Source organism: Zalophus californianus, chromosome 14, assembly GCF_009762305.2.
Source record: "Zalophus californianus isolate mZalCal1 chromosome 14, mZalCal1.pri.v2, whole genome shotgun sequence".
Taxonomy (NCBI): Eukaryota; Metazoa; Chordata; class Mammalia; order Carnivora; family Otariidae; genus Zalophus; species Zalophus californianus.
In genome coordinates, this window is record NC_045608.1 from 43,134,108 (window position 1) to 43,206,196 (window position 72,089).

At 40.4% G+C, this 72,089-nt stretch overlaps 1 protein-coding gene, 1 long non-coding RNA gene and 1 other non-coding gene across 5 annotated transcripts; 2 read left to right on the plus strand and 1 right to left on the minus strand.

Annotated features, from left to right (window-relative positions):
- The first annotated feature begins 36,704 nt into the window (after positions 1 to 36,704).
- On the plus strand, positions 36,705 to 36,808 carry LOC113913452. Its single transcript, XR_003517223.1, has one exon. It is a non-coding gene; the product is annotated as a U6 spliceosomal RNA (small nuclear RNA).
- An 8,958-nt stretch (positions 36,809 to 45,766) lies between these two features.
- On the minus strand, positions 45,767 to 54,032 carry ADCYAP1 (adenylate cyclase activating polypeptide 1). Of its 2 annotated transcripts, none has more exons than XM_027576444.2 (5): positions 53,079 to 54,032; positions 52,635 to 52,745; positions 50,282 to 50,413; positions 49,727 to 49,825; positions 45,767 to 48,574 (listed from the first exon to the last, which is right to left on the minus strand). In XM_027576444.2, exons 2-5 carry the CDS (start codon positions 52,742 to 52,744, stop codon positions 48,385 to 48,387), a joined length of 531 nt encoding a protein of 176 aa, XP_027432245.1. In that variant the 5' UTR covers position 52,745; positions 53,079 to 54,032; the 3' UTR covers positions 45,767 to 48,384. The 2 variants fall into 2 exon arrangements, with proteins under 2 accessions (XP_027432245.1, XP_027432246.1); XM_027576445.1 differs by having other exon boundaries at positions 45,817 to 48,574; positions 53,065 to 53,686.
- Positions 54,033 to 55,994: 1,962 nt separating this feature from the next.
- On the plus strand, positions 55,995 to 58,669 carry LOC113913141. Of its 2 annotated transcripts, none has more exons than XR_003517103.1 (3): positions 55,995 to 56,603; positions 57,328 to 57,492; positions 58,019 to 58,669. It is a non-coding gene; the product is annotated as an uncharacterized LOC113913141 (long non-coding RNA). The 2 variants fall into 2 exon arrangements; XR_003517102.1 differs by having other exon boundaries at positions 58,066 to 58,669.
- Positions 58,670 to 72,089: the final 13,420 nt, after the last annotated feature.

Below are 72,089 nucleotides of genomic sequence, written 5' to 3' on the forward strand. Positions count from 1 at the left end.
CCCTGTCACCCACTGCTCCTGTCCCTGGGTTCTGCCAGACCATTGGATCATTTTCTATCACTGGCCACCAGGCAAGCTCCTCAAAGACCTGGCCAGCCTGAATGCCATCTGTCCTCCAGTACCTTCCTTGGCCACCTGGACAGTCTGTCAATGTACTAAGTTCCAAGCACTTGAGTATAAGCATCCAGAATGTTTAAGTGTTCCTAAGACACTGACAATCTGGAAGAACCAGGGTCTGAAAGTTTCACTAGCCAGACAGGAGACACCCACCGTGCCAAGTATAGAAAAGATGCTTAATATGTACATATTGAACAAACAATAAGTGCTGGCCACTACACACGGATACCTCTGACCCTTACGTCTGCCCCCCTCCCTGTAAAACTGACCACCGGGCGCAAGTGAAGAGAATATGAATCATCAGATTAAGGTATGGTGGCTCACAGTGCCAACTTTGGATTCAGAATACCATGGCCCTATCCCATGTCCACCACTTACTGACTATATAATCTTTGGAAGGCTGACCTGGCCTTCCTAACCTCAATGTTCACATCAATAAAATGGGGAGATAATCGCTTACCTCATTAGGTTTCTATACGGACTACATGAGCCACATAAGGGGCTGTGCAAGTCCCTAGGCTAGAGCTGGAACAAGAGAAATGTTAACTATGATTAGCGTTAAGTCTTTCCCATCAGTTACACCCAGAAAGGGAATAAGAAATAAGATAAACAAGACAACAACATGGTGCCTGAGAATGTCAAAACAGCAGACTGTATATAACTGCAAGTATTTTTCCCTAACTTTCACTTTCAGTCCTTACTTTCATCGTGTTTGCCAGGGATAGCAGCGCATAACACCAGACAACCAGCAGGTCAACACGGCAGTCCTCAACCTTGCCCCAACTAATGTCACAACAATGAGCCACTCCAGCTCTCCTCAGTGTGCTGCTGAAGGGTGAGAGGTGTGTTTCTGCTTCAGGAACTATTAAAAATCCAAGATCACTTTCGTCCTTGAATACTCCTGAAGAACCCTTGCCGCAAGCTGGTCAGGTTTTCAAGTCTTTATTCACTGGCTGGCTGGACTTTGTGCCATGCTAGGTATTATCTTGCTGGACCCAGCGTCTAAGGTCAGAGTTCTTAGTGGTTCAGAGCAAGCCGCCTTTGGAGTCTTGACCTCTTTCAGAGAGAGAATGCCACCTTCTTCAAGGTCCTCTAACACCAATTTCACCTTGGCTATTCGCTACAATTTGAAAAATCCTCTACAGGGATGCTGAAACGTATAACACTGTGCAGAGTATGTCTAAAGAACAGAAAAAGTTATCCAGCCAAAGGACTGCTTTTCAAAAATGTGAGCTCTGACCCATTAGTAAGAAGTGATATTTACTTGATCTCAAGAAGATGGTTTTAGTAAAATAGAATAAAGTAATGGAATGGAAGGGAATGGAATGGAATAGAATACAACAGAAAACAACAAAATAGGCAATATCAGAATATGTCCCATGTAATAGAGGTATTGTGTCATGTTTTCACTACATATAGATGTATATGGATCACACTATTAAGAGTGTAATTCTCACTATGGATCAAGATGAAATATTTTTTAAATCACAGGTCTAATAGGATGCCTAAATAAGTATGGGCATACCTCGTTTTACTGTCCTTCTCTTTATTGTGCTTCATAGATACTGTGTTTTTTACAAATTGAAGGTTTGTGGACACCCTCATGGAGGAAGTCTATTGATGCCATTTTTCCAACAGCGCTTGTTCACTTCGTGTCTCTGTGTCACCTTTTGGTAATTCTCATAATATTTCAAGACTTTCATTATTATTGGGCGCCTGGGTGGCTCAGTTGGTTAAGCGACTGCCTTCGGCTCAGGTCATGATCCTGGAGTCCCGGGATCGAGTCCCGCATCGGGCTCCCTGCTCAGCAGGGAGTCTGCTTCTCCCTCTGACCCTCTTCCATCTCGTGCTCTCTCTCTATCTCATTCTCTCTCTCAAATAAATAAATAAAATCTATAAAAAAAAAGACTTTCATTATTATTGTATTTGTTATGGTGATCTGTGATCAGTGATCTTTGATGTTACTATTGCAATTGCTTGGGGCAACACAAACTGGGCCCATAGGAGACAGCAAACTTAATCGATAAATGTTGTATGTGCTCTGACTGCTCCACGAGCCAGCCCTTGCCCCATCTCTCCCTCTCCCCAGGCTTTGCTATTCCCTGAGACACAACAATACTAAAACAATGGCCTCTAAGTACTCAAGTGAAAGAGTCACACATCCATCACTTTATATCAAAAGCTAGAAATGATTAAGCTTAGTGAGGAAGACATATTGAGAGCTGATAGGCCAAAAGCCAGGCCTTTTGTGCTAAACAGTTAGCCAAGTTGTGAATGCAAAGGTAAAATTCTTGAAGGAAATTAAAAGTTCTACTTCAGGGGTGCCTGGGTGGCTCAGTCATTAAGCGTCTGCCTTTGGCTCAGGTCATGATCCCAGGGTCCTGGGATCGAGCCCCACATCAGGCTCCCTGCTCATCGGGAGGCCTGCTTCTCCCTCTCCCACTCCCCCTGCTTGTGTTCCCTCTCTTGCTCTCTCTCTGTGTCAAATAAATAAATAAAATCTTAAAAAAATAAAAAAAATAAAAGTTCTACTTCAGTGAACACATGAATGACAAGAAAGTGAAGCAGCCTTATTGCTAATATGAAGAAAGTCTGGGTGGTCTGGATAGAAGATCAAACCAGCCACAATATTCCCTTAAGCCAAAGTCTAATCCAGAGTAACACCCTGACTCTCTTCAATTCTGTGAAGGCTGAGAGAGGTGAGGAAGCTGCAAGAGAAAAGTCTGAAGCTGGAAGAGGGTAGTTCATGAGGTTTAAGGAAAGAAGCCGTCTCTGTAACATCAAAGTGCAAGGTGAAGCAGCAAGTGCTGATGGAAAAGCTGCAGCCAGTGATCCAGAAGATCTAGCTAAGGTCATTACTGAGGGTGGCTACACTGAACAACAGATTTTCAAGGTAGACCAAACAGCCTTCTATTGGGAAAAGATGCCATCTAGGACTTCAGCTAAAACAGAGAAGTCAATGCCTGGAGTCAAAACTTCAGAGACAGGCTGGCTGTCTTGTTAGGGGCTACTACAGCTGGTGACTTTAAGTTGAAGCCAATGTCACTGACCATTCTGAAAATCCTAGGGCTCTTAAGAATTATGCTAAATCTGCTCTGCCTATGCTCTAGAAATGGAACAACAAAGCCTGGATAATAGCAAGTCTGTTGACAACATGGTTTACTGAATATGTTAGGGCCTCTGTTGAGACCCACTGCTCAGAGAAAAAGATTCCTTTCAAAATAGTACTGGTCACCCAAGAGCTCTGATGGAGATGTACAATGAGGCGAATGTGGTTTTCACACCTGCTAACTCAACACCCATTCTGTTGTCCATGGATCAAGGAGTAATTTTGACTTTTAAGTCTTATGATTTAAAAAGTACATTTCATAAGGCCATAGCTGCCATAAATGCTGATTCCTCTGATGAATCTAGGCAAAATCAATTGAAAACTTCTGAAAAGGATTCACCATTCTACATACTATTAAGAACTTCATGATCCAGGGTGCCTGGGTGGCTCAGTCATTAAGTTTCTGCCTTTGACTCAGGTCATGGTCCCAGGGTCCAGAGATCAAGCCCCGCATTGGGCTCAAAGCCTGCTTCTCCCTCCCCCACTCCCTTCTGCTTGTGTTCCCTCTCTCGCTGTGTCTCTCTCTCTGTCAAATAAATAAATAAAATCTTCAAAAAAAAAAAAAGAACTTCATGATCCACGAGAAGAGTCAAAATATCAACATTAACAGGAGTTTGGAAGAACTGACTTCAACACTCATGGATGACTTGGAGGGGCTCCAGACTTCAGTGGAGGAAGTCACTGCAGATGTGGTGGAAACAGCAAGAGAACGAGAATTAGAAGTGGAGCCTGATAGAATAATAGAATTTTCACAGATGAAGAGTTTCTTCTTATGGATGAGCAAAGAGAGTGGATTCCTGAGATGGAATTTACTCCTGGTGAAGATGCTATAAAGATTGTTAAAATGACAGTAAAGTAGTTTAGAATTTTCCCAAAACGTAGTTGGGAAAGCAGTGGCAGGGTTTGAATGGATTGACCAATTTTGAAAGAAGTTTCATTGGTAAAGTGCTATCAAACAGCATCACATGCTACAGAGAAATTGTTTGTGAAAGGAAGAGTCAATTAGTGCAGCAAACTTCATTGTTGTCTTATTTTAAGAACTTGCCACAGCCATCCCAACCCATAGCAACCACCACCCTGATCAGTCAGTCACTATCAACATGGCAGCAAGAACCTTCCACCAGCAAAAAAATTGTGACTTGCTGAAAGCTCAGCTGATAGTTAGCATATTTTAGCAATCAAATATTTTTAAATTAAGATATATACATTGTTTTTTATATATAAAACTAGTATACACTTAATAGACTACAATATAACATAAACATAACTTTTATATGCACTGGTCTTCTAGGGTTCCTGGACTCAATTCCAACTTGTGGGCCAGGGTTGTGGGGTCCCCCCCACACATAACACCAGGGAATTCTTGGACACCAGCAGGGTGTCCGAGAATTCAACCCAAAGCTAACTATCTATCCAGAGAGAGCATCAGATTACACAGGTTAAGGGTTCAGTCCTAGAAGACTGTCCCCCACCCTCCCACTTCAGGTGCCAGTCACAAGCCCCAGGCTATTTGTTGCCTGTGCTTCTAACTAACTGGCTGCAGACTGGAGGTTCCAATAACCCCTTCCTTGGGTTTCAGACATCAGATGCTAGTCCGATTGTTACTTGACCTACTGACCCACTGGCTATAAAGCAGAGGTTCTCTGGACCTCCTCCTCAGGTTCGATTAACATACTAGAGCAACTCACAGAACTCAGAGAAACATTTTACTTACTGCATCACCAGTTTATTATAAGAGGATGTAACTCAGGAACAACCAGATAGAAGAGATGCACAGGGAAGGCGTGTGGGAAGGGGCTCAGAGCTTCCAGGCCCTCTCCAGACACGATACTCTCCCCACACCCACGTGTTCACCAACCCAGAAGCTCTCCAAACCCAGGCCTGATTGATTAACTCATTGACCTTGGCTAATTCAACCTCGGCCCCTCTCCCCTTTTAGAAGTTCAGGAAATTTCAGTCCCACCCCTCTAAGCACCTGGTTGGTTCTCCGGGCAACCAGCCCCATCCTTAGCTACCTGAAGGCAGTTCCCAAATACCTCATTAACATAACAAAAGACACCTTTATCACAGGAAATTCAAGGGATTTTAGAAGCTATAAGCCAGGGACCCTAGACAAAGACCAAATACGCATGAAAAATTTAGTCATCTGAATGACCAAATATATATTTCTTATAAATCACAATATTGCAACTGGGAAAGCAAAAAATTCAATTGATTCACTTTATTGCAATATTAACTTTACTGAGGTGGGTCTGGAAGCAAATGTTCAGTATCTCTGAGGTGTACCCTATTGATCCATCCTTCCACCCATAACAATAACTTTTCAGTCTGGGAGGGGTGCACATTGGAAAAATATCAGGGAATACGCAGTCAAATTTAGCTACAGGTCTAAAGGTTATTCAAATAAATTTAGGAAAAATTAATTAAAGACTCCGCTTACATCAAACACCTAGAAACTAAAGTAGTAGTTAGAGAACACAGACTTGACACCAGACTGCTGAGGCTCAAATCTTTGTCCTTTGCTGGCTGCATCTTAATGGGTCAATTACTTAGCCTCTCCAAGCCTAAGGGTCCTCTTCTGTGAAATGGGGATAAAAGTAGTTAGTGGGAAAATTAAATTCAATATTATAATGAATTTTTATAAATGGATTATATAGCACTTAGCACAGGCCTGGCACAAAGTAAGCTCTATTAGCTATTATTATATTTGCCATTGAAACTGGTAGTTATTGTTGTTCATTACATGAAAAAAATACACAGTTGTCTAAATAACTTCATCTAGAAGATAACACCCAGCACACCATGAAGACCAAACAGCTATTTTCCCTCATTAAGCCACCCAGCCTATTAAAATTCCTCGTGACTAAAAACACCAAATCTTCCTGAACAATTAAGAGATGCCTAGAGCTCCATTTCCAACGGGAGCCACCCAAACAGTAGGTGTAGATTTGGGGATATACGGTTAACACTATGATATTTTGTTCTGCACAGGTAAGGCGTGTGGGAAGGGGCGCAGATAATAGCCAGCGAGGGTTCAAAAATAAACACAAATACTATATCCAAGTGGTCATGTGTGAAGAAAATTTTGCCTTTCAATCTCTTTTCATAAAACATTAAAAGGAATTCCAAAGAGGTTTCAATTAATTATTTCACAGCCTTAATATTTGACGTTGAGCTAGATTTGTTTTTCGGGGTTTTTTTTGTTTGTTTGTTTGTTTGTTTTTACAGTTATTTCTCTTACCTACATGCATTAGCCCTTTCAGGACTTTCTCTGTGGCTCAGCAAGAACACAGGATGAAGGAAGGTGAGGTTGCCTGCTCCTCCAGGACTGGGATGCCAGAAACCTAACTGCCTAATCATTGATGAGAATAGCATTTTCTAGCTCTTATTTTCTTGGTTTCTTCCCGCTTAACACTGTGTTCCACTTCACAGCAGCAAGGAAAAAAACAATGTGGTATATTCCTGCCATTTTAGGGTGGGTCAAATATGGAAATCTTTCATAAAGAAGAGATTTCTCCAAGCCCCAGATTGCTTAAGCAATCTCTAAATGAAATTAGGGTGACCTAGACAAGGACTTTTTTTTTTTAAAGATTTTATTTTTAAGTAATCTCTATACCTAATGTGGGGCTCAAACTCACAACTCAGAGATCCAGAGTCACATAATCCACCAACTGAGCCAACCAGGTGCTCCAAGGAGATTTTTAAAACTCCATCTTCATGCTAGGCTCTCTTCATTCCAGCCTGTGGACCCACTGGTCCTCAGATCCAGCTAATCACACTCTGCCAGCTGAAAGTTAGCTTTAATGTGTGAGAAAAGGATATTCTTAGAGCAGTGAAAACACAGGTGATTCTGTTTTTAATTCAGATACCAGATTATAGAAATAAACAGACAAGTGATAAAGAAACTATGTGCCCAGCACTACAGTAAATGCTTTATATACAGTATCTCACCTAATCTTCATCTTATGACATATGATTATCCCCATTTTACAGATTACAAAACTGAGGCTAAGAATAGCTAAGTAATTTGTTTGAACCCACACAGCTAGCAAACAGTGTGGCCAACTTTGGGAAAGGAATCAGAGCTCCTCTGTTACCCACAACACCCCTCCAACAACAGGAAATACCCCAGTCTTCACATTTGCTTCCACAAACCATCTTACAAACCTCTGAGAACAGAGGGAAGGGTGTGAGTGGGGGAGGTGAACTGAACAGAGAGAAAAGGAAAACCAGTGTGATTTCCCAACCTCTTCCCATTCACAAACACCCCCACAGACCAGGGTATATAGGGACATCAGTAAAGTTTGGGTTCTCATCCCAACTCCGGAAAAATATGTCCAAGAGTAGTTTAGCACCAAACAAAGTGAGGACAACAGAGGGTAGAGCCAGACTACTCTTGGGAGTAGGGTAATACAGGAGGACAGCCTGAGCATTCTTAGCAGGCAGAAAGCCTGACGCGATTTTAAAGAAATAGCACTGTAAGTGACATATCACATTTTATAAATACACTCAACTTATCAGTGTCTCAATAAACATCACCTCCACTTGAAACAACAGGCTGAAGAGATCATATCTAGTGATATGGTTTAACTTTTCTTGTACCAAATAATAGTATCAGCCATGTTTGAACTAGAAACAATGCAATGACATTTTAACTGGGGGAAAAAAAAAACCTTTAAATTGATATGAAATATCCTAATTGAAAAATGAATCCTCTATATTCCCAAAGAAACACACAGGGTGCAGACTATGGTTATTGTTTTCAGAAGCAGGTAATCCATATTAATGTGTTGTCTTAAGAATTCTTTTTTCAGTTAAACATTTGCCATAACTCAGGGAACTGTTTGCATAACTCAGCATCATTCAAAATCAAAATGCATATACAATCCAATCTGAGATCATTTCAAAGGCTTGTTCCTATCAGATGTTCAGACAGATGAAGAAATTTCATACAAAGCCCCTATTCTTAATGAAAATCCATCTCTCCTTCATCCCTCATCTCTGACTGTTCATGACAAAAAGCTTTTCCCTGAAGAAAGTGGTTTGAGTAGGAATGTGGAAGGAGAGACATAATGTGTATTCAACCCTCTGCCTGCTGCCGGCTCTTGGGATTTACTGGCTTTGAAATATGTATAAGCTAGGGTGACTGTTGTATTATTCATCAAAGATTTATCAGACCTCTAAACTCAGTTATACACAGTGACCATGGGACACTTTAAAATAACAATAATAACAAAATGTGTTTAGTATTTTTTATTTTTAAAAAAATGCTCTCTAGGAAAAGAAAAAACAGAGAACAGTTGTTTAAAGTTAATATCTAGGCCTTTAGATAAAAACTATAGCAAAGTTCCCCATCCTCCAACATTTCATTTTTAAATTAAAAACTCAGTCTGCAGGGGTCCCTTCCTAACCTGGGGCCCCTCATAAAGCAGGATTCACCTGTAAAGAATCGACACCTTCATTCAGGAGAAAAACATTACAACAAACCTCTGAAAAAAGTCATTGTGGCCCAAAAAGTTGAATTATGCTTTAAAGAGGGAAAGCAACAGAAAGCACTCTACTATTCCTTTTCAGTCCTAGCTTTTGGTTTTTGTTTGTGAAATGGAAGAGGATTGGCAGGCATCCAGTGAGACTTTCCAGTTGTACAAATCATACAGATGGGATTACACGGATGTAGTTGTACAGATACGAGCCTCAGCAATGCTGTGACTTGGCCAAGGTCACAACTAGATAATCATATTCATTACTTTATTCAACAAATATAAAGAGTCCCTAAAATGTGCTAAGCATTGTCTTATATATGACAATGTGTACAGTGTATAGTGTACAATGTATACTGTACTTATATATAAGACAGTGTGTACTGTGTATAGTGATTAAAAAAAAAAAACAGCTCTGCCCACTGCCCTTCTGGGGCTCAGTGGCTCTGAGGACAACTAGGGTGTGTACATTCACTGATGGTTGACTCCCAGCCCTGGAGCCAGGTCCAGTCCACGAGGAGGTTTGCACCTATTAAAGACAAAAAGAAAAAACACAAGAGTGCAGAGTTCCATTACGTTGAATGTACTCAACTTTAAAAGCAGTCCTTTACCCAAGACTATTTTCCTTATTTTGTTCTGCTAAAATTTTCCTTTTTATGAAATGTTGGTGACAAAAGATAGTAGGGGCTTTTTTTCATGTCCTCACTTAGAAAACAAATTTTTCTTTTTAAAATCTACAAGTTTGTGAAATCCAAGTCTGGGATGCTCTGCTTTGCACCACAATACCCTCTCTCGGGAGGCGGGGGGGTGGGGGGGGGACCAGCAAATGCAGAGGTCGTCAAAGGAAGGTCACAAAGGCAAAGACAGGAAGCCTCCAACTGGGGGTTACTTGACGTGGGCTGGATTTTGCAGCTATTTCTTCCTATGTCTGGAACTCCAGCTTGAAAAAGTATGTTAACACAATTAATGAAGTGTGTCCCTGGCTCTACAACAAACTCTTACCGAGAATGGAGAGCTGGATCACCAAGACTCATCTTTTATGAAATGAATTAATTAGTTAATATTTGTGGAGAGCTTGAAAGTGGTAAAGGGTTATGTCCATGCCGCATGCCATCAAGATTAATTAGAACTGAGGGCGGTGTGTACCTGGAGAGAAAACATTTCAAGAAATCTCTAAGGGTACATTGTTAACCTCAACATACACGAGCAAGCCTCATATAATGTCCTGGTTGTGTTTCCTCCTGAGCAAAGGATCGAGCACTCTCCAAGTAGCCTTTCTCCCATCGGGATCCACAAACAGGAGTGGCCTTGTTCCTATTGTTGGATTTTTCAACTTAGCTTATCCCAATTCTGGGCCCTTCTGCCAGAGCAGAAGGGAAGGCTAGAAGCAGAAGGCAGGTTCATGAGGACCTCAGCACTGAATATTAAAGCACAGCTCCTTTTCATCCTCTGTTACCAAAAACTGACACTCAACTCCACCGTGCTCCCCGTGGGAAATGCTTACTCCCAAAAGTTATGTCTTATAAAATTTCTAGAATCATAACAACAGTGACCATATTTTGAATGCTTTTCCATTCCCACAGCAATCCTTATAAATGGGTAGCATCACCCTCAATTTCTAGTTGAAGAAATTGAGACTTAAGGAGACTAAGTAACTTGACCAAGGTCACAGAGTGCAGGACTTGCACCGATTCCCAAGCTCTGCTTTTAATCCATGACATCGTTCAGCCTCCTACAATAGCCTTAAAGCAAAAGGAAAGCAGGCAGGTTTCCCTTCCAAATGAAAACTAAGTCCATTCCAGGGATGCTGTGATACAGCTGTTGTGCTCATTTCCGGGGCAGCTGGGAGCGTGGTCTGCCGCAAGCTCACGGCTTTGTCCCTCTATGGGCATTGCCTTCGGCCAGATCAGGGGCTGCAGCCAGCATCCAGTGACTGGCTATGATGCAAAGGCCAGGTCCTTCTGCCTCAATCTGGGACAACTTTGAAAAGCTATCCCACTTCAGAGTGCACCATGGGATCAGCTGCAACTGCGTCCCAGCTCACCCTACCCCTTTGCCCAAACCCATTTTTTTTTAAACCATTTGAACACAAATCTGAGTCTGTTTTCCAGGGAAGCTAGAATACAGCATTTGTAATAACATATGATTTTTATGGCACACACTTACTATTAGAACAAATGGTATCCTAAAGGTTTCTCTATAACAAGGAATTTGTTTTACCAGACTGTCTATAATTGAAAGTTCCTAATGCCCCCACCTGGCCTGTAATATTGAAGCATGATATGCTGTAAGAAACCTTCTGTCCCTCTTATTGATTACTGATATTCTATTATTGCTATTCAAGCCATAAAAACACTTGAGGACAATATCCTTGCTTTGAATGTTGAGGCTGCTGAACAAAGGGCTGGTCCACGGGGAGAAGAATTTAAGCCCAATGGGGAAAGGTAGGATTTGGGGAAATATGGGAATTTTTTTGGAGAAAGACCATCATCTTCATGATCACCTCTTATCTGTTACATCAACAGATCATTCATCATTTAATCACAAAATTGACGATCTAGAACTGTACTGTCCAATACAGTAGCCACTAGCAAGACACATACGGCTATTTAAAATTAATTAAATTCAAAAAGTTAAAAATTCAGTTTTTCAGTCACACTAGCCATATTTCAAATCATCAATGGCCATGTGTGGTCAGTGGCTACCATACTGGACAGCACAAGATGTGAACATGCCCATCACAGCTAAAATGTTCTATTGGCACTGGTCTAAAATGAAAAATGTTTTGCCCGTTAAAGATTATTGCTCTTAAACTAATCACTACTAAATCATCTCCATATTTCTGTGGAATAAGAACAATCTCTTTGATGATAATTCACATGAGATTCCTCTTTACTACTGAATTACTGAGACCAGTTCCATCAGCCATTATATAACTTCTACCCAGAACTCAGGCTCTGTGCAAATGAGTAGTCTACTTGTCTGAACAAACAGGCCACAATTATATCTATTGGAGATATCACTAAGAGAGAAATGAAGTCAGCTTTCTAATATGCATGAGTACAAGACAGAGTCCATGAATTCTGTGGGAAGAACAATGCATAGAGCTACTGTTTTTACATTACAGAAAATGGTTGTCCAGAAGTGGCAGCCTACAGAATACAGTGCAGGAAAGAGTTAACACAGTGAACCTGACTGCCAACCCTTGAAAGACCTGCTTGCAAGGTTGGCCCTTAGCTGATGTCCAGGAACTTGGATTTCAGGAAGGTTCCCACCACCCTCAGAACTTAGAGTGGCTTATTATGCCTAAATTGTTTCCACAAACAAAATGGTTTATGCTGAACATCTGCTTTCCCTCTGGAGTCTAGAATTTTGGTATGTGACGAGCAGAGGCTGCCTACATGACCCAGTAAAAACCCTGGGTGCTGAATTTCTAATGAGCTTCCAGAGTTGGCATTTTTCACATGCATTGTCATAACTCATTACCAGGGAAACTAAAACACATCCTGTGTGACTCTACTTGAGAGAACCCTTGGAGATTGCACCGGGTCTCTCCAGGACTGGTTGCCCTATGAGCCTTTTCTCTTTGCTGATTTGGCTTTGAATCCACTCACTGCGATAAATCATCGCCATAAGTGCTACTACACTGAGTCCTGCACATCCTCCTGGTGAATCATTGAGCCTGTAGGTCTTGGTGACCCCCACACAGATATTATCTCTCATGGACAAGTCTCCTAATAAACTCCATCTGAGTGGCAGAGAGGGCTATTGATTCTTCCCCAGAACCCAAGGCCCTGTACCTTGTGCATGGTTTTACCAGAAGATCATTTTGCTCCAGATGAGTGGGGCTCTTACTAACATGGTGACCCCTATCACTTATGTGCCTATGAACAGGCATTATATCAAGTCCCTTTGGTATCCCCTGAGGTTCATTACTTGGGTGACGAACAGACTTTTTTTCTATTGTTACCTTTCCTTCACTCTTAAGAAATATCTTAAGACAGGACCAAGCACACAAAAATCATTTGAAGTTTTCAACAAAAAAGCAAATAAAAAACCATCATATTGATTAATGGGGAATGATTAATTATTTGGGCTCACTTACCTAAGGTGTAGACTATAGGCAAGTTCAGACAGCCTCCAGAACAACAGTGACTTATCCAGGCATCTGTAGGGGATCCAACCCTTCCCCTTTTGGAGGAATGAAAACTAGTCTTCTCTTATACCTGGGAATTCTGCCTGACAACATGGAATGGGAATTCCCAATATTCTTTTAAAAGGATCCCAAAGCTAGATGTAAGGATAAAAGGAACCTCAGTCTCATCTTCCAGAAACAACAATTTTGTTCCTCTGAAAAGAGATGACTTTGACATGAGACAAATATGTTACTGATTCAGCCACATGGCTGTTATACCTTAGATAAAAGCTCCTACCAAAATTAACTTCACAAACAAAAAGTCATTCTGATTTGATACTGGCAATAACATAGAAAACTTCCAACCCCTGACAGCCCAGTATAAAATGAAAAGCTCTTTCTCAATGAACTAATAGATATGGCCACCACTTATCTGGTGTTAATTAAATTCTATGTATGTTATCTCATTTAATTAAATAATCTAGTGACAATAGTATTATTACCCCCAATCAACAGGCATGAGGCAGAAAATTAAGGAAACTTGCCCAAGGATAAGCAAGTAAGTAGGGAAGTCAGGGCCAAAACAGGCCAGCTGACTCCAGAGCCAATACTCCTAGCCACTAGACTACAAATTGCGCCAGTCACCTGGACCTTGAAGAAAAATTGAGAGAGGCCACAACATATGCTTCAGCTCTTTCTTTAAAGCACTTTGGGCTGCTTCAAGAGTACACTAGATTTTCCTGATGTATAACCTGCTTCTAGGATTAAAGCAGTCCATTGGACAGAGGATGTTAATGCTCTGTGTTACTGGGGCGCCACTTGGTAGTAAACTGCTTCTTTTTTTTTTTTAAAGATTTTATTTATTTATTCATGAGAGACAGAGGGGGAGAGAGAAAGAGAGAGAAGCAGAGGGAGAAGAAGGCTTCCAAGGAGCAGGGAGCCCGATGTGGGACTCAATCCCAGGACCCTGGGATCATGACCCGAGCCGAAGGCAGACGCTCAACCATCTGAGCCACCCAGGCACCCAACTGCTTCTTTTAAGTACAAAACAACCCTAAAAGGATTCCTCCATCTTTTCAAACTATGAAATTAACTACATCAGTGCTCACATGCAGAGAGTCAAATGCTTTTAAGTAAAAATATGTAAACATGTAAGGAAAAACAGGAACAATCAGGGAAAAGTAAAGACCTGTAACTTTCCCCTACCGCCTCAAAGGGCAGGTCTCACTATGATCCATCTGGGATCCAATCATCAGAGACCAAGGATGGCTGTTGATGACAAAACAGTTCTCAGAGAAAGGGGTCATTATGGACAGGGCAGTTTTCAACGAGGGGCCTATAGTATACAGAATTCTAAGGTGGCCTCAAGGATCCTTCCCCCTGGTATACACCTCCTAAGTGTTTTTATGAAGGGATTTTATAGATGTTATTAAATTCCCTAACAGCTTCCTTTAAATTTAAGAGATTATCTCAGGTGGGTCTGACCTAATCAGGTTACCCTTTCCTAAAAATCAGAGAGAATCAAGGCAGCAACAGACACCTCCAATTGGCCTTGAAGAAGTAAACTGTCATGTTGAGGAGAGGACCATGTGGCAGAGAAGATGGCAGTCTCTAGGAGTCCTCAGCTCTGCAACCACAGGAAACCGAATTCTGCTAACAACCAGTGAGCCTAGAAGAGGACTCAGAGCCTCCAGATAAAAACATAGCCCATAAAACAGCTTCATTACAGCCTCATGAAGTCCTCAGCAGGGGGCCAGCTAAGCAGTGCCTAGATGCCTAACCCACAGAAACTGAGATTATGTGTGTTGTTTTAAGCCATTAAGCTTGGAGTGATTTGTTATGCAGCAGCAGTAAACTAATACAGGGCCCATCTAAGAAGCAGACAAAACTGGATGCTGTGGGTTATAGCTCAGGATTACAAGCATGCAGGGGTGTTGATGTAGGAAACAGAAAAGGCCTCTGAGTTCCCAGCTCTGAAAATATCCCTTTTTACCCCTGTTGGAAGCAAAGGAGCCAGGCAGAGGACCAAAGTGGATAGATGGAAGGAAGACAAAATCACAGAAGGAAGACAAAACCACTCTCCTGCATGTTTGTGGAAGCGGTTGACTAAAGGTGATGTCCCCGCCGTATTAGCCTTATTAACTGAAGGGGCTTTCTCTCTTTCCTTCGTAGGGACTGCACAGTGGCACAGCAGGAGCCCATGAACTGGGCCCAGTGTTAACAATTTTCCTGAAACCATCGGCACTTGGGAAGCAGAGCAAGGCAGTATGTGATTTGCCACTTACTGTCTAAAGTAACAAAATGTTTCTAGTTTTAACAAGCCTACTGTTTATTTGATAATTCCTAAAATGCACCCTAAAAGTCCAAATTCTCCAATACTTTTTCTAGTAACTTTTTAAAACTGACTCAGAGTTGTACAAATTTTTCCCTCTGGGTTCATAAAGTACTCCCCTTATTTTGCCAATTTATCCTGTCAACAATTCTATCCTTGTCCCTGAATTACAGGTGGGGAACTAAACCCCAGGACTACCGTTAGAACTATCCAGAGCCATAAAGTGAATTCCAGATGGGCTGGAATATCCCCAGTGCTCTTTCCTCTAAATAGTTATATAATTCTTTAGTGTTGGTGTGTGTGTGTGTATGTGTATACATATTTTACTTGCTATTTCTTCGGGGGTCATTTCCACAGTCTGGATAGCTATCTCAATAGCCTCTTGTTCCCAACACAATCTACAGAAGTTCAAGATGTACCCAGCACAGTCTGAGTTAATTACCTGAGTGGAGCATATAGGTGTCATTTGATAAGGCAACAATTCATATATGATAAAATGGGTTTTTTTTTAAAGATTTTATTTTTTTGACAGAGACAGAGAGTGTACAAGCAGGGGAAGCAGCAGACAGAGAGAGAGGGAGAAGCAGGTTCCCCGCTCAGCAGGGAGCCCGACGTGGGGCTCGATCCCAGGACCCTGGGATCATGACCTGAGCTGAAAGCAGACGCTTAACCATCTGAGCCACCCAGGCGCCCCAATAAAATGGGATTTGGATTAAAATTAGAGAAGCTTCAGGGTTAGACAATGGGGAGGAATATGTAAATATTAGAACTGCCCTCAAACCTAGAATATATGTTTACATATGTCTACAGATGTAACTGTGTAACTTTTAAAGACATCCACATATTTATATGTGCAACATCATCAGTAAAATCCTTGTTGATGCAAGCCTGTGCTTGTAGTTTAAGCTCAATGAATACTTGGTAAGGGAGTGGTTTCTGCAGTAATAGTAATAGACTTAAAAGTAACACAAAGTTACCAGACTACCCAAATCCCAGGAACTGAAAAGACTAATTATTACAATAACACTGTCATCATCTATGCATAAAGGAAAATGTCATCCATTCATTAAGAATGTGCTGGATGTGCCTGGAACTGGGATAAATGCTTTGCTTAAATCATTCCACTTAGGGGCACCTGGGTGGCTCAGTTGGTTAAGCAACTGCCTTCGGCTCAGGTCATGATCCTGGAGTCCTGGGATTGAGTCCCGCATCGGGCTCCCTGCTCAGCAGGGAGTCTGCTTCTCCCTCTGACCCTCCCCCCTCTCATGGTCGCTCTCTATCTCATTCTCTCTCAAATAAATAAATAAAATCGTTTAAAAAAAATCATTCCACTTATTCCCAATAAGAACCCCTCAAGGTAAATATTGCCACTGCCATTTTGTAAATGGGGAAACTGATTAAGGGGGATTAAGTACCTTGCCCAAGGGCACACAGCTACCAAGTGCCTCTTGGATAAAATACACAGATGAAGAAAGGCTAAAACCAACAAAAATCTCACCGGAAGGAGCTCTAAGGGCTTCCTTACCATTTCATTATAGTAAAATTTCATTTTATCATTCTGGTAAAAGAAATATTTTTAGCCTAATAGACCTGAAGATAAAACAGAACTGACATCCTATTTGTGTTAGTACATAATAAAGCAAGTCAAATCATATATTGAGAGCCCAGCTGGAGCTATTTCCTTCCTCCGCCACTTTTTTAAGGTACTTTTATTTAAGTGGAATTTCTTTATGTAAAAAGTATAATTTTGGAGCATAAAGGGATATAAGAATTACAGAGAAGCTACTATTTGATGGGAGAAGTGAAGTAGTAATAGAAGTTGTAAAAATCATAATATTATTATTTAGTGCACAATCTTAAGCACTTTATGCAAAATAATATTTAATCTTCATAACAATCCTATGGGGATACTACAATCATCCCCATTTTATAAGTGAAGAAACTGAGGCACAAAGAATTAAACTGCCTACGAAAGTCACACTGAGCAAACAGAAGAACCAACATTCAAATTCCAGAGAATCGGCTCTTAACTACTAAGAATTATGAGGAATTAAGGTCCTCCTGGCTTTCCTTCCCATCCTCACTCCCCACTCCATCCTCACCACTTCCACAAGAGCTCTTAACCCTTTCCTCTGTTAAGGGATGACAACGACTAAAGGGAAACTTTTTGAACAGGATTTTGTGTTATATGAGATGCAGTTAATTTTTTTCTGCTGGGAAAAACTGTCCTACTTCCACACCACTGCAGCTTCCAACCAAATATTCCCCTCCCTTTTCCATCCCATTCAAACGGATTTGTCCTGTCTCTGAATTATAGCAGCAAAGTATACTGATGACAACTGATGACACAAAGCATGTCACTCACAGCCAATGCATATGCATTTTAACAGAGAACTTCAAATACTACTTAAACCTGGGCCCCGGGGTGGTTCAGTTGGTTAAGCGACTGCCTTCGGCTCAGGTCATGATCCTGGAGTGCCTGGATCGAGTCCCACATCGGGCTCCCTACTCAGCAGGGAGTCTGCTTCTCCCTCTGACCTCTTCCCTCTCGTGCTCTCTATCTCTCATCCTCTCTCTCTCAAATAAATAAATAAAATCTTAAAAAAAAAAAAACAAATGCTACTTAAACCTAATAGGACAACTCTTAATTATAGAACTGCAGGCACTGTAGCAGGTTTGGGGAGCTGCATTAAGAACAGTGGGTCTCCAGAGGAATTCATCCAATTAGGAGCATTCCGAATGATACTGACATGTGTGGACTATGTAATGTACAGTATTATAAATATGCAAATATATGGCATTATAAAGTAACACCAATGAACTTTTACGCTTAAATAAAAGTAAACTAACCTTAAAATGTACACTGAGGACTCAGAATTAGATGGGCAGATCCAATTCGTGACTATAAAAAGTACTAGAAATTATAGAATCTCCTCTAGAAACAACTGAAATTAGGATAATGTCTCATCAATACAGGAAAGTTTAGGTATAGATATTTCTGACTGTTTATTCCTGGCTCTGATACTCTAAAATGCCCACTTGTTTCATGCCATGAGAACAGCCAGGCAAATAAAGATCAATCTAGACATTCTCAGCAGATCGTATCCAAAGATGATGGTAGAATCACCAAGTCTAGGATTCAGACATATCCACGCATGCTAAGGTTGGTTTTCCTGCACCTCTTTGTTTTTTTTTGGGGGGGGGGGGCGGGCTGTGGATTTGATTGTGTAGGCTACTGCTACAGATACTTTATTGGGAGACTTGGGATCTAATGGCATCTCTGTTATTAACTAGTTTTGTAAATTTGGGCAAATCATTTAACATCTCTGGTCCTCACTTCACTTTTCTGATGAATGAGTAAGGTAGATGAAAGAATCCCCATGATCCTGACTTGAAAATTCAGTGATTCAGAACAAACCATTTACATGTAACATCATAGATTAAACAAAATTATAACGTCACTTGAAGGAAACAACACAGATGAGCACATTTTGTATAATTCTACTTATATTTTTAAAAACAGACAGAATATTTTGTTAGAAGGCAGGGAGTGCTACCTTTGCAAGAAGACAGTGAGGGAAAGTCCTCTGAGGTGCTGGTAATTTCTCCACCTTGATACCGTCTAAATGAGTGTGAATACTTGGTGACAATTCACTGAATGGTACACTTATGATTTGTGCACTTTTCTGTACATATGCTATGCTCGATTAAAAAGTTGTTTTTTAAAAAAAATGCAGAGTGCTTCCAACCCATGGTGCAGTTCTCAAATTCATGAAATAATGGAAAACTCTCCCTTTTATTTTGTGCTGCATCAGCCTGGGAAAAGGAAGAAAAGTAAGTGAACACCTGTTGAGCACTTACCATATGCTACTCACTTTACTGTAGAAGTCCAAGATCAGGGTGCTAGCATGATTGGGTTCTTGTGAGCCTTCTCCCACCAGGTCACAGACTGCCAACTTCTTGTTGTGACATCACAAGGCAGAAGAGGACACGAAAATTCCCTGGGGGCTCTTTTATTAGGACACTAATCCACTCAAGAGGACTCCACCCTTATAAATGAGCTATCTCCCAAAGGCCCCACCTCCTCATACCAACACATTGGTTAGAATATCAACATATGAACTTAGTGGAGGATATGAATGTGCAGTCAACTACATGTACCTCATCACTATTCTTATAACAAGGCTGTGAGATATCTATTACCATCCATACTTACAGATTAGGAAGTTGAGGCTCAGAAAGTGTGAGACACTTGCCTAAACTCATGCAGCAGTAAGCAATGGACCCCAGGTCTGTCTGCCTAGGTCTGTAATGCTCTTTCCATTATGTCTTGCTGAAAACCACAGCAATTTGGGGTTTATGAAAAATCTTTAGTCCTGAGGTTTCACGCTCAAGAAGAGTTTGGGAAAGCTAGAAAATACTTTCCCAAAAGTCAAAACCCAGTCCAAGGTTAAATATTTGCAGCAGTTCCTGGAAATTACTCATTTAAAAGGAGGTAAATAGAGGCACTTGGCCAATCTTGGCTCATCACACAATCTATGCTTGAAAATAAAATCTTTTCTTATGAACCACTCCCTCTAGAAGATTTAAAAAAAGCTCTCAGTGTCTGAAAGATCCTCTTCAACTGTACGAGACTACATTAGCCACTGCCTTAAACACACATGCAAGACTCGTAAACCCTGACCTTATTCATTCCAGGAAACCCATTTAAATTGCAAAGAAAAAAACAGTCAGCAAAATGAAAAAGAATGGGAGAAAATATTTGCAAACCATCTTCCTGATAAGGAGTTAATTTCCAAAATATATAAGGAACTCATATAATCCAACAGGGGCAAAAAAACTGATTTAAAATGGGCAGAGGACCTGAATAGACATTTTTCTATAGAAGACATACAGATGGCCAACAGACATATGAAAAGATGCTCAACATCACTAATCATCAGGGAAATGCAAATCAAAACCTAATGAGATATCACCTCACACCTGTTAGGATGGCTATTATCAAAAAGACAAAAGATAACAATTGTTGGCGAGGATGTGGAGAAAAAGGAACCCTTGCGCACTGTAGGTGGAAATGTAAAGTGGTATGGCCACTACAAAAAACAATATGGAGGATCCTCAAAAATTTAAAATAGAGCTACTATATGATCCAGCAATCTCACTTCTGTATACATATCCAAAGCAAATGAAAACAGGGTATTGAAAAGATATCTGCATTCCCATGTGCACTGCAGAATTATTCACAATAGCCAAGACATAAAAACAACCTAAGTATCCATTGGCAAATGAATAAAGAAGATGTAGTATATAAATACAATGGAATATTATTCAGCCATAAGAAAGAAATCCTGCCATTTGCATCAATAGGGATGGACCTTGAGGGTATTATGCTGAGCCATTAAATAAGCCACACAGAGAAAGACAAATACTGCATAATCTCATAAAGAAGCCAAACTCACAGAAACAAAGGTTACCTGGGGCTGGAAACAAGGGAAAATGGGGAGATGGTGGTCAAAGGGTATAAACGTCCAGTTATAAGATAGTAAGTTCTTAAGAGTTCTGAGAATCTAACGAACAGCATGGGAATTATAATTAAAATACTGTATTATATATTTGAAGTTGCTAAGAGAGATCTTAAATGTTCTCAACACACACACACACACACACACACACACACACACACACACACACAAATGGTGATTAGGTGAGGTGATGAAAATCTCAACTAGCCCTATTGTGGTAATCATTTCACAAAACAGGGGTCCCCCAATATCCACTGGGGTATGTTCCAAGACTCCCCGGGGATGCCTGAAACCACGGATAGTACCAAACCCCATATATACTATGTTTCTTCCTACACATACATACCTATGATAAAGTTTGATTTGTAAATTAAGCACAGTAAGAGATTAACAACAATAACTAATAATAAAATGGAGCAATTACAACAATATACAAAAGTACCTTATTGTACCATACTCACCCTACAGGATGAGACGAAGTCAGGTGAATGACGTAGGCACTGCAATGTACAATTAGGTTACTATTCACCTTCTGACGATTCGTCAGAAGGACCGTGGATAACTGAAACCACGGAAAGCAAAACCGAAACTGCAGCGGACGGGGGACTCCTGTATATACGTATATACAGGTATCAAGTAATCATGTTGTACACCCTAAATGTACACAAGGTTATATGTCAATTATATCTCAATAAAGCTAGAAAATAAACAAATGAATGAATGAATGAATGAATGAATAAATAAATAAATAAATAAATAAATAAATAAATAAAACAAAACCGCTGCAACCTACTGTCAGAAAAAGTTACACAGAGTTGTCTGATCGCTTCAGACAATATATAACATTCTTCTATTTAATTCATATGCTTCCTGTACCAGGGGGGGAAATGTATTGAGTGGATTTAAACATTTTTAGATAATTCAGGTTGAGACAAAATGAAAAATCCGTCCAGAAGCCTGCACTCAGGACCTTCCCAACCTGTTCCCCTTTCACCAAGAAGACCAATATTCTTCTCTTCCTCCCACCAGCTCTCAGGGTGGCTCACTTCAGTGAGGTGATAGAAGGAAAGCAATAGGACTAGCAGCATTCATTCTAAGATCAGTTTTCCAAGGTAGTCACTTTTTTAAAGTAAAGCTTATTTATCCACATAAATCCTACCAGATGAAATATGATTCCAGCCTGTGTACCCAAGGAAATTAAAGAATTCCAGTACTGTGGGGAAAAGGGGGACGTTATTATCACTTCTTGAAGAAGGAAGCTATTGTCCATGATGCAAGGAGCTTCACTGTTTCACTCCCTACAGCACTTAGAAGATGATTTAAGGATGATGGCCGTTAGTCACACTCCTTAATCCCTAAGTGGTCTGATCACTAATGCATTTTTCCCTATTTCTAGATTGACAAGATTCAAATAACTTACAGGCATATAGTTATGCAGATAATATTTCAAATATCATACTGAAATGCTGTCAGGAAGCTGATGTTTAAATAAACGGTGAAAGAATTCTAACTAGCTAAAATATATGGCCATGATCTCTAAAGGAATCTGTTATTCAGTCTTCTCAGCTCCACATACCCATTCTTTTTAAGTCGGCTTCTTGCTTTCCACTTCCATAGTTTTATATACACATATATAAACACAAAGAAAAATGAAGCAGGAACTAGATTTATGATCATCAAAATGCAGGTGACCTGGTACCACTGGTCACCTAGGGGTCTAAACCTTGATGATGAAATCTTTGGCACAGTGTGGGATTACAACACCCAGCCAATTTTTATTAAGCATCTACTAGGTGTCAAGCATTGAAATTCACTCTTGGAATTACTGCCATATCTCAGTTCTTGCATGCCTGCAGAGAGATACTGGCATTCAGCGTCTAAATGCCTTTGACCCAGCCATCAAATATCCTCCCTTGGACCCCAGTGTCACACAGTAGCGTCATGAAGCAAATAGGAGAGTCAGGTCAATATGTTTAGAACATGACTCCAGAGGGACACAAGATAAGTAATAAGCAGGATTTGGAAATTACAGCAAATTTTAAGAGGAATGTTTCTAAATTCCAAAATTCACATTTTTTTAAGCAAGTAGAAATCAAGTAGTGGTGTTGGAAAAAAGAGTCTATTATGAATGGAGAAATATTTTCTAACCAGATACTTATCCTATCCTCTCTGAGCCTGAATCTCCAGTTTACTTCTTTGTATCGACGGTTTAAAAGATGCAAATCCAATCATTCTTTATTTAATTATTAATGGTACCTAGTGTGCCCAGTACAGTACCTGGCAAGTATCTATAGAGTAGGCACTCAATAAATATTTATTGCATGAGTGAATGAACTGTTGAAATCAGTGACTCATATTTTACTCATCAAAATACAAATGGTGTTTTTAATTAATTCAGCAACATATGGTATTGATTCTAAATGTGTTTTTATTAAACTATAAGCAAGCACTGAGATAGTGATACTACAAAGGTAATTTTGCTACCAGAATATAATTATAGTAATGTATTACTAGACTTATTTGTTAAATACATACTATTAATATGCTTTGATTAGCTTCCTAAACTGTGCAGAAATCTTTTTTTGACGTAAGCAAGCACTGTTCTTTTCCTAACAAGATAAATTATTTTCCAGTTTTAGTTATTACGTCCCCTAGAATGTGCTTCGCCCTTTTAACCCTAACCTTCCCCCAAACAGTCGTCACCACTCCAGGGACAATGACCAGGGGACTGGAGCTAGAGTCGGGAGGCGGTTTTTCCTTCCTGAGTGGAGTCGTCGGGGTTGACGTCATCCGCGCGCTGCAGCCCAGGAGAGCGGACTCAGGTGGGCTGTGGGCTTGCCTGGACCCCACCGCGCTGGCGCTTGACACTTGGTCCTCGGTAGCTGGTCTCTCCACTCTTTCCCCACTGCTCACTCTAGTGCCTTCCGTGCCAAGAAAAGTTGCAGGGAAGAGTGGTGTGCAGAAATGTTTAAATGCTTAAGCTACCAGATTTCTCAGTAGCAGTAAGGAAGTACCTCCCTCGGACCCAACAAGAAGGGCTTTGTCGTGGATCCCCTCTCTGGCCTTTATCCAGCTGCACCTCCCCCACCCCTGCCAATGAGGGCATCTGCAGAGCCAAAGGTACATGCACACCCAGAGCCGACACCCCCACTCCTAGACCACACTCAGAGTATCTAGGACCCCAGAGTTCCCAGGTCAAACAACACAAGCTACTTCCAGAACCTGTGCAAACACCACTTTCCAGAGTCCCTCCTCTAGAGGCTGGACCACACCTAGAGTGCTCCCCCTCAGCCTCAGGGGTGTACCTAGCAGAGAGGGGTGCCCACACAAGTGCATGCAGGATTGAGGCAAGGATGAAGAGAGTGCGGACTGGCCTCAGGCGAAGGACCAGAGCTTGCCCTCCCTGTGTCACAGACCACCATGGAGGCCAACAATTCTAAATTCAAAATTATTGGAAAAACATGCTTTGAGTGTGGAATTACGGGTGATTTTTTTCCTACGTGTTTTATATTTGTTTTGCCTCATTTTTTATGGCTGTAAAGTAGACAAATAATAGGATATTCCTCATCAAATTGTTATAAAACTAAATGAGAGGGGCACCTGGCTGGCTCAGTCCAGAGAGCATGTGACTCTTGATCTCAGGGTCATGAGTTTGAGCCCCACGTTGGGTATAGAAAACAGTTAAATAAATAAACAATTTAAAAAAAAAAGACTAAATGAGATAGTGCCTGTAAAGCTTGAAGCACAATAAGTGCTTAACCACCATTTTTATTACACACATACTAATTTTGTAACTAATAAATGCTATTTTAAAGCCGTATTTAAAAAAGAAAAGCAAAAACAGCCCTCCAGGTCACCGTGAAAGTGTATGTCCGAAGCGTCTCTTTACTTGCTAGATGGATGCTGCCTGATTCATGAATCACTTAATAAAGCCAATTAGATCTTTAAAAAACAAAGGAAGTGTATGTGTCAAGAAGGAAAGTAAAAACAGACACAATTTGGTAGTTGATATATAACTTTTCAGAATTTAGACATATGGTTTGTAGACATTTATACTGGTGCCCCCAGCTTGGCAAATGTTAAGAGTGCTTTCTTAAAATTCTTTTCTTGCATTCAAATATCCAAATGTACTGAATATGCTTGATGAAGTATTACAAATGAGATCCTGCCTGCTTAAACCTTTGAGGTTTCTTGTTCTCAAATTTACCAACAGAGGTGCTTAGTTCAAATGAATAAGTTCTCTTGAGACAGCCTATGAAGATCAACAAAGTTCACCTCTAACGGTAATAGTATTTACAAATAATAATAAAGTTTATTAAGCATTGAGCCTCCCAAAGTATAGCAAGAAGTAATTTGCATATATTACTTTATTCGATCCTCAAAACTCTATGGTAGGTGCTAATGTTATTTTATTTTACAAATGGTGAAACTAAAGTATAGACAAGTTCAGCAACTTGACTGAGTTTCCACAGCCAGAAAGGACAACATCCTGGATGCCCCCTGGGCAAAACAGCCTGCTGAGAGCCAGCTCTCTGCCCCTTATTCCACTGCCTCCAGCATCAGCATCACAATCCCCTCCCTATCTCTGCATCTTCTCTTCCTTTGGCCCTCTCCCGGTCGCCTTTGCACAGTCCCACCCAGAACTCAGGCCTCCAACTCAGATTTCTAGTTATAACTGCTCACTGCATTGAACAGGGAGATTACTTTGGGTGACTGATGCCCTTCAACACACACTCTGGAGTGCAAGGGTACCATGGAATCAGGCAGGCTATGCCCCGGGATGAGATGACAGAAGTGGAACTGAGTCATGGAGATTCCAAAGGGAGTCAGGTAAGTCGGAGTGTGGGGCACGTACAGTATACCCTCGTGCCTGAGGTGTGCTCTGAGGGTCTGCCATCTCTGCCACACAGAACTGAGAGGGTGTACAAACATGAGCCTCAGTGCTCAGCCGAGGAAGAGGGCATCCAAACTGAGGGAGAGTCTCCAGGGTAGGGAGCACACTTTGGATCACACAGAAGAGTAAGTAAAATTCACCCTTCTTCATTAAACTCCACACCAAATTCATTCTTGTTTGATTTAATTGTTAAATCAATTAAAAAAAAAAACACAGAATCTAACCTATGTGTTTTTGAAATATAGAGATGGGGGTAGGGGTGAGCCATAAATTTCCCCAAAACTGATATGTGTTTGGGATACAGTCCATGAGCCCAAACAGAGAGGCAAAATGTTCCCAGAGGCATGTCACCAGATGAAATAGTTTGGGAGCAAGGGGACAAGAGAGGAACATCTTTTCTTTCCATCTCCCTTTCTCTCTTTTCTGTCTTCAAATGCACTGACTGAATATGCTTACTTTTGGGGACTAGATTGAGGCACAATCATGACATCTGCCCTCTTGAGAGAGAGAGAGAGAGATGAAAATGATATTTCATTTTATATCCACATTTCAGTTCAATCTCACCCTTTGGTACAAAAGCGTCTAGGGCACTCAAAAACTCTTACTTGCTCTTGTTTCCGTTACCATGACAACAGGAATCTGCTCTGAATGGACGGGAAGGGTAGGGAAACAGATACGTTTCAACCTCCTTGAGAAATACTTCCTTGTTGACAACACGAGTTTCCAGTGTTACTGGCTCCTAAGCAGATGTAGGGACAGAAAACTTTTCCCTTCTTCCCTTCTAGGTTCTTTGGCTGGTCTAATAAGTAAAGACATAAGACAGAGTAATAGGAGAAAAACAAATCTAATTTCATACTAATGGGAGCCCATAAAAATATGAGACTCAAAGAAGTGACCAAAGCAGGCAGCTTTTATACCATTTAAACAAGGAAACAATATTTGTGAAGAACTGACAAGACAAGACAAGGAGCTTGGGGTAGCAGATTAGTGAAGAAGTAACAAGGTTTGTTTATACAGCCTTCTCATCCCCATCTCTGGTGATAAGGATGCCTTCCCTGTATCAGGAGGGTATATTTCACATGGGAGATTTATTTCCTGCTTTTAGGGAAACAAAGGAGGGCCCTTCTTGCACCAGCTGTTTCCTTCCCTATTTTTTTTAATTGAAGTATAGTTGACATACAATGTTATATTAGTCCCAGGTGTACAAAATTCTATAGTGATTCAAAAATTCTATAGCACCAGCTGTTTCTTAAGTAAGTTTAATTCAAAATAATCAATATACCAAAGTGGCATATTTGGGGGCAGCATATTCTATTCTCCCTCACATATTAAGTGTCTAATAGAAGTGCCTTCAGGAACCTGATTCTCTGTAGGATCTAAGCTATGTGGCTAAGGAACAACCCATTCGATCCAATTCTTCTACCTGATGGAAGGCAGCAGGTGGGGCTCACAGAAAGCCCTCTTTCAACTCTCAACAGACCCAAGACACACAGGCCTGTGATTCTGTATGGACTCAGACACGTGCGCAGCCTATATTAGGAATGGCCACAGTCAAGGCTTGTTGGAAACAAAGCCAAGAGCCCTTTGTAGAGTCTGAATCCCTGGTTATAACTCGAAGGGAAAATAACAAAGCCCCTCTCCCAGCCACCCTCACAGCAGTTGTGCTTTGCACCTCATACCATTCAATATTTCTGAATCCTACTGTATACCCGACCCTCTGTACAATTATTAGGTCTAGCCACCTCAACATCTTTTTGAAATAGGTGCAATTATCCCCACTTTTCACCAGGGAAACCAATGCTCAAAGAAGTTAAAAAAAAAAAAAAAAAAAAACTTGTCCAGATTCACAGAGCCATCAAGGAAAGTCTAACTTTCACATTCACATAAGTAAAAAGAGGAGCCCATCCTATGTTCTGCTGCAGTGCAGGAAGTGGGGGAAATGCTGAGCAGCCCCCTCACTGACTCACAACACACTAATCATCAGTGAACCAAAAGCTTGGTCCTTACTCCAAGTAGCTTGCACACTGAGGCACTCAGACCATAGACAATATATATGATTACACATACATGATTGTATATAATATATATGTATGATTATAAGTTGTGATAAGCATTGTTAAGGAAATGATGCCCTAAGAAAGAATTATGACCTCATCCTTATGAAAAATTCTGCCCTCTGGAGCCCTCTCCCTTGCAAAGCAAACGCAGAGCCTGATGGGCTAGGGAACAGCTCTGCACAGTGACTGAGAATATGAACTCGCTCTCAGTCCACCATCTGAGACCCAGCTCTGCTACAACCTAATTGTATGACCTGGGACAAGCAACTTAAAATTCTGTGGGCCTCACCAAATGTAGAAATATGTGTAAAGCATGTAGCTGAACCTGGCATATAACATAAATACAAGTTTTCTCAATTATATTATTATTGGCATTATTTCCCCTCCCACCCACAACTGAAAGTCCTCCCAGATGTTGCCTGTGATGACAATGGGAAATGGTGACTTCTAGGGATTATGGAACTAAAGCCACGGAGTATCAGCTCAACTGGATGAAAATGTCTACTTCCTCTGTCCACACTGACCCAGCTCCTTTCTCTCCTGTGTTCTCCATAAGCTGATGCAGCAAATGCTGTCAATGACCCACTTCCATGTCCTCAAATCCCTTCACCATTCACGCTCACTGGCTCCTAGCGCACTCCTTCTGGTGATCTGCCCTCCAGCTCTCTGAACCCAAATTTATGCCCCCCTGGGGACAGCCCTATCCCATGCATGACTGACACGTGCAGAGGATAAAAGGATAAAACTCTGCTTCTCTACAGCCTGATGGAGATAACTTGAATGAGTGCTCTCCTTTGTAGAACTTTGCTTCATACTACACACCCTCTACCCCTTTCAAATCACACTTCACAACCCCCTATCAGGGGATCCTACTAAGTAAATGGCTTTCACAAAAATCCTCTTCTTAAGGTCTGCTTCTGAAAAACCAACCAAAGACAGGCTAGTGTTAATTGGCTTAAGCACCTACTTTAAAAGCATGGTTAGAAATAAAACACTCGAGTAAGAAATGTTTTAGTCTTAGCAAGGCTTGACACACAAGTTTTAGTATTCTCTGAGAACTGGAGAGAGTAGCAATGGGCATTTTGTCCTTCAGTATGAAAGATAGAAGACTATTAGAGTCAAGAAGTGTAAACACAGTGGTGCATTTTGGAACAAGATGCACCTTCTGGGCAGCAATCACTCCTGAGTTAGAGTCATCAGATTTTCCATTGTTGCTTGTTCCCAAATGAAATGTTTCCTAAACAAAATTCAGAATGTGCCAGAACAAGCAAGGATGCTCAAAATTACAAAGAGATTGCAACTTTTTAAGTGAAACACAACTAGCAGGAGTAAAATACTCACTATTTGAATGTTTAATGGAATCCTATCTAAAAGAATCTCTTTATCCCTAGAGCTCTATTGTCTAAATATGTAACTTGTAGACATGCAACAATGGTGTCCACTATTTCAGGGTGCTTTTCATTAGATTAAAATGTACCTAAGCTTTCATTTAAGAAAAAAATTCAGCTCTAATTAGAAATTATTTTGGGGACTAGCATCCTTTGTCATGACTTTTGCTGTATGGTCTTAGATCTGAAATTTTTTATATTATGGTCATAGCATTCAGAGTTTAGAGTTCATCTAGACTTATTTTTCTTTCTAGTGTTCTACATTTCCAGTTTTTCCACAATGGGTATATGGATATATATAAGATATTTTTACATATATGTATATATGGATATGCATATCCTTATGTGCTTTGTGTGTATATATAAATATATACATATGTATGTGCAAACATACGAAGAGAAAGATTACTTTTATAAGTTGAAGTTTCTAAACTGGACCAATTTCAAATGTATGGACACTTAAAGAAGTTTAAATTAGAATAATGTAACAGTTTTGCTTATATATTATCAAAGTATTTTTTCAGTAATAAGAGTTATTGCTGAAGGTGGGGATATAAACTCATATAGTCCTTTGAAACAGTTTAGCAGGAGCCGTTAAAGTTTGTAATCCACTAGATTTATGCATATAAAACTGAAATAAATAAAAAGCTTTGTACACAAATATGCATTTTTTTGATAACATTTAGTAGGTTGTCTATCTTCTATTAAACTTAACATATTTATAGAGGACAATACAATTCAATAAATTTCACAAACTGAACCTACCGATGAAACCATCACCCAAAAAAGAAGCAGACTATTACCACCACCCCAGAACATAGAATTATTTTAAAGCAGAAATAAATTAATGTCCAACAATAGAGAAAAACTTAAGATGGGATGAACAAGGCAAATGTTAAGCAATTTAAGCAAAGCCATCTAGAAATCCCAAAGGCAACAAGACAAAGCAGTAAATATGAAGATCCCTGTAGACACTGTCACAAACTTGCAAGAGCTGTATTACTGGTGGTGTGGCCAAGGCAATGGGAAATTGTGCTAAGTGGTGTTTATGAAGAATACTCGGGAGAATCACAACAGCCAAGGCTCTGAGTAAAAGTTCTGCTTGGGTCATGTCAGGCCTTGCCTGAAGGTTCTGTAAATGAGGTCTAAGTTGACATACAATCTAAACCAAATGCTGAAAGTGAGTAGGTAATCACAGAGGGGAGAAGCAGATAGGGGTGACAGTCTCACTGAGGATGGAAAATATGGAAATAAATCCTCTATGCTGAGAAAAGATGGAGTTCACCATTTTGAATCATAGAGTGAACATTAACATCAAATCAGATTATAGCCAAAGCCTAATGAGAGAGCCAAGCTTAACCAATTGGTGTAACCAGCAATTACCATCTGGTTTATGACTAAGCACAGCTAAATTAAGCATGAGCCTGAGATACAGACCAAGAACAAGTAGAATAGTTTCAGAAGCCAGAGCAAAGAAGCCTAGGTAATGTAACAGTAACATTCCAACAAACCAAACCTAGTGCTCCTTGAAGCTAGGATGGCATGGACCTTTCTCACACACATGTCCAGGCTTCAGGGGGAAATGAGAGAACCAGGTAATAACATCCATACAGAGAGTCCAGGTTTCACAGAAACCCTTAGAGAAAAGGGTAAGCTATGTGTGACAGAGCTAGCTCCAGGCCTTCCACAGGACCAAGGTCAAACCAAAGTCATTGCTGTTGGGGGTCTCTTAGGCTGGGTAAAGACAGAACTAGTTTATTTCATAGATTCATTCTTTCTTTCAACAAATAGTTACTGAGTCCGTATTAAGTGCCAGGCACTGTGCTATCTAAAAGATATGTCACTGAGAAAAATTCAGACAGGTCCTGGCCAGAAGGGGCTATCACCTAAACCGTGATAAGGAGAGACATGTTTACCTGCAAGCCAATGAAGCTGCAGTTTCAGACTGAATTTCAAGGCCTGCACCTAATTTTTTTTCGTAATTTTGTATTCTTTGGGTCACAAAACCTGGCCCCACTTCTGTTGATGAGTCCCGTGAAAGGCCAGATTTCTATGACAGCATCTCTCATGCTTCATTATGCACGTTTATTTGCATAGTTGTCTTTTCCCCTTAACGTTAGAGCCATTTCTAATTTATCTTTGTGTCTCTGATATTCAATGCAGATGTTAAATAAGTGAAGAGACTTTACTGAACTTTTAGTTATCCCTATACTAATCAATGGCTTTTATGCTTCTGAATATTATTTGTTCCCTTTTTGCTTTCCCTCAGTAAAGGTCCTTTTGAAAATTCCAATCTTACCAGGCTTGAACAAGTGAGAAATCGTTGACTTCTGTTCAGACCAAGGAGCCAAGAAAAGGAGCAGCTTTTTGTGGTCAAGTGAGGTAGCAACAGTCAGTTGCAGGTAGAAAATCTGTGAAGCATGTAGTTGCTGAGTCAATTAAGGAATTGAAGTTCCTGGAACAACCCCCCTCCTCAGACCAGTGATTCTCCAGCATGCTCACCTGGAGAGCTTGTTAAAACACAGATGGGTGGGGCCTACACCACGGTATATTGTAGGGTAGGCAAACTTTTCTCTTCTTCCCTTCTAAGTTCTTTGGCTGGTCTAATAATTAAATTGACATAAGACAGAGTAACAAGAGAAAAACAAATTTAATTTGCCCATAAAAATATGACAGTCCAAGAAGTGACCAAAGCAGGCAGCTTTTATACCTTTTAGACAAACAGTAAATTGGTGAAGAATTGACAAGACAAAGGAGTTGGGGCTTAGGGTAGCAGATTAGTGAAGAAATAACAAGGTTTGTTTATACAGCCTTCTTAGCCCTGAATTCCCCATCTCTGGTGATAAGAATGCCTTCTACCCTTCTGGCACAGGGAGGGTATCTTTCACATGGAAGATTTATTTCCTTCTTCCAGGGGGACAAAGGAGATCAGAGTATCTTTCTTGTACTAGCTGTTTCTTAAGTAAATTTAATTCAAAATAATTAGTTTGCCAAAGTGGCCTATTTTAGGGTGGCATCTTTTGCTCCCCTTCAGCATGAGACTTATTGTGAAAAGGTATGCAGGTCACAAGTCTTGACCTATCCTTCACCTTGCCAGAAACAAGAGTATCAGAATCCTCTTTTGGAAAATCTTAAGAAGCATTTAGAGAGAACTTTAAGAATCTTAAAATGTCATGTACTCCAGATTCCCTCCCTTTGCAACATCCATTCAGCATCCCATGGAGCAATTTCAGTTGGCAACCTTTCAGCATTTAAATGGCTCCAGCTATAAAATCCAAAGAGACTCACTTAGGCCTTGCTGCACACACACCATGTTCTACACACTGCTCTACACACACCACATCCCCAAGCCTCGGCACCTGTCAGTGACTGCCTGGAATAGCCACCCCTCCCCCTCTAGCTTCATCCCTCCTTCCTGTTCCCACAGTAAGGTTTTTATCTATACCTCTCTTATTATATTTATCTCCCTGCATGACAATTATTTGCATTTCCATCTTCCTCCCAGAATAATGTGAGCTCCTTGAGGATAATTTCTCTCCCTCTGGCCCTAGTACCTAGTTCATAGAGTTAATGAGAGGTTTTTGAATGAATGTAGATAATGTATTATTCAAATCGTTGACTCCTCCCTTTGGAGGCAAAAAAATTTCTTACACTTCCCAATTGTCTCCCCATTTCCACATCTAATTGCTGGAGGCCTTTACCTTTGTCATAATTTAAAGGTAAAAATCAACTCAGTAGTATCTACCATGAATTGCAAAACAACCAAACCAAGCCCAAACGGTTTAAAACGACGTCCCAAAATAGAACCTAAAACAGAGAGCTATATTAAGTGAACTAATTAAATAAGGAAAATGAGAATCTTGCTATTGCATTACAAGTTCCTAGTTTTACCTAAATGAATGATAAAAGAAAGTGTGGAAGAGCAAAATGACTTCACAGTAAAACTCTAAGCCCCAGAAGATCCTAGCATTCCTTCTATTCTAAACTTAGCTCAGCCACTGGCCCACCATGTGAATGAGTCACTGTTCTTCCTTGACTTAAATCATGCCTCTTATAAAACTTGTTAAAGAAAGACGTCACTGCAAATTAGATGTTGTAGCTAAGTTTAGCCACCCTTAGGACATAAATATTATAACTTATGTGAGTTCAATCATTTTTGTTTCATGACTTATATTTGGGCATGTGCTTAAATATATGTTTTTATACATGCTGTAGCTAAAGATACACCTTATGCATAGACATAGATTTTATATTTATATATATAATATTAATACAATATACATGCAAATATCCACAGAAAGCACCTTGCACAGAAACATCCTTGAGCTATTTTAAAAGGCAGCATTATTTCACTGACAAGTGTTCAGAATTTAGTTCTCTGATTTGCCCCCAGCCTAACCTCTGAATTGAGTATTCTCAGAGAGGCTATGTGAGTGTGTAAGTATGCATGTTAGGGAGGGAGACCCTGTCCCTGGCTCCTCAGATAATGCCATTCATAGTGTAACTTGGGGATTCCTGGGGTCCCTCTACCAGAAATACACCCCTACAAGCTTGTCAGAAGGCTGAGGTTCCAGTTATCACCAGCATGACCTTTATTCTTTAATGGGCCTTCTTAAAGATGAAGGTGTTTTCATGGATTAGGACAATGTGTCATCTCATAAAGGATGCACATTTAAAATCTGAGTGACTGGAGAAGTTAGTTTATCTGACCAACCCACTACCACCCACTGTTGCCATCTCTTTGAGATTAGGATTCTGAAAGAATGAGGAAAAGGAAAGCTGCATACGGAGACTTGAGAAGCCCCAAATATTACTTGGGAGGGGGAAGACAGAAACCTGAATAGTCCAGCAGCTACATGAGGGTCCAGCATGAAGGAGCAGGTAGCAGAGAAGAGGAACAGGGACACCAGAAATCAGGTGAGTATCAACAAAAAGCTAACCCTGACTAGTGGCCAAGACTGACTGCTGCATGAGAAGCTGTAATTTAGAGAGAACTTTCTCATGTCATGTGAATCTCATAAAATCCCAGTGAAGTAGGTATTGTTATGTTCATCCTCGTTTTATAGAGGAAGAACGTGAGATTTAGTAACTGAGTCACTCACCCATAGTCACTCAACTAGGAAATGGCAGAACCAGGCTGCAAACCATGGTCTTCAAAATCCAGCCAGTCTTCTTGTTACATCTTTCTGCCTACCTGTGTCAGGCCAAGCAGTGGGGGATTCTGTCCCTTCCAACACGCACAGATGTGGTTATACTGCATTACTTGGTTTCCACTTACTATGGTCAGAACTGGCCCGAGCTCCCTAGCAATAGTCAACAGGCTTCTCTAATATATCGGGGAAGCCAGTGTCCCTGCAAACATAAGGCAAATGGCTAAAGAAGAAACTTAAAAGGGAGGCAAATATTAAGACAGGTAAGGAAGGTATCCCAACCCCCCTAATCCAAGAGTGAATGTTGCTAACATCATCTTGTGGGGTCAAAGGAAGATCTGAGACCAGGGAATACAGATTCTGGGAGAAGCCTCCACTATCTAACCCATGTGATCATCTAGCCTGTCCATGAACAGGAAAAAAGAAGCATTCTTCAATTTTCTTAGGAGACTCATTCCCTTGTTCAGTCATCTTTCCTTTTAAAAAAGCATCCTTTTGTATCTAATTTAAATGTTTTCCACTAGCTTTCTTAGGTCTGCTCAAGAAGAGATTATCAGTGCCATTTAAATATATATTTAATACTTCAAAACTTACTAAGAATCCCGTCAGTATTTCCTCTCCAGTAAAACAGCCACAACTCCTTTAATAGCTCTTTGTAAAGCATAAGTCCTATTCTTCATGCCTTTAATCAATTCCATTGCTCATCTGTGGTCCCTTTCCAATTTTACCACACACACCTTAAGATGTGAAGACCAAAACACAGTACCTTGCAGGCAATACTCTAAGGAATAGACCAATAAAAGGCTGGTTTCCTAGCTCCTGAAAGATCACAAAATAAGAGCCAGTGTCATGTTCATGCCCAAATATCACATAAATAACAGAACTGCCTTGCTGATTCATTGAACATGCATTCCACTTGCTGCTACTCCCCTGGGACCATGCCCTCCCTCCTCAGCTGTATCCCAGTGGTCCATGTTGGGTACTCCTGCACATTATTCTATCCTGACCCTTCCTGAGCAGCACCGCTAGAGAGGAGAGAGCCACAGCAGCTCACAAGTTTAAAATATGATAATAGCAGCCACTCCTCATTATCACAGATGACTGGAAAGTCACAGAATTTTAGAACAAAAGGAATGTTCACCACCACACAAGAAAGAAAGAATTCATCGTATATGTAGGTGCTCAGTGAAGCCTCTACAGGTACAAATAGCCTAACAGCATTTGTAGGTGATTTATACACTTAGGTCTGTCTATATAAAAGGAAGCATTATCCTCATTCACCAGCTCACAGGTTTGATCAGCAAAGTGACCGAAATTGAGAAAGCCAGAAGTAACCAGAGCTTGTTAGAAGATCTATCACAGTTGGACTAGCATTCACTTAGCCAGTTTTCTCTCTTGTTTTCCCTTTCCACTTTCATATTTAACCAAGCTATTTGTTCCTCACAAAGGGGAACTGCTGCAACCTGAACTTTCCCATTTTTCTCCCTGAAGCAAAACAAAGATTGTGTAAGTAAAAGACCCAGAAACATTCTAATCAGGAATCTCATCAACAACTAAGATTCAGGCAAACAAGAAAACAGATTCCAGAGTCAGCAAAGAGCCTACTGATGTTGCTAGAGACATTGCTAGCACATGTAATTCAAGCTTTAACTTTTAACAGAGATGTCCTCATAGCTGAATGCCCCAGGCCTCTCTGCCTGGAGGAGCTGAGGCCCTATGGCAAATATTTATTCAGTCTCACAGCATCCTTTTCAGAGTGGTATCTTTCTACTCTATTGATGGCATGCAACCCTATAGAGGCTGACTGAGGCAGCACCAATGTGCCCCTTACTCTCACAGAGCATACAGCATGGGGCCTGGACCATTTCACATTCTCCCAGAACGAGTCCAGTTCTCGGGAATGCCTGCATTGATGCCTGCATTGCCAGCTGGGTAAGGTAACGTGGTCATTTCGATAGAGAGTAGACTGTAAAACCAGTAAAATTATTCTATGCTATTCATTTTAATAGGTGAACTCTATTTCCAAAAAAATGCAGTGTTATTTATTAGTGATATTCAGACCAATTAAAACAATGAAGATAAGGGGTGTTTGCACTCCTCTGTTCAATGCAACATTATTCAAAATAGCCTAGAAATGGAAACAACCTAAATGTCCACTGATGGATAAACAAATAAAGAAAATGGGGTACATACATACACACTGGACTATTATTCAGTCATAAAAAAGAAGGAAATCCTATCATATGCTACCTGTATGAACCTTGAGGACATTATACTAAGCGAATAAGCCAGTCAAGGAAGGATAAATACTGCATGATTCCACTTATATGAGGTATCTAAAGTAGTCAAACTCACCAAATCAAAGAGTAGAATGGTGGTTACCCTGGGGCTGGTGCAAGGGGCGAATGGGGAATCACTGTTCAATGGGTATAGAGTTTCAGACATGCAAAGTGAAAAGGTTCTAGAGATCTGCTGTACAATTTTGTGTTTATAGTAAGCAATTAAAAATTTAAGAGGGTAGTGCTCACTTCAGCAGCACATATACTAAAATTGGAACAATACAGAGAAGATTAGCATGGCCCCTGCTCAAGGATGACATGCAAATTTGTGCAGTCCATATTAAAAAAATAAAATTAAGAGGGAAGATCCAATACTTTTTTACCACAATAAAAAAAATCTATTCCCCTCTACTTCACTGTAAATGACAAACTGAATTGACAATAAAATTAAATGCATATCAAAATAACACACATACACACAATAAGAATAGAGCATTTAAGAACAAATAAAGACAGGGTTCTGGGGTAGGCTCTAGTGATGCCTACCGTACTCAGCCTGCCTAGATCTAGAACCAGGGCCACGTTTATGACCTTACAACAATACAGTCACATTGGACCCTGAGCTCATAACAGACCTGTACTTGGTTTAATACTCTGCTGTTGTTGCCTAGAAATTCTTAATGATTTTCTTTAGAAAGGGCTCCACATTTTCATTTTGTCTAGGTCCCACATAATATGTAGCTGGTCCTGCTCAGAACTGATTGTATCTGTTCAGACTGGCCATCCTCACATACTTCATTCCATGTGCCTGGAAACTGGTGTTGTCCGGTCATTATGCACAAGGGTCAAAGGGTTATAAAATAAGAAAATACATTAGGATATTAGACACAGGTAGCTTGCTTGCTAAAGGTAATTTCTGTAACCATATAAGTAATTAAGCTGGGGTATGGAGTATTTCAGTTGGGAGTCAAAGAGATTTGGAAATCTACGACTTTGGTCCTCCCTCTGCCTAACAAGACCTACCCCTGAGCAGGCAACTGACCAAGGCTACCCTCCCAAGCACATTCCCAAGGAACTGGAAGGCCTGGGGAATCATGCTCATCAAATCTCCTCCAGCCTGATATTTTCTGATATCCTTTGCTAAAAATAGATCCTTTCTGCTTATCACAGTAATGACAGAATATGGTAGGTGTCCAAGTGCTCATTTTCACCAAGTTTCCAGCCCAGTTCTCTGAAGGATTTCTTCAGGGTCATCTAAAGGAACCAGAAAGAATAGATATTCTCAGAGACTTGATTTGAATATTCTTGCAACAATTGGGTGATCAAGTTGCCTACAGTTTTTAGATCACTTGAATGATCTTTGCTTTGAAAAGCAAAACTAAGCCTAAAGTCTAAATGACTCTAGTCTACACAGAGATAATTTGTTTAGAATGACTGCAAATTAGTTATCTCAAGGTATAATCAGACAAACCCTTACTTCATAAATTTGTTTATTTATTCCGTTCTATGGTAGGATGCCTGTCACAGTAACGTCATGGACTCATTAAAATGGATTTGTTAACTTTAAACTGTTTTTAAAAAAAGGCACTCTCCCTTACTACATCTCAAAGATCCTTGTAAGAAAAGCAGGACCTCTCCCCATTACCAGTAATAATAGAGAAAAACATGTACTGATTAGATTTATGGGAATCTAGAAGCCTTGCTTTGGCAGTTTCAATATCCTTTTCAACAGCCTTTCTACTAAGATGTCTAGCAATCAGCAAATTGAACTGGTTCACATTTTTGTTTCTTCTCCTTCCCTCTCTCTAATTGAAGTGCAATAAATAATCTCATGATCAGAACATAGAATCTGCAAATGGGATCATCAGCTCCTTCCATAATTATGAAAGTTATATGAGCAAGATGTGCCCCTTGCAAAATCACAATCCCAAGATAGCTTCCATCTAATTAATACTAAAAGCATCCTTTATTTCCCAGCTCACTGTAGGACCAAGCATCTCGTTTCCACAGGCAAGAAAGGATATGACAGTAAAGAAGTCAGACTGCCTTCCTCTGATGATCCCTTTTTACACTCAAAGTGAAATAGCCAGAAGAGATCTTAGCAGGGGATCATCCAAGAATTTCTGCATCTACAGGCCAGATGGAAAATTCCCAACCACTTAAGAAAGTCTCATGTCTATTGTTTGAATGCTTTTTTCCCCCCCATTTCTCATCAAAGCTTACATTTTGGAGACACACAAGTCAATGCACAAGGTCAAATATTCTTGGGGCCTTTAAGCAACTACAAAGAACTGGACTCTAAATTGGAGACCTATGTTTTCCTAGAAAACAAGTTCATATTCATTTAACCAATCTACAACTTTTAGTGACCACCTACTATGTGCAAGTTCTGTGTTACTGTTCCCATCTGTCGCCTGAGAGCATAAGATTTATCACATACTTGGATCAGAAGACAAGAAAAACAGGGGAAAACAGTCCTACAGAACTCAGACAACCTCAGGACAGAGACACTTTGGGAATTCAAAGGAGTAAGCTTTGACTCTTTGTTCAAAAGACATTTGTTGCTACCCAAATCCTTCGTAATATCTGACAAAAATCCTTCATGTTATAACTTATTTTTTCCTGTTTTCTATATGGAAAATAATTGTTCACCAACTTCCACAGGATTAATTCCAAGTCAACAAATAGTGATTGAAACTACATTATATGCCAGAAACTACAAGCCCTAAGGATTGGAAGTTGAATAATTATGGTCCTTGGGTTCTCAACCTATCAGCAAAAGACACATGTGCAATTAAATACTAAACTAGTAGTATGACAAAATGCAGCAAGAAAACAGAGAAAGGAGCTGGTCCTTCCTTGAAAGATCAGTAGCATTTCACCATGAAAAAAAAAAAAGAATAGAAGAGCATTCCAAGGAGAAGGAGCCATAAATAGAAGGTGATAGATGAGAAGAGAAAGGTAGATTGGGGAGGAAATTATTAAAGACATTTCAAAGTCTCTGGACTCCAACCAATAGGTTACAGGAAGTCATAAAAATTTTTTTAAGCCAGCATAAGGAAGTAACACAACCAGAGTCTTGTTTTAGATAGATCATTTTGGAGGCAGAGAAGAATGACTAGGAAGAGTAATTAGAACCAAAGTGTTAGGAGGCTATTGCAAAAACAGCAAAAGATTGTGTGAATATGGACCTTTGCAGAAAATAGGATTGGAAAATTCATTAAGACTTAGAGGCCAATTAAATGAATGAGTAAAGAGGAGGAAAGGGAAGAAGAATACTCTGAGGTATTTAGACTGGGTAGCATGGTGGATAACGATGCCAGAAACAGAGAGGAGGAATAAATGTGGATAATGATTTCATTGGGAATATACTGAACTTGAGGTACCCATTGGACATCGAATGAATATGTCAGTTGGACATTTGAGTTCACTCACAAGAGCTGTGCAATTGAGAGCCATCAAACCATCACAGATTAGCTCATGCAAGGTAAAAGTATATTTTACCTATACTATAGTATAGGTGAAAAGTATAAAATATAGGAAAAAGGAGGAAGAACAGAACTTGAGGCCATCCACATTTAAGAAGGAAGAAGAGGCAACATAAAAAGACTGGGAAAAGAAGCAGAAAGGTATGGGAGCAGGAGGGAAAACCAGTAGATACAAGTCCTTGAAACCAAGTGAAAAGAAATTTTAATGAATGAAGGAGGTGATAGATAACATAGAATGGGGACTGCAGAGGTATTTCAGAGAATATGGGACAATTTGATACAAAGAAATTTCAGTAAAATTTTGGTGGACACACAGATGGCAAGAAATTGAGATAGCAACTTGAAGTGAAAAAACATTTGGTGGTAAAGGGAAAGAAACTGAGGTAGTTTTGTTTTTCTTTGTTTCTACAAAGTGGGAGGCAAAGTTAACAATGAAGTTAGAGGGCAAGATGAATTGAAGATCTTGAAGAATAAAAAGAACAAGTACAGGAAATGGAAAAAAGAACTGATTAGAAATGAATGCATTATAGATCCAACAGACATAGGTAATCATAAATTTATAAGCAGGGCTGGATCAAAACAGACGCAAGATTTTTCCAACAGCCCTCAGCAACCAGGAGAAAGCACATGGTTGAGTTGATCCAAGTTTGAGAAGTGTTAAGGTGAGTGTAGAAGAAATGGTCAGAGAATGAAAGCATTTAGGGTCTCAGGGAGGGTCGTTAAACTGATCCAAGGTGGGTGAGGAAATAGTGAAGGGAGAAAGAGGCAGGTAGCTTATGAAAACGAAGGATAGAATGTCAGAAAACTGGAGTGAGTCTCTATTGAGTTTTGTCTTTTTTTTTTTAAGACTTTGTTTTTTAGAGCAATTTTAGATTTACAACAAAACTGAGAGGAAGGTACAGAGATTTCCTATACACACATAGCCTCTCCCATTATCAACATTACTCACCAGAATGGTACAATTTTTACCAAGAATGGATCTACTTTGACTCACCCAAAGCCCATAGTTTACCTTAAGACAACTCTTGGTGTTGTACATTCTATGGGTTTAGACAAAAATAAAATGGTATACCCATTTTATCCATATTATAATATACAGAGTTTTTTCACTACCCTGAAAATCCCCTGTGCTCTGCCTATTCAACTCTCCTGTCCCTACTCCACCCCATTCGCAACCCCACCTGCCATCGCTGGCAACTACTGATCATTTTACTGTCTCCAAAGTTTTGCCTTTTCTAAAATGTCATATAGTTGGAATCATGCAGTTTGAAGCCTTCTCAGATTGGCTTCTTCCACATAGTAATATGCATTTACATTTTGCCCATATCTCTTCATGGCTTGATAGTTCATTTATTTTTAATACTGAATATTCCATTGCCTGGATGTACTATAGTTTATTTATCCATTCACCTACTGAAGGACATCTTGGTTCTTCCAAATTTTGGCAATTATGAACAAAGCTGCTCTAAACATCCATGGACAGCTTTCTGTGTAGATCTAAATCCAGCCTGATTGTTGGATCTTACAGTAAGAGTATGTTTAGTTTGTAAGAAACAACCAAACTGTCTTCCAAAGTGGCTCTCTGCTGTGTTTTATTGTAAGGTTCATGGGTGTAGGCAATTGCAGCAATGATAGGATAGTAGTTTGTACTCAGAAAGCAGAGCTTTTTAAAAATTTCAGAGTAGAGCACTTCTAAGGCACTAGTGGTTCAAAGAAGTAGCATAGTTGGTAGCATAGGATGGGGAGGTCTCCTCAAAGCATAGTTCTTACTGTAGTCAAAAAAAAGTTATTAGGGTTCACTTCCAGGCATTTTATAATTTTTAAATATTAGAACATTAGAGTAGAATTTTAGCAGAGAATGTGAAGTCTTGAGGCACCGGAATTTGTAACACTTCCTGTTGGCTGGAACCTCTGCAGACCAGTTTTAATACCCTCTTCTGAGCTCTGAAGAAAAGATAATGAACCAGCTTGAGTTGGGTTTTCCATTACTTGGAACATGGTCCTAACTGAGATTACAAAAAATAAAACAAACAAACAACAACAAAAACTGGCTTAAGCAAGAAGGGGATTTATTGGCTTATATCACAAGAACAGTCCAGTAGTAGTTCAGGCTTAAGTGTTGGTTTGATTCAAGGGCTCAATGATGTTGTCAAGGACATGTTTCTTCCGTCACTCTTCTCTGTCTTTCCTGGTATCATCTCCACTGTAGGGCTGGCTTCTTATATTGTGTGTTACATTATATACTACACCACCCAGAAGGAAAGTAAAACTTCTTTCCCAGAAGAAAAACTTCCAGCAAAAATTTCAGGAAAAAGAAATTCTTCTCTAATCTCACTATCCTAAAATAGATCACATGGCAAGTCCTGAATTGTGGTCAGGAGTACAATTATCCTGATTAGTTATATCTAGAAGTTATATCTAGAGTTAGTGTCCCATAAAAGCCAAGAGGGACATGTGATCAATAGAGCAAAAATCAGGGTAGTTAATAAGAGAAGGAGAAATGTGCACAGACACATTTCATATTGTCTATTTTCTTTTAGGTTTACAGGTAATATTCCTCCCTGAATTAGGATTCTGTAATGTATAGCAAAGATATAGCCAAGAAGAAAATAAATTTAGACCAGATAATACCATCCATTGTTGTTAAAAATATTTTTCATTATATCCTCTTTCCTGTCTATGAACTCATGTTCAAATCACATCTCTGTTGATGGGAGAAGTTTCCTTGGCAGCTGCAGAAAACTACTCTGTAAATTATCATTTTTAAGAGCAGTCCAGTTCCCAGTCTGTGTCTCAAGAAATCCCCTTTTCTTTTATTCTAGGAAAAGGTATTACTGTCTTGAGGCATAAGGTAAATTCTTTTTGGTATGAAAATACAATCCTTCTTTTCTTTATCAGAATGAAAAAATAAATGCCTAGAGCTTGAGTCTTTTGCAGTCTTTTGCCTATATGTGAATTTAAAGTTCATTTTATCTTATGGCAGGAACACATCTAATTACTTTGGCATTCTTTTCCATATAGCTTTTCCTGGAGGGAGATCTAGTTTCATTTACGATGAACACTTAATTAGTAAGTTAATTTCACTTCCTATATATGCTTTGTAGCTGTCCTATTAGAGTAAGGGGGAGATGCCATGGTGAATTCTTAAGTCCTCTGGTTGTTTCAGTCACTCAAAGAGATATTTACTATGTTCCCAGAAATATGTTGGCATTAAAGTGCAATGCACTGGCCATGGCCTCCAGGAGTTCATCTAGCTGGGAAGACAGCCATGAGCTTATAAAACAGTTAAGAAACAAAGCAGAGCAGTGTGAAATTAGAGATCAGAAGTAGTACTACAGGGTGCCTGGGTGGCTCAGTTGGTTAAGCAACTGCCTTCGGCTCAGAGCATGATCCCAGGGTCCTGGGATTGAGTCCCACATCAGGCTCCCCCTGCTCTGCCGGGAGCCTGCTTCTCCCTCGGCCAGCCACTCCCACTGCTTGTGCTCTCTCTATCAAATAAATAAATAAATAAAATCTTTTAAAAAAAAAAGTAGTACTACAGAGAGTGAGGGTCACAGGAGAACAGTGCATGGGTGGACATGGGAGGAATGAAGCTATGGTCACTCTGAGAGGCTGAGGAAGAGCCCTAGAAAAAGAGGACTTGAGCTGGACCTTACAGAATATTTAGGTGGGGTAGACAGAGAAAAGACAATGGGGCATAGAGGGATGGCCCGGAGATTAAAAGGACCATTAGCATTTCAAAGACTGATATGAATCCATCCTCCCAAAGAGGAAGGACTGAGTTGGGGGACAGTGGGAATGACTACACTGGGCCGCCCAGTTACAAACCAATGGGCAGCAGCAAGAGGAGAAGGCACCTCCCTTCATCAAAAAAGGTTGCAATGTAAGAGAAGAGTTCGGACTTGATCTTGGTTCCCAATCTTGTAACCATGTGAACAGTAGGGTTGAGTCTGAGGTCATAGCGGGGCATCCAACGGAAATCCTCTTGTAAACAGTAGTGGGGATACATTCAAGCCAAATTTGGGTATGATGCAATCCGAAGTTGACTTCTGGATCTGCAGACTTACTGCCAGATGGCTGCACGGTTTCTCTCAGTAATTTCATTCATCTCTTGGTCATGTGATTGGATTTTTTGGACTCTACTTATAGGATCACTCTCCTTCCAGAAGCCCTTTTGACAGAGATGTCCAACCAGAATATATAAGTAAAATGATGCTAACTTATAGCTTTAATAACCTACAGGAAATACTGCAATTTTTCAAAGAACCTAATGTCCATCCTGGGAGAATACAGCTTATTGATATATTTATTAGTGTGTATAGGTAGCATGACTTGTTGCTTATTTAACATGAAAAAAAAAAAACACCCAGTCTCAGCATGCATATATGCATATGTATGTCACCAAATTCTAAATCTAGGTGGTCTCAAATTTAGGGCCCATTAATCTAAGGTTTTCACTTAAAACACAGATTCACGTGTCCTGGTGGAGACCTGCAATCTACATTAATAAGGATCTTGTAGCAGAAGAATATTCTTTGGAAAAATACTACCTTAACTCCCAGGTGTTAGTTAAGCTCTCTCAACCAGTGTGCCTGGTTTTAGATGTTCAATAAATATTTACTGTATTGTATTAATGTATTCCCAGACCTAAGAGCAACAAGGCACACTTCTTGGCTACCTAAATGTATCAGGCCTTCCAAGGGTAAACTATCATTTGATTGATCCCACATAAGAGAATATAGCAAGGTGCTATATACATGAACTTCACTTGAAGTCAGCCAATCTGGGGTTTATCTCTACTTTCTTGACAAGTCATTAGCCCCCAACCAAATAAATTATTTTTCTTCATTCTTCCATTTACCACACCAGCAGCTCAATGGGGTAGGCAGTTAAAGATGGAGAAGTAAAAACTTATTAAATAAAATTCAATATAAATATGAATTGTACTGTATTTTTTTTTTGTAATTTACTACAAATGAGATCTCTAGATCATAAGCTCCTCCCTACATGATTCTGGGCCTTAAATACTGAGCCAAGTTCTGAAGATAGTTTTTCAATCCTTGCTGATTTTTGCTCATTCTTTAATATTACTGTGACATAGTTATTGATTTATTAATTGAATGCATTAATTTTTAAGATGAAATTCTGGCAATTTAAATTAAATGGTATTTGACTTATTATAAATGACTTTCAATATATTTTTTTAAGCCCAGAAATCGTCAAGGGCTCCAAAAGAAACACAACTGAATTCCCTATTCATGGGAATTTCATATGAAGGTTTTGCTTTAAAGTTCGTTAATATCAATTAATAAAACAAAGAATCCACAAATGACTGTTCACATTTTGTCCTTTCAAAATACATTTTTAAAGGTATTCAATTAACTCTTTGCTTGTTCATGTTCTTTTTCCTTCCACCCAAAGCACATTAATCAAAAATAGTTTGTAGATCTCTGAACATTTTAAAACCTCCAAAACTAATTATTTAAGTCATTTTTATGCAGAATTTCATCAAGACCAATTTAGTCTGTAGAGTTACTTGTAAAAGAACATGTTAGATTGTTATTTTAGAAGCATAACTAATATCCAGGTACTAACTCCCACCAATGGATAGTAACTTTCTGAATATTGAGCAATGTATATATACACTAGGGGATGGAAATTTATCTAAATGGTGCATCCGAGAAGTGTTCCAACATCCATGCCTATTTATGAACTTAGTATCTTCTTAGGCATCTCCATCTGAGTAGCTACTTTAAATTTTTAGTTGAATTCAGTTAACACATCAAGCATATATTAAAGTACAGTTTATGAAAATACATGGATGCTTATATATTCCAGACATGAAAGATCTTATGATTGCTAAAGAAAATATAATTCTTTAAGAGATTTTAGTTATTTCCTAAATGTCTTTTTTTCTCCAAACATTAGACGAAGTTGCATTGTTTACAAAAATTTATTCATACAAATTTTACACACTTTATATAACAGTTATCAAAGTCCTAGTTATAGATATCATGTGTGTAATAATACTTGGTTAAGATGTTTTTATAATCAGTTGCACACAAAATAAGAGCTCCAAGACTAACATCTACCTAAATTATCACTATATCATAAATCTGCTCCAGCTTAGTAAGGCTCTTGGCATTTCTAAAAAGTATACAAAAGATTAAACTGGGTGATCACTGTAAATGCTTGCAACTAGCCACGGGAACACTAAATTAGACTTCATAAATAAAAGGTTAACTAGAGCCCTATTTCACCACTAACAGCTGACACAAATACAGAAAACTCTGCCCATTATCCAAGAAACAAATAATTAAGACTAAAACGCAAGCTGATGTGTTGCAGCATTGTAGGGCCACTAAATAGCCATCTGTGATTCGTGGCGATTTAAAAGGCGAAGAAAGGCACTAAAGCTGCAAACTGCATCCCGTGTCACATTGCCTGAGGAGACTGCAGAATTAAAGAAAGATTGATCCCATACACAGGACTCAGGCATAGATCGAATGCCTCTGTGCTTTCTCTGTTTGCAATGTGATCTCCTGGCAGCATCCATCCCGCCTGGGAATGCAAATCCAATTCTGTTTTCTTTGATTTATGACTTCATACTGAATCAAATCCGTAAAGGAAAAGGAAAGGTCCTTTAAACTTTACAAGCTAGTGTTTAATCTTTTCTTGTTCTCTTTCTCTCTTTTTTTTTTTCCACAAAAGAATCTGTGCCTGAATTTTGGGAGTTTGGCTGGTTTGCCTGTTGTAGCTTGATCTGGTTGCTGGGTGAAGGTTCTTTTGTTTATAGAGATTACTCACATGTTCAAGGAATTGATAGGAAACAGACAGACATGATTTCTGTAGCCAAGAAAGGATACAAGGGGGGAGGTTCTCAAGGTCTGTTGGAGCTTGTTTAACTCACTTTTGACCACAAATATAATATAGTACTCATACATATGAAGATGAGGTTTAAATGATTTATCAGTTAGAAAAACTGAGCAACATGTGAACACTACACATTCTAATATGACAAAGGTTGGTTTTATGAAATAAATTTTACTAAGCAATAAGCCATAATGTAGAAAAATACATTTTACCTACAAACTCAATAAACAAGAAACAAAAGGTTCATATTTAGTGCATAATTACTTAGTGGTAACTATACAGGGGTTCCTAAACTTTACAATAAGTGCTTGCATCAGACAACAAAAAAAGTAAGAAGCATTCACAAGTTTAAGAGAAATGAATGAAAAATGGTAAACGGTACTTCAACAGTGCAAGAGGGTGGGAAAGAGTCTTCAGAAAATCACAAAAGTGTGGCTCCTACAGAGCCGGGTCCAAAGGGGAGCATCCTGGTCATTTCACAAGATGAGAAGCATTGACAGCACTGGAGAAAAACACATTGTACTTTGCATCCATTTCCAATATCCAGCGCCCAAAGTCAGTCAGGCAGGGGACCTATGGTGGGACTCAGCTTACCCTCAGAGTCCCAGACCTGGGGCAGCTCCAAACCAGTCCCTCTCCAGGGTCCTCCTCTGACTGCTTTATGCTCTGCCTCTTCCAATATACCTACATTTCCTTCACTCTGTTCCAATTGCCCTAACCTTGGGATATTGAGTTTCCTGGAAGTACAAAAAAGGGAGATTTTTCTACCAAGTCTCCCTTCTCTGTACAACCCAACAACACTTCCCCCAGGGAGTGGTGTGAATTCTGGGGAGAAGCAAAATTTGGATTGAGCTGTTGTTTTTATCAGGAGAATTTCCTCTGGGCTGAGAGTCTGAAGAGAGACAAGTACACATAAAAGTAGAATCAAAGAAAGCAGAAGTACTGGAATTGCCACCCAGCGAGGGGGACAAAAGGGGACAGTCCTAGTTGAGTTCAGCTGGGACTGTAGCAGCCTGCCCCAGAGACTCGCTAGGAAAGAATGCCCTTCAGCAATTCTCCCAAATGATTACCTCCAAATCTCCCTGGAGCAGGGCATTGTTATGTACAGTAGCAAATGGTCAGTATTAATATCTTCAGTCCTGTCGTGGATAAAAATACTATCCTTTTAATTCCATTTTACAAAAATAGGAGTAATATTCAAAACAATGATTGTCTATTTTTCTATTTATTTTATATAAAAACATAAACAGCTCAGGCGAATTTTCAATCCTTGTGCACACTCTGTATGAACTGCTGTCTATTATACCTATATATATTCTTAATATATATATTTGTAATATATATATATCAATAATTGGTCCACAAAGTATATCTGTGCATTCTCTAGTGCTTTGTAAAAAGAAAAAACAATATTATTATCAAAATATTCATTTAATGGCTTTACTTCATACATAAATACATGTTTGGATAGAACACATGAGCGATGACTGTTCAGTCAGTTGGGAAAGTGACTTGTCATTGTGTCAGGATTGTATACACAAGGTAGCTGGTAACTCATCGCTACAAATACGCTATTCGGCGTCCTTTGTTTTTAACCCTTTGTTTATACCTTTTCCCTAGGACGGCGGCCAAGTATTTCTTGACAGCCATTTGTTTCCGGTAGCGACTGTAGCTGTCGGTGAAGATTCCGTCTGAGTGGCGCTTGGAGAGAGGCTCCGAGTCGTCCTCCGCGCCGCCGCCTAGATTCCCACTGCAAGGAAAGGGGTCGGGAAGAGGTGGCGGGGCGGGAGACACAGATTCAATAGCTGCGGGGAGCAGGTGGGCCCCACCCCACGCGGGAGCCTTCAAGGGAAGGCACGGCTCTCATTGCCCACCGCGCCGCCTTCCTCGGCCAATAAGCAGCTGGAGGGGAGGGCTGTGATGGAAACCCCTCATTCCTCCCTCCCCACCGAGGCTTTCCTGGCACTAAATCCTTACGGAAAGGACCCGAAATAAGGTCCGGGCCAGGGGCACGCGCGAGTCACGCCCAACCTGCCTCCAAATGCTGCCCTTTGAGATTTGACCATCCGCGCTTTTGCGCTAACTTGACTGTTCCTCTCACCCTTCCCACCACCACCGCCCCCCCTTCCCCGGTACAGAAAAAAATAACCAAAGAGCCCCAAGTGCCACGTTGGCTGCTTCCTGAGAGTTTTAACATCGACTCTGCAATTCCTAGTCAGACATGAGCACTCCTCTCCTTCCGCACGCTAAGTTGAAAAACGTGATGATAATAATATAAGTCGACAGGCTGTAGGCAATATTTTTCATCACATGAATTATTCATTGCGAAAAATGTAATCTGTTTCCCCATGGGCTTTATTAAAATGTTGCCTTCTGCTGAGAGATGCTCCACGCAAGCCCTGTGCTCTGGGTTTGTCTGGCACGCGCAGGAACTGTTTGTTTCCCTAACTGCCCAAATTTGAGGATTTGTTGGGTTTCGATTTGAATTTACAGTAAAAGAATGTTTAAAAAAAATAAACAATCATGCTTAGAAGAAATTATAGCAAATCGTCCCGCGAAGCTCGAAGGTTTTCAATGACTGGGAGGTGAGAGGGGAGGGAAGGAGGCTATTAGGTTTATCTTTGTTTTTTTAATTCAAAATGATCAAACTCCCCGGTTTCTTTGCCCTCTCCTTGCCTCTTGCCTCTCAGAACTGTCTCGCCAAACTTAAAGCGCGGCATCAAAACCTTCGCCTGTGACCGCCGGCTGGCCCCGAAGACCCTGCGTCGCAGACGCACCCTCGGGCCCACGCGCACGCACGAACGCAGAAGCGGCACCGCCCACCCCGCGCGCGCTCGCACGGACACCCACCCCGGAGCGCGCGCGCCGACCTGCGCCGCTTAACTCTTTCGCAAACTCTTACCCTAGGCCCTTGGCCACGAGTGTCTGCAGGTATTTCCTGGCGGACAGCTGGTCCAGTACTTTGCGGTAGGCCTTGTTAAGGATCCCTTGGGTGACATCTCTAACGGGGAGGCAAAGTGAGTGCCCAAGGTCACTGACTCTGTCCCCAAGAAGTCGCCCCAGGCCCCCAGCTGGGCACTCACGCGCCTCGGCGCTCCGGGAGGCTAACGGGAAACCCCTCCGGAGGCACAGAACTAGCGAATTACTCTTTCGAGATGTCCCCGCGACTGACCGCTAGGAACGGGAGTTCCTGCTGCCCTCCAGGGATGGCAGGCATGGAGTCTGGTTGGGGCGCGCACTCCCGACCATTCCTTGGGCCACAGACCTTTTGGTCCTACGCGACCCTTATGGCCACACAGACCGGCCCGCTACTAACTTTCTGTCGCTCTCATGGGTACCAGCCAGAGAGAAGAGAAGCTTGAGGGGTTTTATGAAAAATAACCTATTCGGTGGGCCACCACCCTGCCCCTCCCTCCACCTCAGTCCCGGGCCGTAGCGGAGGCCGCGCGGGTGGTACCTCTTCTCTGCTGGGTAGTAGAGCGCGTAGGCGTCGCGCAGCGCGGAGGCGGGGCTCCCCACGCCGGGAGGGTCAGAGTCGTAGAAGTACTGCAGCGGGTTTCCGTCCTCGTAGTACGCCTCGTCCTCCGGCCTGCGGGGGTAGCCGGGGAGGCAGAAGGAGTGGTCAGTACAAGTCCCTCCCCGGCTCTGCAAGGACCCAGAGAAGCGGGCTCGCGACTGATTTCCTTCTTTCTGAAGGTCCCCCCACGGAGAATTGCCACTTCTTCCGGGACGGAGGAGGGGGTAGAGGGAAGGCGAAAGAAAGTATACCCAAGAGAAATTCCCCATCCCTCCAAGTGGCTCTCCGACCTGTCCTCTCGCGGATAAAGGGTCGCCCTTGCAGGGCCCTGGGAAGCCGAGACGTCTGTGCCGACCCGGTACACCTGGCCATCGAAAAGTATCTACCTCCCTACGGGCCTGGCGCCTGAGCCACCTCAAACAAGCAGCCACGGGCGGGGACGGGAAAGGTCCTGAGAGACAAGACGCTGGCCAAGGCGAAGACCTGATAGGGAGGCCCAGAGAGAAACAGAGGGAGGGTAGATGGGTGGGGTGTGCGGCGGCCGACTCCGCCAGCCACCCCCACCAGCCTCTGAGCCCAGGGGAGCCCTTCCCCGCGCAGATGTAGGTCACGGAGAACCTCCGACTTCTATTTTGAGCGGGAGAGGATCTGGCAGGAACATGAATAATAGATGCCCCTAAACTTAGCCTGTTTGGCCGTGGCTCATTCTGTGGCATGTCCGCGCACTCTGGTGCTCCTCGCCTGAGGAAAGTGCCAGGCACTCGGGACTTTGAAAATTGCTAGGAGTGAAATAGGACTTATAAGTCCTCTAAATAAATAGTTCGCGCTAATCTGTTAGGGATGTTGGGGCGGCGTAAAGGGAAAGGGTCAACAAGGGACGGAGAGCCAACAGGAGCGCCGCGGTCTCGAAGTCGCCCTTGCCTAGCGCCTCTATCCTTGCTATAAGGACAGGTTGTGATGGGCTAAAACGCAAAACCCCCTCGCTTTGGGCCGCTGGAGAGACTCGGAACGCCGCCAGGGCAAGTAGCGCTCTCTAATAGGGTTTAGAGTCGTACTTCGTTATTCTGCTCGCCTTTCCTTCATCCGTGGAGAGGTAAGGACAAGGCAGGCACATGCCTCCGTCCGCCCCACACCCAGCCCTTCCTCGGCGACGCGCCTCCTCTATAACCCAGCTTCCCAGAGTCCCCGGGTCTTTCTGGACACTTTCATCCCTGCCCGGTGCCCAGATGCTGGAATCCTAATATTGAAGTCAGAACCCATCTCTCCGGCCAAATCAATGATCAGCGGCCCTTAAAGGCGACCTTTCTTGGGCGCGGCTCCGAGAAGCAGCTTTGCCGGCAGAAGGCGCGCTCTTAGCTGCAGGGCCGGGAGCCCGGCGGAGCGCGGAAGCTGCGTTGCAAAGGGAGCTTCCACTCTCAGGCTGACCGCCCCGGGACTTTGGGGCTGCGTAAGGAACCTGGCAGTGCCAACTGATTAGAAACCAGGGGTTAAGAAAAAAGCCAGGATTACTCCAGCTTCAGGCGGGCAGGGTTGTCCTGGTCCTGCCTGCCTGCCTGCTTTCTCTTCCTCCTGCCTTGCATCCGTTTCATCCGTTCCTCCCCCTTCCTTTCAAGACCTCCAAACAAGCTCCCCCTTCCTTTCAGACTCATTCTTGTTCTTCCTTCTCTCAAATCGCTTTTCCTCAACCATACCCGGCCAACACTCCCCTTCCCCAAGACAGTCTGAGATTCAAATTGCAGTTGGAAAATGTGTCACTTGAGAGAAAGCTCTTCTAGGGGAAAGAATTCGAATGAAGTGAAAGGGAGATCAGAGGAAAGAGAGGGAGACCCCGCCCCGATAGTCCAGAACAAGCTGTAACAAAGCAAAGTCCACGGGAGCTTCACGCTCAACCCTCCAACCTCGCTGCGGCACCAGATTAGAAGTTCTCCTAACTCAAGCTAAGAATAGGGAAAAGAAGTCAAGCTCGGGGCCCGGCCCTGCCCCCTACCGCGGGCGGGGCTGGGGGAGGGGAGGTTTATCTAGCCCGCTGAAGCTCCCTTGCTTTACCCCGACCCCTTTGCTGCGGCGGGCTGAGCTGGGGGAGGGGCGCTGAGCTGCAGTGGAGCCTGCCCCGGACCTTGTGCTGAGCCGGGTCCCGGGTCAGGGACCCGAGGCCGGACCCAGGCTGACAGCGGCGTACTGGGAGCCGGTGGGGAGATGGTCATAGCCGGGACCGCGCAACTGCAGGAGGACGACCAGGAGGAAGTGTTAGGGGAAACCAAGCCTCAGCTCAGCCAGGGCGGCCAGCACCTACCTGATTCCAGGAAACCGGAGTCCTGCGGCGGCAGGTGAGCAGTAGACGCTGCTGTGCATTATTATCCCGTAGACCAGGAGGGCCAGCCTCGCTCCGCTACACATGGTCATTCTGCGCAGAAGGGAAAAGAGGGCACACAGCTGTCAGAACGTCCCTGGCCTTTCACCCGCCAACCCAAGGAAACTCCCCGAGCTGGGGGAGGGACAGAGCAAAGCTCCGGCTCCCAGTGTTGAATATCGCTTAATGACAGCCTGTGCGCACCCTGCCACTTCCTTCTCGCTATAGTTAGAAAAAAATATGTATGTATATACCTAGTGCCCGATAACTCGCCAAACCTGGTGCGAAGGAACGCTAACTCGTACCCTGATGCTGAGGGGTGAAAGAATCAACAAAGGAGTCGTTTGGTTTGATAAGATATTTTTCCCCTTACCATTCAACTCTTACCGCTGCTAGGAGAGGTTTGTTGCCAAGTAGGACGGCGGGCAAAGGGCTCCTCCAAGTTTCTGCGCTGGAGTCACAACCCAAGAGGCATCACCGTCTGGCGTTAGTGTCTGAGAAGCCGCAGGAATGAGCAGGAGCAGCAGGAGGAGCTGGAGGACTTGTTTGCTGAGGCCAGTATTCTGTTCAAAAGTTTGCAGACGCACAGAACTAGGAGGAAGCGTGACACCGAGAGAAGGGGGCGAGGAGAGAGATGGAGAAGGAAGAAAGAGGAGGCGAGGAGCTCAAGTGGGGGTGGGAGACAAAGTGGCCTAAGTCCACCAGGAGAAAGGAGTAAGTGATTAAGGAAAAGAGGGAAAGTCAAAGAAGTAGAAGAAGGAAGAGGGAGGGCCGGGGCGCAGCCGGGGTCTGCTGGACCCTCCTGGTCAGGCAGTTGTGCAAGTCGGCAGCGGCTTCTCTGCTCTGAGGTCCCTCTGGCTGCGTCTGAAGCTGCGGCTTCTGCTGCTGCTGCTGCCGGTGGTTACAGAGGTGACCGGCCCTCTGCTCCTATTTATATGTGCAGTTAGCAGAAATCTATCTGAATGTGGTTTTAGAAGAGCCTTCCTTGTCAACATCAGTCTGCCTATGGCCTTTAAGTACAGAATATTTTGTTGCACTGTTGCGCTCCGATTTTTATTCATGGAATGACTTCCTTTTTTTTTTTTCAGTCACGTAATGATCGGGTATCAGAAAAAGACGTCAGCATCCTAGTCCCTCAAGGAACATATTAACTATTCTGTGCTGTCCTCTTGGATGATAAGATCCGGAGTCATCGACTTCTCATAAACACCTTTCACTCATACAATCCAATTTTTAAAAAGTGCAATTATTTTGATGGTTTTCAATTTTACCCATTTCTCAAGATGGGTAAAGAATTCATAGAATTTCAAGGATGGTAAAAGTCATGTTTTTAATTATGTCCCTACGATTTCTCTTTACTTTTCATCAAGCCCCAGCAATCAGAGCTCTGGTCTCTGGAATTAAGCACCATCAAGCTCTCCTATTAATAAATTTAATTTAGATCTCCTAATTTCTTGCGTATGTTCTTTTAGATAGACAATTAAATGTGGAAGTCGTTTTGTTTTTAAAGGGAAGTCTTGGAGGATTTTCAGTAAATCGCTAATGAGTCTGGCTGTCGTTGACAGTCTGGCTATGAGTAGATTGATTAGAGTTAAAGCTGCGGCCCGATCGCGGCCTGTGGAGCTGTCCAAGCTCTGAGTGCTGAATTCTGGTCGCAGATGCTACAAACATTGAAAATTGCCGTTGGTTTAAATTTTCACCAGAGCCTCTAAATCTGAAGAATTGGCACTGATACTATTAATGTGGCAATTCACTGTCCAAGTCTCCCCGCTGTTCAGATACGTTCCCCCTTTGCAGTGTCCATGAATACCCTTAATGCTGAGAAGAGCCAGACCCTGCCTACATTTGAGTAAAGAGCATTCTGTTTCCTGTTCTGGTTTTTAGATCTCTAGATGGCCTATTTGAACACCTTCACACTTTCTGTGGCTCTTACTGATTTCAAAGATTGAAACTGTGAAATTGTATTTTCCACAAAACTTGAAATTTTAAGAATTGGTAGTGAAAAATACATTATTCCCCTTTATTTACAACTTGAGTTCTGTTTGGGGAAATACAGACAGACTGGGAAAGAGTGAGGATTCCCAGTACAAGTTCACTTGCTGAGGGTTTCTAACGGGAATCCCTCCATTGGGAACCCTTAAAATTTTTTTTAGCTGAAAATGACGTGGGAAAGCAGTAAGAGAAGACTACAGCCACCCGGAGGCTTTCAAGCCCCTGGGCAATTTAAGAAGATTCCTAAATTTCTACTCCAGTAAGAGAAAATCAAGTCTATTTCTTTTTATTGCTCAAAGGAAATAGAACCATCAATAACCATTAGTGTGCATTTTAATTATTTGGACCTTAAACAAAACTTAGAGGAAATGGCAATTTAGTGGGAATATTTCCTATTATAATTTGGAGCTAACATTTAAATAAGCTATATTAGTTCTGCATGCTTTTTCCAAGACAAAATTATAATGTTTCTCATTCAAAATGCCTTTCCTACTTTCTTTTTTAAGGTCTAATATTTCTTTCAAGAAGACAAAGTTTTGCTCATTCCTGGCCATTAATGACCAGAAGCTACTCGCTACTTCTTAGTTTATTCCTGGGGATGCTCCAGATTGCCTGCCTGCAATAAAACTATGAACCACATCTATGTGGGGATGTATCTCTTTGTCTCCAGTGCATATGTTTGCACATTTTTTGTTGGAGTATTTACATGCATGTGTTCCGTGTTCAGCTCTGCCTCTGGAGTAAATTAGCACACAAAGAGCCTGCGGTGAACACGACCAATCGGATAATCAAGCAGAGACTTCTTTCTTACTAAAGCGCCCAAAGCTATTACCGACTGTGACTTTCCTGTCTTCCGCCTTGCTTCGCGTCAAAGGTGAACCCGATTAAAAAATCCTTACTCTTCCCTCCCACGCGAATTCTGAAATGAGTTCAATCTGTAGAAATATTTGAAAATTTCCAAGACTCCCTGTACAAATTCACTACTCAACTTTAGTAAAGGGAGCCACCATGTGGGGAGAATGTTGACTTCACGGCCTATCGGAAAGAAAACCACAAACAACATTAACTTTGTGGGGTGGGTGACGGAACTACTGGCTCCGTGGCCCGCCAGAATCTTAACTGTGCCCTAGTTTGCAAGGGTCGTGCCACTTCCACTCTGCTCAGCTTAGGCACTCAGGACCTAACTCGGCGCGGAACTTGGGGCCCATCACTCCAAAACTGAGGGCCTTGAGGCCTGAACCCATTCACAAAAGTGAAAGACTAAGAAAGAAATCATTTGGAGATTCTTAGTCACTGACCTCCAGAAAATCAAGCTTCCAACACCCAGCCGTTGCTGGGCACGATCTAAATACCTGCCCAGCCGGGACCCACAGCTGCCGGGGGGAATCAAGTCAGGGAAGGACGGTCCCACGGATCTTTCGAGCCACTGACGGTCTCTGGTTAGGCGACTTTGGCGTCCTTAGAGCAAAGAAGCTTTCCTATTCTCAAAAGTTCTGGCCCTGGGCCCTTGAGCCCGGGGGATACCGGGAAGGCTGCGGAAGGGGAGGAACTAGAAGCTGAGGACCGGACTCCAACAAAACTGCAAGAGTCTGTGGTTGCATCCCCACCTCGCCAAATCCTCCCGCGTGAGCGTAGGCTCCTCCCGCTTTCTATTGGATGGAGGCAAATACCGGGCAACCGATGTCTCAAAGACCAAAACCACCCCCAAGTCCTCCCTGAGAGTAGTAATTTGCTGTTAATGTGGAGGAACATTCTAACTCGGAATATTAACTGCCGCTGCTTTCGGGGAGCCTTTGTGTCTGGGGAGAGGCGAAGAAGAGGGGTGCTTCAAGTAAAAATGTGGAGCTGGAATGGCCCGGAGCCACCCTGACCAGCACTGACGAGGTATCCCGGCGGAGGCCACTTAGGAAACCGCGCCTGGTACGGACTAGTTCATTGCAAATGCAGACACGATCTGGCTTAAAGCGAGGCCTGGGGCCTTTGAGGAGTGTCCGAAGGACCCTCACCCAACGCATCCTTTCTGGGAGAAGGGGAAAGAGGAGGGAGAGTGAAAGGAGAACGGGGCAGGACAGAGCAGGGCACGACAAGGGGGAGAGCCTTCCAGTTTTATCCTGATCTCACCCTGGTTCTCTCCCAAAGAGATGTTTACATCCTCCTAAGGCGACTGAGGTTAAGAGCGAGAGAAACCTTCAGATATCCTGTATATAACAGAAAACGACAGTAGAGAAAAGGGAGGGAATGAAGGGACCCAAAAGTTAGAACTTCCTTTCAATTAACAGATAACACAAAGGAATTTCAAGTACCCTTTCAGGCAACCCCACCCTGTCCCCACAACGTTCACCAGACCTAGTAGAATTCTTAGGCAGCAAAGTTTCTTTCCCGGGGCTGTGGAAGCGAAGACTGGCGTAGACTAGACTAGATTGGAATCACATCTAGTTAGAAAAGCTAATGCAACCACGGAAATCTTCCCAGTGGTAGATTTCTCCTATGTCCTCTGAGAGCGGGAGGGACAGAAGGCATCATTCTGGAGCTATGCCTCCACCTACCCAGCACAGGCTATTTGAAAATATTTGTTGAAAATGATCAGACCCTGAATTTCAATCCCCTAATGTATTAACTGCTTTTTGTCCTGTTTGTCCTTAAGATAAGAAAACATAACTTTTGGTCTGAAATGGTGAATCCTAGCTACAAGTCAAACTAATACTTGCCTGAATTGTTTTTTCTGGTCACTCAACACATCTGTCCTTGCTGAACTTGCAAGCCTTGAAACCTCAATCAACACTCAAAGAATGCTTTGGCCCTTGAAAAGGTGAGTTTTGTATCCAAACAGGAAGAATATGTCTAGTATATTTACTAAGAGTTCGAATTTGCAGATGGTTTCACAACATTAGCAAATACCTGGCATAGACAGAACTCAATTCCCTAGGGTAAGGATATTTCCATCACTTTCCTTCTGGCCCAGCTACGCATCCTACATGTAGTTTTCATGAGTTCACTTTTCCTTTTATGGCTGTGTAGCCCTCCCCCATTGCCCTACACCTCTTCTATCCCCATCCCCTACTCTCACTGATTTTTTTTAACCATATGAAAGGACATGTTTGCACACAGCATCTTCATGAATTCCTACTATAAATAATAATAAATCTGATTACAAAAGTCTTATATTCTCATTCTACTCATTTCTAGCCACTACTTAGCATAAGAACCAGCCTATAGTAAGCTTTTTTCAGTGAACAAGCTTGATGTAAAACATCATTCCCTCATATCAGTGACAAAAGTAAATTACAAACTGTATTCAATTTCACTCTAAACTTTTTCTCTTCTGACTCTTCCAGAAAAATGTGATGACTAATGACTCATTTCATACCAATTACACCTGTAGGAAGCCCAAATGTTCTGCAGCAGAACATCATGACCATCACTTACTGGATTGCCTGCATCATGCCCCTCTGAACACACTATGAAGTAAGAAGCTGATGAGCTTACCAATAATGTGTCACGACTTCTCTGACCTTCAAAATTTAGTTCTTCACACACTTGAAAACAACCAAGAAGCCTTTCCAAGCCACATGAGCAAAAGCATCTCTCTCTAATTCAAGAACAGAATTGCAGGTTCCCAGGGCCAAGAAATTTTGTTGGTTGCTTTAAGATAAAGCAGACATTCAAGAAGCAAAAACTAGGATCTAATCTTTGCTTCAGGTTTGGATGATTTCAACTCTCTCACATATATGGCTCTTCTAAGACCTTATTCTCTGAATGTTTGTTTATGGGGTACCAAAAATATATACCCCAGACTTCACTGTGCAGCATCTGCCATATTCTCCTGAGATTTCCAGAACATGTCCTCTTAAAAGACAAAAACAAGAAAGTCTTTTCTCTACTTCAGTCTAAATCCTCTGATCACATAAGGCTTAATTGCAGGAAGAAAAGCTTGGAGAGGATCCAGGAAACCCAATATCCTAAACTAGTTTTTTGTGACAGCTTCTGAAAATGTTGGAAGGAAGATCTGTGTACAAAATAAAACAAGGTTTTTATGTGTAAATCAAAAAAGGATAATGTTCTATGAGTTCATAGCATCAAACCTCTGTCCTCTTGGTTTAGACTCAGCCTTATCTATCTGTGAATATAGGTTTCTTTGTAATAATTTTGGAGCCTTTATTTTTCATTATCCTTCTTACTAAGCACTTTGTGGTAATGATCATAACTCTGCAAAGACTTTTTAACTAATCCTTCTCTCTACCCAAATATACACAGGCATGATTTTGTTTTAAGTTATCATCTGTTTGGAATATGATCATATTTGCCATGAGTTTACTATTTTAAAACTTCAATTATTATTGCTTTACATACTTTTAAATTCTTCCTTCCAATGAGGCTGCATGATTTTGCTACTCACCAGTTAATAACAATAATAACTACTTAGTGAACACATACTGTGTGCTAAATACTTGATAGAGTTACTTCCTTTACCTTCAAACAATCTTTTTTCTAGACACTATTATTATTCCATTTTACAGATGAGAAGCTGAGGGTCAAGTGGTTAGGTAACATACAAAGTCACACAGCTTGAATCTCTGTAATGCAGATTCAAATTCAATTCTCAGACAGTCTTAATGATTTAGTAAATTATATTGGTTTACACATTTATTTTCTCTAGAGTTGTTATAATACGAACTACTTGTTTAATATGAGCTTTAATCTGTGACTTGACTCAACTAAGAAGAAAATGGATTTCTTATTAATTTTCAAATTAAAAATTATTTTTCATATAATAGGAATCAAATGCTTTTAACACAATACAAACTGGTTAAGCTAGACTACCAACTTTGCTTTACAGAATAGATAGGCTTCTAAAAATATGTACATTAATAGTGCATGTATCCTCATTTATACATATCAAATTATTGAAAAGGTAAAAAATGGGGTGCCTGGGTGGCTCAGTCATTAAGTGTCTGCCTTCGGCTCAGGTCATGATCTCAGGGTCCTGGAATCGAGCCCCACATCAGGCTCCCTGCTCCGCGGGAAGGCTGTTTCTCCCTCTCCCACTCCCCCTGCTTGTGTTCCCTCTCTCACTGTGTCTCTCTCTGTCAAATAAATAAAATCTTTAAAAAAAGAAAGAAAGAAAGAAAAGGTAAAAAATATTGCCATCCTAAATCATTATTTAAAAATGATTTCATAGCTAAGAATGTAGCAAAATTTTCAGTGATTTGTTTAAGTAAAAAAAAAAAAGAGTATTACTTTGTAAGATCACCATTTAGTAGCTATAACATCATCATCATATCTTATTAAATCATCACGTAATTCAATACCACAGAAACTTTATGATTGCCAGTGAGTCAAGTGTTTTGTTAGTCAAATGCAATGATATATATAAAAATGTTTTACAAACAATAGATCCTCCTTCTTTGATAGCAGTGACAGGTTCTGTTAGCAAACAGTGTCCCATTTAATCCTTTTATTGCCCTGGGAAGTAGATAAGGGACTATTATTCCTATTTTTACTAATGGGTAAACCAAGACCCTTAAAAGTGAATTAACTTGCCAAGGCACACAGCTAACAAAGGACAAAGTAGGGTTTCTAGCCCAGGGCTAGCTGTTTCCAAAGTTACTGTGCTTTCTACCATTTGGCCCCCTTGTCATTACTGTATAATTACCATTATTATTAAAGGGAAAAGAAGCATCAGCTTTCATAAAAGCATATGATTATTTAACAAAACATGAGCTTTTTTTTTAAGATTTTATTTATTTATTTGACAGAGAGAGACACAGCGAGAGAGGGAACACAAGCAGGGGGAGTGCGAGAGGGAGAAGCAGGCTTCCCGCTGAGCAGGGAGCCCAATGTGGGGCTATATCCCAGGACCCTGGGACCATGACCTGAGCCAAAGGCAGACACTAAACAACTGAGCCACCAGGGCACCCCCAAAACATGAGCTTTAAGGCAGTAGTTTGAACAATTTTTCTTGATTTTTCTTGAAATTTTCAAATAAGTGAAGAGGTTATATGTATCATTTTAAAGAACATTTTAAAGGATTAAATAATGAATAAGGTTGTACCACAGGTATTAAAAATATGGGTGATAAAGTTGCAGCAATTAAAACAGTGTGGTGCTAAAAAAAAAAAAAACAAACAAAACAGTGTGGTGCTGGTGAAATAGTAGATCAAAAGAATAAGTATCAATTGTATGAAGAAATAAACACTATTATGTAACTCCTAGTAGAAAGAATACTGGGACAACTGACTATCCACTTGCACAAAAAAGAAAAATTAGATTGCTATTTCCTATCCTACAACAATCTCAAACATATTTGATATGGACTAAATTTTTTAATATAAATCACAAAAATAGTAGAAAAATATATAAATAATTTTAGGATTGGAAAGACTGACAATTTGGAAGAAACCAAAAAGGAAGAGATTGAGAAATTGACTAAAATATTGTTTAAATTTCTCTGTATTAAAGAAAAAGTACAAATAAAATTAAATGGCACACGAAAACTTGGGGGAAATGTTGCCATTGTTTATGAAAAATAAGGAATTCAATTTTTCAAAATATAAAGAATTTACATCACCCAGTGCTCATCCGGACAAGTATACCCCCTAATCCTGATCACCTATTTAATCCATCCCACCTCAGTCCCCCTGTAACCATCAATTTGTTCTCTGTAGTTAAGAGTCTGTTTCTTGGTTTGCCTCTCTCTCTTTTTTTCCTTGTTTTGTTTCTTAAATTCCACATATGAGTGAAGTCATATGGTATTTGTTTTTCTCTGACTTATTTCGCTTAGCATAATACTCTCTAGCTCCATCCACATCATTGCAAATGGCAAGCTCTCATTCTTTTTTATGGCTGAATAACATTCCATTCTATATATATAACACTTCTTTATGCATTCAGCTGTTGATGAAGACTTGGGCTGCTTCCATATCTTGGCTATTGTAAATAATGCTGCTATAAACATAGGGGTGCATGTATCCCTTTGAAGTAGTGTTTTTGTATTCTTTGGGTAAATACCCAGCTGTGCAATTGCTGGATCATGGGGTAGTTCTATTTTTAACTTTTTGAGATACCTCCATATTGATTTCCAGAGTGGCTGCCCCAATTTACATTCCCACCAACAGTGCAAAGGGTTCCTTTTTCTCCACATCCTTCCCAACACCTGTCTTTTCTTGTGTTATTGATTTTAGCCATTCTCACAGGTGTGAGGTGATATCTCATTGTGGTTTTGATTTGCAATTCCCTGATGGTAAGTAAAGATGAACATCTTTTCATGTGTCTGTTGGTCATCTGTATGTCTTCTTTGGAGAAATATCTGTTCATGTCTTCTGCCCATTTTTTAATTGGATTATTTGGTTTTGGGGTGTTGAGTTTATACACCTGAAACTAATATAACACTGTAAAAAAATAATAATAGAGTTACACTTACACTAAAAAAAAATCACATATAAAAAAAAGAAATGAGTCATTAAGTACAGCATATGTCTTTTGAAGGTAGGAGTATCAAAGAATTTGTGGACACATTTTAAACCACCAAAATAATGTCATAATTTTTACTTTAAATCGTCATGTATCTTTTGAAAAGAAATTAAGAAAAGAAAAGGAAATATGTATAGTCATTTATTTTTATACATAATTATTATTTCTGGTTTCTTTATCCCTTCTAATAATTCATGGATCAGCAAACTAGAGTCCCTGTGCCAAATCAAACCCACTGACTGTTTTTGTATGGCCTGGGCACTAAGAATAGTTTTTATATTTTTAAATGATTGAGGAAAAAAATCAATAGAAGAATTTTTTGTGACATGTGAAAATTATATGAAAATAAATTTCAGTGTCCATAATAAAGTTTTATTGGAACATAAAAAATATATCTATTTAAAGAACTTACAAATCCATAAAGAAAAGACAATCACATCTACATACAAAGTTGGTAAGGGATATAAAAAAAGGCAATTTTGCAAAGTTAGAAATATGAATGGCCAACAAATTTGCACAAAATTTTTCTTTTTGCAAATGGATAGTTGTCCCAGTATCCTATACTTTCCATTGAAAATTACTTAATACTGTTTATTTCCTTACATTTATGTACTTTATGTTTATTCCTTCAACCTATTCTATGTAACACAAATGGTCCTACAAACACAAATTAAAATGTCATTTTTTAATTTACCAAATTGGAATGATTTTTTTATATTCTACTATGCTGTATTGTCAAATGTGCCAGGAAATATGTGCTCTCAAGCAGTGCTGGCAGAGTATAAATTGATCCAACTTTTCCAGAGAGTAGTTTATCAATTATGCATAAATTTGACCCACTGATTTTACTTCTATGAATTTATTCTGAGAAAATAAGCATGGATCTAGCCAAAGATTAACTGCAACCCTATTTACAGCACCATTGACTATGATAAGGAGCATTTTAAAACAACCATAAAATGTCCCGTAATAAGGGACTGATTAAATTTCCTTTAGTACATCCCTACAATGGAACATCATTTCTGTTGTAAATGATGAAATGCAGTGATGCTGTAGAAAAATCTTCAATCGCATGAAAAGATGCTCACAATCTTTGAGCTTAATGTTGTTACATTAAGTTACAACTTAATGTTGTTAAAAAGAGAGCAAGAACAGATTATAAATCCACCTGTACAATACAATACCAATTTTGTAAAAAACACTTATACGTGTGCATCTGGAAGGACATATACTAAAGCATTAACAATGTTCATCACCAGGGTTAGAATTATGAAGGGGATCATGGATTCTTTTTATTTTCTTTTTGTGCTTATCCATTTTTTTCTTAAAAGCATTTTAAATGAATATATATATATGTAATATATACATGTCTTACATATATATAAAATAAGAAAAATAAGTATGAGATTTATTTTTAAATATAATGCTTGGCTTTTCTTTATTACATTTCCAATACATGTGCATTTCCTCTTTGTTAAAATTTCTTTTGTCTTATACAGAGCTAAGCATCCATTTGATGCTTCTCATCATGGAGGTCTGATCTATGACCTCCACTAGAAAGTTAAAGGCAAATCAGGGCAGAAGGAAGCATAGAACCAAGACAACACATTAAAGAAGTAAGTGGCACAAAGGCAGGTGGGAGAAGAAACAGAGCAGAGGGGAAAGCCAAGCAATGCAGTCGTCAACAGTGGCCATGTCCTATATACGTATCAAATTTTCTCATGTTAAGTCATTACTGATAAGATTAATTGAATGTTTTAAATCAAATTTGTGCACAATGGGGGTGAACTGTATCTTGGAAGTATAATTTATCCTACATTATTCAGAGGTGGATCATCTAGTTTGTGTGTTACTCAGAATTTGGCTCCTTTATGCTCCAAGTCTATCGTCATATTTTGTGAGACCAAGGAGGCTCAGACATTTTATTAAGTGTCTTCTGACCTTCCCCCTTTTTATAAAGTATACCCTTTCCATGCCAGGTTTCTGGTTATTATCAGGGCTGAACAACATCTAGCAAGCAGGATTGGTCAGGTGCCATGTTTGGGGCACCATTAGTCAGAATTTTCAAGAGGTGGTGTTACGGATTGAATTATGTCCTCCAAAAAATACCTGTTGAAATTCTAACCTCCCAGTACCCCAGAATGTAATCTTATTTGAAAATAGGGTGTTTGCAGATGTTGTCAAGTTAAGATGGGGTCATTATGGTGGTCTCTAATTTAACAGAATTGATATCCTTATAATATGGAGAGATTTGGATATGGACACACATTTGCACAAAGAGAAGATTATGTGAAGAGACATGAGGAGAATGCCATGTGAAGACTGGAGTGATACCGTCACAAACCAAGGAATGTCTAGGATTACCGGAAGCTGGAAAAGTCAAGGAAGGCTCCTTCTGCTGAAGGTTTCAGCAGGAAGATAGCCCTGCCAACACCTTGACTTGGACTTCTAACTTATGGAACAGTGAGACAATAAATTTCTGTTGTTCTGAGCCACCCAGTTTATGGTACTTTGTTACTGCAGCCCTAGGAAACTAATACAGGAGGTATAATTCCCTTTTCCAAAAAGAAAAAAAATGCAGTAATTCCCAGAGGACACTGGAAAATATGGAAGAGCCCTTTAATGAACAGCGGGTAAAGCTAATCACAAAGAATGGAGGATCTGGTCCTTCCTGCGTATGCAGGCAAAAACCTCTGCCTGTTTTATGTGTATACCCTCACCTTCAACTTCCATTTTGCAATCATTTTCCATCTTTAAATTGGGATGAAATTCTGGTCTCCCTCACAGGATTACTGCACAGAATTAATATATTAAAGCGTATTTAAAAGCACTTTGAGAAGAAAGGAAGTACATAAATACAACAGAACCAGGTAAAGTGACAACCATAATAAACTTGCTGAACAGAAGTGGCTACAGGGCCTAAGAGATTAAGCCAATTGTTAACTCCATCTAATGCTTTATAAATGGCTTGCAATTTTATGATACTTCCCTTAGTGTGTTAAAACAAGTTACTGTGCCACCTTAATCCATGATATGCAGATAGGGTAATCTGTGTAGAGCTGTCTGTGTGGTTTACACACACTAGGGCAACAGGGCGTGATGGTCACTCCCTAAAGATCCATACAACAGACACTTCAGAAGTAAGACTGTGCCAGGAAGACAAGTGTTTTACTATATAAATAAAATCTCTTTAGAAAAACTGCATAACTCAGAGTAATAGGCAGAGGACAAAAGAAGGAGGCCACAGGACCTTTCAAACAGAGCACCGGAGACCCTGAAACACACGGGTTCTCAATTCAGTGAAAGGCACTCCTCTATAAAGTCAGCTTCACTCTGAAGGCATTCATCTTCCCTCTCCAAATGCCTCTACTATAGGGATAAACACATATTTTAGAGTGGGAAAGATTTTTATCTGTTCTCTTTTACTGTAGCCTAATGTTGAGTGAACTTTTTTATTTAGAAGCAAGCCCTCCTAAAATATGATGCAAATATCCCAACTCTTGAGCTAAAGGAATTCAGAATTATATAAAACTCTAAATATGTAGTACTACATAGAGCTGCAGATAAAGCAACAGGAGTTTGATGGCCACAGTTTAGCCCAGTATGTGCAGTCATGGTCAGTAGACCTCTACCATATCTACTAAAACCAAATCAAAATAAAAACACCGCCAATCTGGGCACCTGGATGGTTCAGTCCATTAAGCATCTGATCTTGATCTCAGCTCAGGTCTTAATCTCAGGGTCGTGACTTCAAGCCCCTCGTTGGTCTCCACACTGACTCCACTTAATAATTTTTTTAAATTACCAAGTATTTGTCAATTAATGTCATGTACGGAAAGGGCTAGAGAAGCCGAAGACATGTAAACTCTCTGCCACTGAGAAGTTTACAATCAAAATAACTGGAATCAAAATGCATTTTTGTAAGTTGTCTATTGAGTTGCTGGCATGGACAGAATGTGTCCCCCCAAAATTCATATGTTGAAGCCCAAATCCCCAATGTGATGATATTTGGAGGTGAAACATTTAGGAGGTAATTAGGTCATGAAAGTGGAGCCCTCATGAATGGAATTAGTGCCCTTATAAGAAGAGACACAAAAAAGATGATCTCTCACTCTGCCCTGTGAGGACACAGCGAGAAGGGAGCCATCTGCAAACCCGCCAAGAAGAAAACCCTCACCAGACACTGAATCTGCCAGTGCCTTAATCTTGGACTCCCCAGTCTTCAGAATTGTGAGAAATAAATGTCTGTTTTTTAAGCTACATAGTTTACAGTGTTCTGTTATAGAGCAGCCTGAACTAAGACAGCTCCTGAAATTAGATGCTCTCTACTTCTCCACTACTGCTTTCTGTCAGAAAATATCTACAGAAGCACACAACTGCTACAAATACGATTTGTTTGAAATCTCCAGCAAATATCTCAGTTAAAGGAGATGGGCTTAGCAGGTAAGGCATTGCCACTCACAAGATTAACTGCTGTGTAGGCATGAATGTAAGGTACAGCAACTTTGCAAATCGTTATTAAAAATCACTATGTTTACCTGTTCTAACAAAAAAAATTAACTAAAAATTTAAAAATGGGAAGAGAATGTTGAGAACCATTGGTCACTAGTGCATTGGTTTCAAATCAGTTAGACCTGGCAAAGTGTAGGAAGTCTATAAGGAGAATTTAAACTCTATTTTATTTTAAGTCATAATATGTGTAAGCTCACTCCAAACTCATTTGAATAAAGAGTTGTTTTTAGCTGTTGGTTTTGAAGTTCTAGAAAATGGGCATGTCTGAATGGATGTGAAGGAGTTACAGGGGTTTAGTTCACAGCACCCTGAGTCTGAAAATTTTAATCCATGGGATTCTTATTCAGGTCATATTCACCACAGCCAACCAAAGGGAGTGTCCCCAGTGTCTGAACAAAAGCAGTTTTAGAGTGTTAAAATGTTCTTTTAAAATGTTAAAATTATCTGTTACTGTTCAAGAGTGATTTTTTCACTTTCAAGCTATTCTAATTAAATGGCATTGTATAAAAAAAAGGTATATTTACAAAGACTACTTGACCTACAAAATTTATACTGTCCTAAGACAGATTTACCTAGACCATTCTCTCTTCCTATCCCACAATAGAGACAACAAAACAGATATATCTGTTACAAACATCATACAATACACACACATACACACACACTCCTCATTTACATTGCTCTCATAGCACATAGCAGATTCTGCCCAGTAGATGAACAATTAAATTAGAATAAAAAGAAGAGGCAGAAATTAAATGTCATCATACTTACAACTTGATTTCTTTTAGATTTGCTCCAAGGTCTTATAGGACATGAGCACATATATTAAAGAAAATTTTTATGACTACTTCTTTGTTTTCAATGGTTTTTTTATGAACGTCACATCACTCTGACATAAAAACATACAAGTGGCAAGATACAGAGAAATCTATATACTTAAAGGTCACAAAAATTGTACCTGTTAGCACCCCATTATGACAGAGATGCAGGGGTTACTTTTAGAGGAAGATATTGACCAGGTGGGGGCAGGGGGGAGCCTTCTGGAAATGTACTATCCCTTAATCTGGGTGATAGTTACGTGGATCTATACTTCAGTAAAAATTAACAAGCTGTGAATTTAAGATCTGTGCACTTTACAAGTGACATCCCAATAATCTGTTTTGTTTCTACCTGTTAGGTGTATTCATACCATGTTCAAAATTAGTAATATCAAATTTATCAAATATCAAATATCAAAATCAGTAATATGTTGTTATAAAATAATAATTTATAGATGAATAAATTAACAAGAACTAATAAAGTTATTGCATTTTTAAAGTCATGAAATTCCTTGAAGCATGTATATAATTGTTAAATATACACCACATGGCCATGAATATGGATTATCCATAAAACCAAAGCTAATTATTTGTTGGCAGTAGTTGAATTTGAAGGACCAACAGGGTAAAAAAAAAAATTGTTTACTAAAAGTTAACTCTTTTCAGTTACATAACACAATGAACACAGGTAGACCAAGGCCACTGCTGTTGAATGCCAGAATTTTTTCATCTCTAGAGTCTAGCCCTGGGAATCTGAGACCCACAGACAGTCATGCTGCAGCTGCTGAAAACTGATTACAGTTTCTCAGTCCTGTTCGAGGCCTTGATGGGGTTCAGGGTAGGCTGCCCAACAATATGCCACTTTGGCATATTGATTATTGTGAATTAAACTTATTTTAAAAAACAGTTGGTGCAAGAAGGACACACTGACCTCCTTCGTCCCCCTGAAAATGAGGGAGGAATCTCCCACGTGGAAGGTACTTCCTGGTACAGACCAGGAGAAAGAGAAGCATCCTTATCACCAGAGGTAGGGACTTTAGGGTTGAGAAGGCTGTATAAACACACCTTGTCACTTCTTCACTAATTTACTACCCCAAGCCCAAACTTCGTCTTGTCAATTCTTCAAAAATGTATTGTTTCTTTGTCTAAAAAATGTAAAAACTGTTTGCTTTGGTCACTACTTTCAGTCTCATATTTCTATGAGCTCCTGTTCATATGAAATTAAACTTGTTTTTCTGTTAATCTGTTTTATGGCAGATGAATTATTAGATGAGCCAAAGAACCTAGAAAGGAAGAAATTTTCCTCCCCTATAGCCTGAATACAGAATTCAGCGGCAGCTTAGTTTTTTATTTATTTATTTAAAATAAATTAACATATAGTGTGTTTTTAGTTTCAGAGGTAGACTTTAGTGATTCATCAGTTACAGAGCAGACACAGAAATTTTCAGGTCATTTATGCAGAGTTTGAGCTGGAAACTTGAAACCCCAAACTCACCTTTTTCTTTACCCACTTTCTCCAGTGCAATTAGGAGTAACCAGCCAATCTCATTATGCTTGTTAGTTTGACAACATTCTAAGGTTTCAAGTATATGGTCACCCAGAATCTTACTTCTTATAACTATTTGATTAAGAGTATCCAGTGGTAATAGTTTGCATATCTTTATTGCTGCATCATGCCATGGACTATCAGTAGCCTCTTTGCCACTGGAAATAGAGTCATTCATGCCTTTAAATCCAATTATATTACAGAACTAATTCTAGAAAACCCAAAACAAATTCAGAAAACTCATCCTTGAGATTCTGTTCCTCTAATTACTCTGGGTATGAAATCTGTATCAGTCAAGGAAAACAGAAACAATCTTTTATATATATGTACATATATATGTATGTATAGTAGATACATATATTATATATTATAAAAGAAATAGAGAGACAGAGATTCCAAGGAATGGGCTTATGGGACTGTGGAGACTGGCAAGTCTGAAATCCATAGGGTAGGCTGAAAACTCTCAGGCAAGAGCTGAGGCTGCAGTCTTTTTTTTTTTTTTTTTTAAGATTTATTTATTTATTTTGAGAGAGAGTGCACGTAAGTGGGTGAGGGGCAGAGAGAGAGAAAAAAAAACTTAAGCCAACTCCCTGCTGAGCACAGAGCCTGACACAGGGCTCAATCTCAAGACTCTGAGATAGTGACCTGAACCAAAATCAAGAGTCAGATGCTTAATCTACTAAGCCACTCATGTGCCCCTGATGCTTCAGTCTTAAAGCAGAATTACTTTTTTCTCAGAGAAACTGCAGTCTTGTTCTTAAGGCCTTTACCTGATTGAATGAGGCCCACCCACATTACTAAAGATAATCTCCCTTACTTAAAGTGAATTAATTGTAGATGTTAACCACATTTACAAAATACCTTCACAGCAAAGACTTAAATGTTTGATTGAATAACTGGGAACCATAGCCTAGACAAGTTGACCCATAAAACTATCACAATCTGTAATAGCATCTTCTATTTTCATTATAATTAGCAAATTACACAATCCCTTTGGTCATCCAATCACAATTAAGACATTGCAAATTTTGTCTAAACTATGTTTTGCTTCCAGTTCTTCCAAAATCATGAAGAAATTATCACTTACATTTAATTTACATTATAGTATTTATTCATGATTAAACACTACTTACAGAGTCACCAGTTTCATATATAACAGCTCTACCACCAGGAAAAAACCATTAGTGGTTTGCAGATAATGTTCTGAAGACATTTATTTATAACTAAGAATTGCCAGAAATAACAGCCAAATTAATAATTAAATAGAAAGATTTTATTGCAAAAGGAACAAAGCTAAAATAAGTAGAAACTGTCTGAAATTTTCAACACACAAATTCATGGAGCTCTTATTTAACTGAGCAGTTATTACAATAATAACTAACAACCTGACATCTTTCAAGTTCCCTGGAGCTCCTGGCCCCTAAATCCAAGAAAGCTGACGGGGATAGCCTGGCAATTCAGATTGTATGGGAGGAAATAAAAGAGAAATCAATGAAAAACATAGAGGCAGGTAGAAAATACTCTGATTCCATAGAAGGGAATGGATTTTTTAATCATAAACCCAAATATGCAAAACTATATTTTAATTTCCTATAACTGAAGTTATAGGAACTTAAATACATATATAAATATATATAACTATAACTTTCTCCACAACCTCTCCAACATTTGTTTCTTGCCTTGTCAATTTTTGCCATTCTAACTGGTGTAAGGTGATATCTCAATGTGGTTTTGATAGTTAATTTCCTATAATGAAGTAAATTTCATTTACTTCATTTACTGCTACTAGGCAGTGTGAAAGCTCAGGGCTTCCATATTACCTAAGAGCAGAAAGTTAAATAGAATAATTTCTAGGTAAACTCAGTCAAGTGAATGATTACTCAATCATTCTATGTTTTCAGTCAGTCAATTCAGGATTTTTTTTTTCCAGTAAAATCCAGTGACATTCCCAGGGCTTAAGTGCCAGAGAACTTACGGAAGTACCTGTGCTTCAGCAGGTAAGGTATCTGGTTCTTTTTCTTTTCTTTTCTTTTTATCTATTTTTATTTTATTTTATTATGTTAGTCACCATACAGTACCTCATTAGTTTTTGGTGTAGTGTTCCATGATTCATTGTTTGCATATAACACCCAGTGCTCCATGCAATACGTGCCCTCCTTAATACCCGTCATCGTGCTATTCCATCCCCTATCCCCCCTAAAACCCTCAGTTTGTTTCTGAGTCCAAAGTCTCATGGTTCGTCTCCCCCTCTGATTCCCCCCTTCATTTTTCCCTTCCTTCTCCTAATGTCCTCCATGCTATTCCTTATGTTCCACAAATAAGTGAAACCATATGATAATTGACTTCTCTGCTTGACTTATTTCACCTAGCATACTCTCCTCCAGTCCCATCCATGTCGATGTAAAAAGTTGGGTATTCGTCCTTTCTGATGGCTGAGTGATATTCCATTGTATATATGGACCACATCTTCTTTATCCATCATCTGTTGAAGGGCCTCTCGGCTCTTTCCACAGTTTGGCTGTTGCGGACATTGCTGCTATGAACATTGGGGTGCATATGGCCCTTCTTTTCATTACATCTGTGTCTTTGGGGTAAATACCCACCCAGGAGTGCAATTGCTGGGTCATAGGGTAGCTCTATTTTTAAATTTTTGAGGAACCTCCACACTGTTTTCCAAAGTGGCTGTACCAACTTGCATTCCCACCAACAGTGTAAGAGGGTTCGCCTTTCTCCACAACCTCTCCAACATTTGTTTCTTGCCTCGTCAATTTTTGCCATTCTAACTGGTGTAAGGTGATATCTCAATGTGGTTTTGATTTGTATTTCCCTGATGGCCAATGATGATGAACATTTTTTCATGTGTCTGTTAGCCATCATTTGCAAATATCTTCTCCCATTCCGTGGGCTGCCTCTTTGCCTTGTTGACTGTTTGCTTTGCTGTGCAGAAGCTTTTTATCTTGATGAAGTCCCAAAAGTTCATTTTCACTTTTGTTTCCCTTGCCTTTGGAGACATGTCTTGAAAGAAGTTGCTGTGGCTGATGTCAAAGAGGTTACTGCCTA

Bases quoted from the DNA above. Each gene is read 5' to 3' on its own strand.
- ADCYAP1 (XM_027576444.2), bottom strand. From the start codon at position 52,744: ATGACCATGTGTAGCGGAGCGAGGCTGGCCCTCCTGGTCTACGGGATA. The intron at 49,826-50,281 runs GTACCACCCGCG...CCTCCCCGTTAG, and splicing joins TACTACCCAGCAGAGAAGAG to AGATGTCACCCAAGGGATCC. The intron at 48,575-49,726 runs GTAAGAGTTTGC...CTTTCCTTGCAG, and splicing joins CTCGTGGCCAAGGGCCTAGG to TGGGAATCTAGGCGGCGGCG.